Source organism: Eumetopias jubatus, unplaced genomic scaffold, assembly GCF_037043125.1.
Source record: "Eumetopias jubatus isolate StellerSeaLion01/CBP00866 unplaced genomic scaffold, mEumJub1_p1.0 scaffold_11, whole genome shotgun sequence".
Classification (NCBI taxonomy): Eukaryota; Metazoa; Chordata; class Mammalia; order Carnivora; family Otariidae; genus Eumetopias; species Eumetopias jubatus.
Genome location: NW_028274817.1, coordinates 49,684,012 through 49,756,100, shown reverse-complemented (window position 1 = coordinate 49,756,100; position 72,089 = coordinate 49,684,012). Strand labels below are relative to the sequence as shown.

The 72,089-nt window shown below is 36.7% G+C and overlaps 1 pseudogene; it reads left to right on the top strand.

The window, feature by feature from the left end:
• Positions 1–35,710: 35,710 nt before the first annotated feature.
• On the top strand, positions 35,711–36,181 carry LOC114207469 (large ribosomal subunit protein uL29 pseudogene; annotated as a pseudogene).
• The last annotated feature ends 35,908 nt before the right edge of the window (positions 36,182–72,089 follow it).

The window sequence follows — 72,089 nt, the reverse complement described above, 5'->3', positions numbered from 1 at the left end:
AAGCAAAAATAAGCTATCAGGACTACATCAAAATACAAAGCTTCTACACAGTCATGGAAACAATCAACAAAACTAAAAGACAACTTACTGAATTGGACAAAATATTTGCAAATGACATGTGATAAAGGGTTAGTATCTAAAATACTTAAAGAACTCATACAACTTAACACTCAAAAAATGAATAATCCAATTAAAACAGACATAAGACATGAACAGACATTTCTCCAAAGAAGACATCCAGATGACCAACAGACACCTGAAAGATACTCAAATCACTAATCATCACAGAAGTGCAAATCAAAGCTACAATGAGATATCACCTCATACCTGTCAAAATGGCTAAAATAAAAAACAAAAGAAATGACAAGTGTTGGTGAGGATATGAAGAAAAAAGTAACCCCATGCACTGTTGGTGGGAGTGGAAACTGGCGCAGCCACAGTGCAAAGCAGAATGGAGTTTCCTCAAAAGGTTAAAAATAGAACTACCCTATGATCCAACAATTGCATTACTGGTTATTTACCCCCCAAAATACAAAAACACTAATTCAAAGGTATACATGAACCCCTATGTTTATAGCAGCATTATTTACAATAGTCAAACTATGGAAGCATCTCAAGTGTCCATTGACTGATGAATGGATAAAGATGTGGTATATATACAATGGAGTATTACTCAGTCATAAAAATGAATGAAATCTTGCCATTTGCAACAACATGGCTGTAACTAGGGAGTATAATACTAATCAAAATAAGTCAGAGAAAGACAAATCCATATAATTTCATATGATGAATTTAAGAAATAAATGAGCAAAGGAAAAAAAGAGACAAACCAAGAAACAGACTCTTGTTTTGTTTTGTTTTTATTTTTTAAAAGACTGTATTAAATATACCTTTAAAGTAAATAAAATTAAATTTGACATACATTTTAATGTATGTACATATTAATTTTTTGTACATATTAAAGAGTAAGTTCCTTCTAGATTCTAAATTGTTTCTCATAGTTTCATGTTAGTCATGTCCTTTCCATCTACTCCATCTTCTGCTATTAACTTATATGTGCCCTTAATATATAAGACATGCCTTTCTTTGTTTATTTTTTTAACAATCTGTGACATAATAAATATATATTTGGTCTCTGCCCCTGTTCATGGCACAGAGCTCCTAAATCCCTTAGAATTTCCTGAGTGATAAGGATGAAAGGGACATTTGTGTTAATTTTGACAAGCCCTTTTTAATGATACCTGAGTTTATGCTAATGAGGTGATTCTTACAGAAGGGAGACTGGTTGTCAAAGGAACCAACCATGTGATTAGAGGGTTGGAACTTTCAGCCCCAACTCTTTATCTCCAGGGAGAGGAGAGGGGCTGGAGATTTACTTAATCACCAATGGCCAATCATTTAATCAATCGGGCCTATGTAATGCAACCTCCATAAAAATCCTAAATTAAGTGGTTTGGAGAGCTTCTAGGTAGATGAACATATGGAGGTGTTTGGAAGGTGGCAGGCCAGGAGAGGACATAAAAGGTCCTTGTCCTTTCACATACCTTGCTCTATACCTCTCTTCCACTTGGTTGCTCCTAAGTTATATACTTTTATTTATTTATTTTTTATTTTTTTTAAAGATTTTATTTATTTATTTGAGAGAGAGAGAATGAGAGACAGAGAGCACAAGAGGGAAGAGGGTCAGAGGGAGAAGCAGACTCCCCGCTGAGCAGGGAGCCCGATATGGGACTCGATCCTGGGACTCCAGGATCATGACCTGAGCCGAAGGCAGTCGCTTAACCAACTGAGCCACCCAGGCACCCAAGTTATATACTTTTAATAAATGGTTAATAGTAAATAAAGCATAAAGCATAAAAAACCTTTCCTGAGTCCTGTGAACTATCCAAACAATTTATCAAACCCAAGAAGGGGGTGTGTGGGAACCCCTGATTCATAGCTGGTCAGAAGTACCAGTGGTCTGAACTTCCAAGTGGCATCTCAGGTCGGGGACAATCTTGTGGAACTCTAAGCTTCAACCTGTGAAGTCTGCACTAACTCCAGGTAGTTAATATCAGAAGTGCTAAAAGCAGAGAAAAAGTGCTTTTTCTTTTACTATCCCTATTCTATAGGAATTAACACAGGAGCGACCATAAGAGTACTCCTTGCAAATGTTTGAATGCATGAATGAATGGCTGAAACTTAAGCTAAACATTTATGGATTATAAAAAATCAACTCAAAGAATACAAAACATGAAATTAAAAATTATAAGCATTTTCTTTAATTTTTTTTTCTTTCAGTCTTCTTATAGAAAGGACTGTTGATTCCTAGGACCTCACACAAATAAAATTTTTTCTAATCTAGAATGTAAAATAATATGTTATGCTATTAATGTATTAGAATATTTACCTAATTTTCCAAAACAATATTTAGCTACTTTTTCATATTCTCAATTATCTTAGTATTATTACTTGTTTTTACTTTTCTCTTTTTAAATTTTTATTTCAATTCTAGTTAGTTAACATATAGTGTAATATCAGCTTCAGGAGCAGAATTTAGTGATTTGTAACTTACATATAACACACAGTGCTCAACACAAGTGCCCTCCATAATACCCATCACCCATTTAGCCCCCCCCCACATACCACCCCTCCATCAATCCTCAGTTTGTTCTCTGTAGTTAAGACTCTCTTATGGAATGCTTCCCTCTTTCTTTTTTTTCCCCTTTCCCCTATGTTCATCTGTTTTGTTTCTTAAATTCCACATATGAGTGGCATCATATGGTATTTGTCTTTGACTGACTTATTTCACTTAGCATAATATACTCTAGCTCCATCCATGTTGTTGCAAACGGCAAGATTTCATTCTTTTTGATGACTAATATTCTATTACACACACACACACACACAGCTATATATACATCTACATCTATATAAATATCACAGCTTCTTTGTCCACTCATCAGTGGATGATGGATCTGTGATGAACATTTGGGCTCTTTCCATAATTTGGTTTTGTTGATAATGCTGTTGTAAACATAAAAACATCAGGGTGCATGTACCCCTTCAAATCTGTATTTTTGTATCCTTTGGGTAAATACTTAGTAGTGCAAGAGCTGGATCATAAGGTGGTTCTATTTTTAACTCTTTGGGGAACCTTCATACTGCTTTCCACAGGGGCTGCCCACTTCACCTTCCCACCAACAGTGTAAGAGGGTTCCCCTTTCTCCACATCCTTGCCAAAATTGGTTGTTCCCTGTGTTGTTAATTTTAGCCATTCTGACAGGTATGAAGTGGTATCTCATCATGCTTTTGATTTGTATTTCTCTGATGATGAGTGATGGTGAGCATCTTTTCATGTGTCTGTTGGCCTATCTCTATGTCTTCTTTGGAAAAATGTCTATTCATGTCCTCTGTCCATTTCTTAACTGGATTATTTGTTTTTATGGGTGTCGAGTTTGATAAGTTCTTTGCAGATTTTGGATACTAACCCTTTATCAGATATGTCATTTACAAATATCTTTGCCCATTCTGTAGGCTGCCTTTTAGTTTTGTTGACTGTTTCCTTCACTGTGCAGAAGATTTTATCTTGATGAAGTCCCAATAGTTCATTTTTGCTTTTGTTTCCCTTGCCTCTAGCAATATGTCTAGTAAGAAGTTGCTGCAGGCAAGGTCAAATAGGTTGCTCCCTGTGTTCTTCTCTAGGAGTTTAATGGTTCCCTGTCTCTCACATTTAGGTCTTTCATCCATTTTGCATTTATTTTTGTGTATGGTGTAAGAAAGTGGTCCAGTTTCCTTCTTTCTGCATGTTGCTATCTAGTTTTCCCAGCAACATATGTTGAAGAGACTGTCTTTTTTTCCATTGGATATTCTTTCCTGCTTTGTTGAAGACTAGTTGACCATACAGTTGTGTGTCCATTTCTGGGTTTTCTATTCTGTTCCATTGATCTATGTGTCTGTTTTTGTGCCAATACCATACTGCCTTGATGAATACAGCTTTGTAATATATCTTGATGTCTGGAATTGTGTTGCCTCCTACTTTGCTTTTTCTTTTTCAGGATTGCTTTTGCTATTTGTTGTCTTTTTTGGTTCCATACAAATTTTAGGATTGTTTGTTGTAGTTCTATGAAAAATGCTGGTGGTATTTTGATAAGGAATGTATTAAATATGTAGATTGCTTTGGGTAGTATAGACATTTTAACAATGTTTTTTCTTCTAATCCATGAACATGGAGTGTTTTCCATTTTTTTTGTGTTATCTTCAATTTCTCTCTTCAGTGTTCTATAGTTTTCAGTGTACAGGTCTTTTGTCTTTCTTTAGGTTTATTCCTAGGAGTCTTACGGTTTTTGGTGCAATCATACATGGGATTGATTCTTTGATTTCTCTTTTTGCTGCTTCATTATTGGTGTATACAAATGCAGATTTCTGTAAATTGATTTTTGTATCCCTCAACTTGGATAAATTCGTGTATCAGTTCTAGCAATTTTTTGGTGGAGTCTTTTGGGTTTTCCATATAGAGTATCATGTCATCCACAAATAGGGAATGTTTGACTTCTCACTTGCCAATTTAAATACCTTTTATTTCTTATTGTTGTCTGATTGCTGAGGTTAGGACTTCCAGTACTATATTAAATAACAGTGGTGAGAGTGGACATCCCTGTCTCATTCCTGACTGTAGAGGAAAAGCTGTCAGCTCTTCCCCACTGAAGATGATATGAGCTGTGGGTCTTTCATATATGACCTTTATGATGTTGAGTCATGTTCCCTCTATCACTGGTTTGTTGAGGGTTTTTATCAAGAATGGATGCCATGCATTGTTAAATGTTTTTTCTGCATCTATTGAGAGGACAATATGGTTCCTATCCTTTCTTATACTCATTTGGTGTGTCACGTTGATTGATTTGTGAATAACTGAACCACCTCTGCAGCCCAGGAATAAATCCCACTTGATCATGGTGAATAATTCTTTTAATGTACAGTTGGATTCAATCTGCTAGTACCTTACTGAGAATTTTTGCATCCATGTTCATCAGGCATGTTGGCCTGTAAATCTACTTTTAGTGGGTTCCTCTCTAGTTTTAGAATGAAGGTGATGTTGGCCTTATAGAATGAGTTTGGAAATTTTCTTTCCATTTCTATTTTTTGGAACAGTTTGAGAAGAATAGGTATTGATTTTTCTTTAAGTGCCTGGTAGAATACCCCTGGGAAGCCACATTCCTGGACTTTTGTTTGTTGGGAAGTTTTTGGTTACTGATTCGATTTCTTCATTGTTTATAAGTCTGTTCAAATTTTCTATTTCTTCTTGCTTCAGTTTTGGTAGTTTGCATGTTTCTAGGAATTTATCTGTTTCTTCCAGATAGCCCAATTTGTTGACATATAATTTTTCACAGTGTTCTCTTATAATTGTTTTTATTTCTGTAGTGTTGTTTATGATTTCTCCTCACACACTTGTGATTTTATTTATTTGGGTCCTTTCTCTTTTCCTTCTTAGTCTGGCTAGTGGTTTATCAATTTTATTAATTCTTTCAAAGATTAGCTCTTAGTTTTGTTGATCTGTTCTACTTTTGTTGTTGTTTGTTTGTTTCTTATTTATTTTTGCTCTAATCTGTAGTATTTTTTCTGCTGGCTTTAGGCTTTACTGGCTGTTCTTGTTCTAGTGCCTTTAGTTGTAAGGTTAGGTTGTATATTTAAGACTTTTCTTTCTTCTTGAGGTAAGCTTGTATTGCTATAAACATCCCTTTTAGGACTGCCTTTTTGCATCCCAAAGGTTTTGGACTGCTGTGTTTTCATTTTCATTTGCTTCCATGTATTTTTTTTTAATTATTCTTTAATTTCCTGGTTAGCCCATTCATTTCTTAGTAGGATGTTCTTTAACCTCCATGTATTTTTAGTCTTTCCAAAGTTTTTCTTGTGGTTGACTTCAAGTTTCATAATGTTGTGGTCAGAATGTATTCATGGTATGGTCTCCATCTTTTTGTACTTGCTGAGACCCTGATTTGTGACCCAGTATATGATCTTTTCTGGAGAATTTCCCATGTGCACTTGAAAAGAATATGTATTCTGCTGGTTTAGGTTGAAAAATCCTGAGTATATCTGTGAAGCCCACCTGATCCAGTGTGTCATTCAAAACTATTGTTTCCTTGTTGTTTTTCTGCTTAGGTGATCTGCCCATTGATGTTAGTGGGTGTTAAAATCCCCTACTATTTTTATGTTACATTGAGTGAGTTCCTTTTTGTTTGGTATTGTTTTATATATTTGGGTCCTCCCAATTTGGGGGCATAAATATTTGCAATTGTTAGATCTATTGTTGCATAGTCCCCTTTATTATGATACAGTGCCCTTCTTCATCTCTTATTACAGTCTTTGGTTTAAAATTTAGTTTTTCTGATATAAGTATTGCTACTCCACCTTTCTTTTGACATCATTTGCATGATAAGTATTTCTCCATCCCCTCACTTTCAATCTGCAGATGTCTTTAGGTCTAAAATGAGTCTCTTGTAGGCAGCATATAGATGGGTCTTGTTTTTTTTTTTTTAATCCATTCTGACACCTTATGTGTTTTGATTGGTGAATTTAGTCCATTTACATTTTGAGTGATTATTGATAGATACAATTTTAGTGCCATTGTATTACCTGTAAAGTTGTTTCTGGAGATTTTCTGTTCCTTTCTAGTCTTTGTTGCTTTTGGTCTTTCTTTCCCACTCAAAGAGTTCTCTTTAATATTTCTTGGAGTGATGTTTTAGTCGCCACAGACTCTTTTAGTTTTTGTTTGTCTGGAAAACTTTATCCCTCCTTGTATTCTGAATGACAGCCTTGTTTGATAAGGTATTCTTGGCTGCATATTTTTCCTATTCAGCTTGTTGAATATATCTTGCTATTCTTTTCTGGCCTGCCAGGTTTTTGTGGAGGATTCTGCTGCTAACCTAATTTGTGTTCCCTTTTAAATTAGGGATTTCTTTTCCCTTTCTGCTCTCAGGATTATTTCCTTATCTCTGTAGTTTGCCAGTTTTACTATGATATATCTTGGTGTTGACTTGGTGTTTCCCCAGGTTAAGGATGTTTTCAGCTATAAGTTGCTCAAATAAACCTTCTGCCCTCCTTTCCCTGTTGCCTTTTTCTGAGACTCCTATAACATGAATGTTATTATCTTTTTATGGAATTGCTTATTTCTCTAAGCCTACATCTATGATCCAATGTTTTAGTTTCCCTCTTCTTTCATCTTCATTATTTTCCATAATTTTATCTTCTATATCACTTATTCATTCCTCTAATTATTCAGTCCTTGTGGTCATTATACCAGTTGGCCTTGCATCTCGGTTATAGCAGTTTTTATTTTGACCTAACTTATTTTAGGTCTTTTATGTCTGTGGTAATGTTCTCCCTGTTTTTTTTTTTTCTATGCTTTTCTCAAGCCCAGCTAATATCTTTATGATTATTGTTTTAAAATCTGGTTCATGCATATCATTTATATTTATTTTGATTAGCTCCTTGGTCATGACCTCTTCTTGTCCTTTCTTTTGGGATGAATTCCTCTGTCTTGGTATTTTGTCTAGGTCTCTGTCTTTTGTATGGTAGGAAAGCCTATACCTGGTCCTATTTCCACTAGATCTGATGTTTTCCAGCACTCTATGATCATTATACCTGGTGTGTATGGAGAGTTTCTGTTCGTCTTCTGGGGGGAGGGGCGTGCTGCTGCTCTGGCTCTCAATCACACTTACCTTATTAAAAAAGGCAAGTGCAAGACATAGCTGACTTTCCTAACACAGAAAAACAGACAATGCAAGAGACAGAATGAGGAGACAGACGAATATGTCCCAAATCAAAGGACAGGACAAAATCAGAGCAGGAGACCTAAGTGAAAAGGAGGTAAGTAATATGTCTGAAAGTGAATTTAAAGTAATGCTCATAAAGATACTTGCTAGATTTGAGGAAAGAGTGCAGGACCTCCATGAGACCCTCCACCAAGAGATAGAAGACATAAAAAAGAACCAATTAGAGCTATTGGACTCACTAAATGGAAATAAAAATAGACCATCTGGAATAAATAACAAGCAAGAGGAAGTAGAAGAAAGAATCAGCCACCTGGAGGACAGGGTCATGGAAAGCAATCAAGCTGAGCAGATGAGAGGGGGAAAATTACGCAAAATGAAAATAGACCGAGGGAACTCAGCAACACTGTCAGGCATAACAGTCGTATGATAGGGATCCCAGAAGGAGAAAGGCGAGAACAGGGGTCAGAAGATTTGTCTGAAGAAATAATAGCTGAAAACTTCCTGAATCTGGGGAAGGAAAGAGAAATACAGATCCAGGAGGCACAGAGAGCCCCCAACACAACCAACCCAAAGAGGACTGCACCAAAACACAAAGTAAATAAGATGGCCAAAAGTAGTGATAAAGAAAGAATTTTAAAAGCAGCAAGAGAAAGGAAAGCAAGTACATACAAGGGAAACCCCATATGGCTATCAGTGGGTTTCTCAGCAGAAATTCTGCAGGCCAGAAGAAAGTGGTATGATAAATTCCAACTGCTAAAAGGAAAAAATCTATAGACAAGAATACTCTATCCAGCAAGGCTTTCATTTAGAATAGAGGGAGAGATCGAGTTTCCCAGAAAAACAAAAATTAAAAGCAAAACCAGCCACGTCTCTGTCACACATGATGCCATCGGTCTGTGTGTCCCAAATTCACAGTCCAGTGGCCCTCCTGCCCTAGTCAGCATGCACGGCTTGCCACCTGCTAAATGCCAAGTCAACATGCCTTCACCTGATTGTCAAGGGCTCAAATTGACACTCTTCCCCTCAAATTCCAGCCCCTGTGCTCAAGTTTGTGCACAAAAGTGGGCATAATTATAACAGCAGAATGAAGCAACCCAAACATCTATTTCTGTGGAATACAGAATGGATAAAAGGAGTGTGCTAGGCTGAGAACATCTCCAACAAGCACATAAAAGAACAATACATACAGCATGATTCTGGTTAGTAAAAAAAAAAAAAAAAAAAAAAATCTGGGAAGAAGAAAACAGGATGAAACCAGAGAGGGAGACAAATCATAAGAGACTTCTTAAGCATAGGAAAGAAACTGAGGCTAGCTGGAGGGGAAGTGGGGGGGTTGGGGTAACTGGGTGGTGGGCATGAAGGAGGGCACGTGATGGAATGAGCACTGGGTGTTGTATGCAACTGATGAAACACTGAACTCTACCTCTGAAACTAATAATACACTATATTGTTAATTAATTGAACTTAAAATTAAAAAAAAGGAATCTCCCCCTAAAAAAAATCACCTGCAGAGTGCAGGGAGCAGGGCTTGGTGTAAGCACCTCAAGCTTCAACTATGTGTGCTGTTCCTCTTGCTGAAGTCCGTCCATACTGATGGTAGGGGTAAAAAATGGCATTGAACTGCTCTCTTCCCCAGAGAGGGGAGTTTGCACCTGTTACTGTTCATGAAGCCCTCACAGAAGAATGAATAATCTCCCCTCTTGTGTCCCAGGCTACTGTCAGATTCCTGCCTTCACTCTGTGTCCACATGCTCTGCCCACCCAGCAATGGTGGTAAAGTGCTTCCCTATTTTATCTCAGGCACAGTTTGGTTTTAAAACTCTAAATTTTAAGGAATTGGTGTGGTGTGGACCCATGTTGATCCAATGGGGGAGGGTCTCATGGCAGTGTGGCTGGTGCTGGTTTGTCTCAGAAAAGCAGTTCGATGACCACACAAGGGCTTGCATTTTAAGGTAAAGCATAGCCAAAAGCTGGCATCCAGGGTAGATGCCCAGGGCAGGTGTCTCTCCTCATATGCTAATGAATGAGGCAGTTCTATGGTGACTGCCGGCCCTTTTGTCCCCTGAGAAGCAGTGCAGCCTCTTCCAAATGCACTCCAAGAAGGGGGACTGTCTCTCCCAGTGCAACCCAGGGGAGTCTTAAAGCATGTTGTCCATTCCTGGGCCTCTGCCCTCCTTCTCCACAGGAAGACCACTGTGCCCACCAAGCTCAACCTTGGTGATGGTGTGGACTTCTAAAACTTCAGACTTTCAGTTCTGCTTCTTGTAAAAACTTGTGATAATCAACCCCTCTTGTTTTCTCAGTCAATGGTTTTGGGGAAGTTTTTCTTGTGCAATTCCATGTGCTGCTCTCTCTCTCTCTCTCTCCCTTCCCCCCTCTCTTTCTCTTTCTCACCTCTCACCATGATCAGGACACCCTCCTCTCCATAGTGCCTGTGATTCTTTTCTCCCCCAAATCACATCACCACACTTCCTACCTTCCATGATATGTCTTGCTTTTTCTCTCCCTTTAGCTGTGTGGTTTGTTCTCTCAGTCTTCAAATAGACGTCCTGGGTGTTCAGAACAATTTGATAATTATCTCGCTATGTTCAAGGTATGAGGCAAACATAAGTTCCTCCTACTACTCCTCCATCTTAACTCCTCTTCAAGAAACAGACTCTTAACTATAAAGAACAAACTGATGGTTACCAGTGGGGAGGTGGGTGGCAGGATGGGTGAAATAGGTGATGGGGATTAAAGAGTACACTTATCATGATGAACAACAAAAAAATAAAAATGATAAAGAAATGCCCTATGTGTGTGTTTTGAAAAAATATAAGCATTAAAATTAATGTCTGTCCTAAGAATACCTCACTTCCATACATACATCTGAAACAGTTAAGGAAATTTGTTTTCCAAAATTAAAATCTTTTCTCAATTAGCTTTCTAAACTAATCTACATTTTTTATAAGAAAAAATGTTAAATACCACTCTGAACTTCTAAGAAAATCATCTTTGAAACCCAGTTCTACAAAGTAGAATATTACATTAGTATATAATCTTTTCTATGTATAGGCCAAAATTTGTTATACTTTCTTTATAATCCTAACCAAAAAATTCAGTCAAGTTAATATTTTTAAATGATGTAATAAGCTGCTGAATCATAGCTTCTTGGTATACACGGTATGCTTCACTAAAACATATTTTAATTGATTGCATACAATAAACCTTTTTAATTACTACCTTTTTAATATCCATATGAGATTGTCTCTGAGATGATCTAACCAATGGTTTAACAGTTGGCTACTTCTGTAGGCTGTGAGAAAACAAATTCCAACATAAACTTGACATTCTGTCTATGTGATGCCAACAAGTAAAAATTAAAGAAAAGCCCAATTGTCAATTTGCTATCAAAATTCCTAATGACTATGTTGAACCTACAAATTCCTTTTATATTCTTTTCAAAATACTGTTTTGTTGAAGAGCTTTCATGAATGACAGCAAAGTGAAGTAATTATGTGAAACCCTGTACAATTAAATGTTATGAAATCTAAAATGTATATATTCCTAACATTTTAAAGTACTGGAAAGTGTCCAAGAGCAGAAAGAAGGAGGAAAGTTTATTCTTTTTTTTTTTTTGAAAAACTGCAATTGGAGGATGAAGGATTGCAAGTTTGGGGTTTTCTTTCCTGAGAATTCTCCTGAACACCATGGCTATAGCAGCAAAAATAGTATTATAGTAACAGAGAATAGTTGAAAACTGCTAAGCAGTAAATGTAAGGAGAATTTTGGAAGCAAGAGAATTGCAAAATGAGTGAGATATGAAATCTGAGCATAAAATCTGCCCTAATGCTGCTTGACTGTTAAACTATGTATGTGTGGGTGAGACACAAGGGCATCTGGTATGAAAACAGTGAGGGTACCTAGAAGAATCTACATTTGAAAAACAGCTGCACTAGGTACACTAGGAGATTTGTGAACTTGCTGTTTTTCTTTCTTCTTTTTCTTTTTAAATCTGAGTGAGTTCCCCAACCTGCTCAGGTGGGCAGAAAGCTGAAGTGTTACTGGCTTGAGGTATCAGAAAACAGAGCTCAAAGCTGGCAGAGATATTTAGCAGTAGAACCTCATAAGTAAGAGATGTACACAGAAGGTTAGCCCCAATATCTGAGCATAAACCATGCCCAAATCCTTGGCTGACTATTAAGATATGCAAGTGCAGGTGAAATTCCCAGGAAGTCAGGGTAAAAATAGTAGTGGCAAGAAACTGTAAGAAATGAACACATATATCAGGGCTACACACCATGGTGGAGACAGAGTTTACAGTTTGAATCCTTGCAAGTTAACTGCCTATGAGAGCAATGAAAAATTGTCTTCAGAACACAACATAATCCAGAATCATCATAATGTGTTATCTTCAATGTCCAAAAAAATTTATAGAAATGAAAAGAAACAGGAAATTTTAACTCACATTCAGGAAAAAATGCAATCAATAGTAAATACTTCAAAATGGGTCTACATGTTGGATATAACTGACAAGGCTTCAAAAGTATTATTAAAAGTGTATTCAAGGAATTAAAAGAGAAATGGATTTAATGAATGAACAAAGTAAGAATCCCAAAAGAGAAATAATATAAATAATATAATATATAATAAAGCATAATATATATTATATATTATAATAAAATAATATAATAATATAAAAAGTGGAAATTCAAAAACTCAAAAGTATAGTAATGGAATTTAAAATTCACTAGATGCACTCAATAACAGGTAGGAGATGGCAAAAAACAAATATAGTGAATTTGAAGATAAATAAATTAAAATTATATAATCCAAAGGAGAGAGAAAAAATTAAAGAAAAATAGAGACTTAGAGAATTATGGGACAAAATGAAGAAAGTGGGGAGAGAGGAAGGGGAAGAAAACTACGAGAAGAAATAATTGCCAAAACCTTCCCAAATTTGGTGAAAAAAATTAAATTAACTTTCATTTCCAAGATGTTCAATGAAAGTAAGTAAACACACACACACACAAAACTATATCCAGGCACATTCAATACTCAAATTGCTTAGAGTCAAAGATAAAGTGAAAATCTTGGGAATAGAGAAAATTGACTCATTATACATAGGGAAAAAAACCCCACAGTTAATGGATAGTTTTCCCACAGACATCATGGAGACCAGAAGATATTGAAACAACATATTCCAAAGTGCTTGATGTAAAAAACAAAAACAAAAACAAAAAAAAAACAAGCATACAAACAAAAACATAGAATTAAAAAAAAAAGCAAAAATACTATCAGTCAAGAATTCTATTTTCAGCAAAAATAACTTACAAAAATTGAGAAAAAATAGATTTTTAGGCAAACAAAAATTTACAGAATTTGTTTACAGCAGACCTGCACTACAGGAAATGTTAACAGAAGTTCTTTAGGCTGAAGAGAAATGACAACAGAGGGCAACTCCAATTTATAGAATTTAAAAGAAATCCAAGACTATATATATATTTTTTCTCTTAACATGTTTCATAGACATAGGACTATCTGAACAAAAATTATAAAAATGTGTTGTTGGGTAATAATGTTTATAGATACAATAACAAATGACAACTATAACATTAAAATAGGGAATGATAAATAGAAATATATCATTGGAAGGTTAATATATTTTACCTGAGGTAATTCAATATTCATTCAGAGAAGACTGTGATAGAGTAAGATGCATGATATAGTCCCCAGAGCAACTGCTAAAAGAAATAGTGAAAAAACATATCTTACAAGACAATAGAGGAATTAAAATAAGGTAAAAATATTAACACAAAGGAATGCAGGAAAGGAGAAAGAAAAATAAAGTATAACTAACTGAAAACCAATAGTAAAATGGCAGACTCAAGTGCAACCATATCAATAATTACTTTAAATGTAAATACACTAAATATTTCTATTAAAAAGCAGAAATTTGAGACTGGATACAAGAGAAAGCTTTATAAGAAATACACATTAAATATCAAGATACAAATTGGTTGATGGTGCCTGTGTGGCTGAGCCGGTTAAACATCTGCCTTTGGCTCAGGTCATGATCTCGTGGTCCTGGGATCAAGCCCTGCATCATGCTCCCTGCTCAATGGGGAATCTACTTCTCCCTCTCCCTCTGTCCTTCTCCCTGGCTTGTGTTTTTTTTTTCTCTCTCTAATAAGAAAATAAAATATTTAAAAAAAAGAATTAAATCCTTTACAAACTCATCTAAAAATTAAAAGAGGATCAAACACTTCCTAACTCTCTTTATGTTGCCATTATTCCCCTAATATCAAAACCAGACCAAGCTATCATAAGAAAATTATAGACCAATAGCCTTTATGACTATAGACACAAAAATCCTCAATAAAATACTAGTAAACAGTATCCACCATTGTATAAAAAAGAGTATACACCACGATCAAGTGGGGTTTATTCCAGGTTGCAAAAGTGGTTAAATATGCCAAAAGCAATCCATGTAATACACCATATTAATAGAATAAAGGACAAAAAAAAACCCCACATGAACATCTCAATAAATGTAGGAAAACATTTGACAAAATCCAGCATGCTTTCATAATTAAAAAACTGAACACTTAGGAATAGAAGGAACTTTCACTACCTAATAAAAAGTATCTATGCAAATCCTACAGATAATATCATACTTAATAGTGAAAGACTAGATGCTTACCCCCTAAGATCAGGAAGAAGGCAAAGGTGTCCATTCTTACCACTTCTATTCCACATTGTACTAGAGTTTCTAGGCAGAGAAATTCAGTAAGAATAATAAATAAAACATAACCAGATTGGAAAAGAAGAACTAAAACTACCTCTATTTTAAGAAGATGCAATTTTGCATAGAGAAATGCTAAGGAATCACATACATGCAAAAAACTGGAGTTAATAAGTGAGTTTAGTAAGATTGCAGTAAACAAGATCAATACACAAAAATCATTTGTATTTTTCATCCATTAGCAATTAATAATCCGAAAATGAGATTAAGAAAATAATTCAATTCATAAAAATACTTAAGAGCACATTGAATCAAAGTGGTGCAAGATTTGCACGTTGAAAATTATGAAACATTATTATAAGCACTTTAAGAAGACCTAAATTAATAGAAAGATATGTTCATGGGTTGGAATATTTAATATTGTTAAGATGGCACTACTCCCCAAATTTATCCTGAGTCAATGCAATTCCAATAAAAATCCCAATTGTGATTTTGGGAGAAATTGACAAGCAGATACTAAAATTCATATGGAACTGTAAGGAATTCAGAAGAGCCAAAACTATACTGAGAAAGAACAAATTTGGCAGAGTAATACTTCCTGATTTAAAAATTTATTGCAAAGCTACAGTAATCAAGACTGTGTGGCACTAGCATAAAGACAGACATATAGATCAATGGAATAGAATTGAGATTCCAGAGGTAAACTCTCACATATTTCTCAAATGATTTTCACAAATATGCCATGATAATTTAGTTAAGTTTAATAGTCATTTCAAGAAATGGTGCTGGGTCTACTGGAGAGCCACATCTAAGAGTAAAACTGAACTTATATACAGAAACACCTATATGTCACATCATATACAAAAGCTTACTTAAAATGGATCAACAATCCAAATTTAAGAGCTAAAACTATAAAAGTCTCTGAAGAAAATATACATATAAATCTTTGTGACTTTGGTTTAGGTAATGGTTTCTTAGATATGATACCAAATGCACAAGCAACAAAAGAAAAAACATAGATAAATTTTACTTTTAAAATAGTTTTGTGTTGTAAAGGTAACTAACAAGGAAGTGAGAAGACAATCCACAGAATGGGAGAATATATTTGCAAATTATATATCTAAAAAGAGTCTAATAACCAGCATATAGAAAGAATTCCTACAACCCAATGACAAAAAAGTAAAAAAAACAAAAACAGTTAACAAAATGGTAAGAGACTTGAACAGATCTTTCTTCAAAAAAGATATACAAATGGCCAATACAGTCCATGAATAGATGTTCAATATCATTAGTCATTAGGGAAATGCAAATTAAAACTCCAATGTGCTAATACCACTTCACACCCATCAGGTTAACTACAATAAAGAAGACAGGCAATAAGAGTTGTGGCAACGATGGGGAAAAATTTGAACCATTGAACATTGGTGGTGGGAATTTCAAATGATGCAGGTGCTTTGGAAAATATGTTGGCAGTTTCTCACAAAAGTAAACATAGATTTACCATATGACCCAGCAATTCTACTTAGGTATATACTCAAGGGAATTGAAAACATATGTTTCCACAAAAACTGTACATGATTCAACATTACTCATAATAGTAAAAAATCAGAAACCATCCTTAATGTCCATCAGTTGATAAATGGATAAAGGAAATGTGATATATTCATACAATGAAATATTTTCCAGACATAAAAGTGAATGAAAAACTTACTCAGGTTACACTATGGATAAATCTTGAAAACATTATGCTAATTGAAAGAAGCCGCACAAAATGCCACTTATTATGTGATTCCATTTATATGAACTATCCAGAATGAGAACGTGTCATTCTTTTTTTCTCCTGGTAGACTGTGAGACTGTAAACTTCTGAAGCTGATGATGGTCATTTTTTTTTTTAATTTTTTATTGTTATGTTAATCACCATATATTACCTCATTAGTTTTTGATGTAGTGTTCCATGATTCATTGTTTGTGCATAACACCCAGTGCTCCACGCAGAACGTGCCCTCCTCCATACCCATCACCAGGCTAACCCATCCCCCTACCCCCCTCCCCTCTAGAACCCTCAGTTTGTTTTTCAGAGTCCATCATCTCTCATGGTTCGTCTCCCCCTCTGACATACTCCCCTTTTCTTCCTCTCCTGTTATCTTCTTCTTTTTCTTTTTTCTTAAAATATGTTGCGTTATTTGTTTCAGAAGTACAGAACTGTGATTCAACAGTCTTGCACAATTCACAGCGCTCACCGTAGCACATACCCTCCCCAATGTCTATCACCCAGCCATCCCATCCCTCCCACCCCCAACCACTCCTAACACTCAGTTTGTTTCCTGAGATTAAGAATTCCTCATATCAGTGAGGTCATGTGATACATGTCTTTCTCTGATTGACTTATTTCACTCAGCATAACACCCTCCAGTTCCATCCACGTCGTTGCAAATGGCAAGATCTCATTCCTTTTGATGGCTGCATAATATTCCATTGTGTATATATACCACCTCTTCTTTATCCATTCATCTGTCGATGGGCATCTTCGCTCTTTCCACAGTTTGGCTATGGTGGACATTGCTGCTATAAACATTGGGGTACATGTACCCCTTCGGGTCCCTACATTTGTGTCTTTGTGGTAAATACCTAGTAGTGCAATTGCTGGATCAAACGGTAGCTCTAATTTCAACTGTTTGAGGAACCTCCATACTGTTTTCCAGAGGGGTTGCACCAGCTTGCATTCCCACCAACAGTGTAGGAGGGTTCCCCTTTCTCCACATCCCCGCCAACATCTGTCGTTCCCTGACTTGTTAATTTTAGCCATTCTAACGGGTGTGAGGTGGTATCTCATTGAGGTTTTGATTTGGATTTCCCTGATGCCGAGCGATGTTGAGCACTTTTTCATGTGCCTGTTGGCCATTTGGATGTCTTCTTTGGAGAAATGTCTGTTCATGTCTTGTGCCCATTTCTTGATTGGATTATTTGTTCTTTGGGTGTTGAGTTTGATAAGTTCTTTATAGATTTTGGACACTAGCCCTTTATCTGATATGTCATTTGCAAATATTTTCTCCCATTCTGTCGGTTGTCTTTTGGTTTTGTGGACTGTTTCTTTTGCTGTGCAAAAGCTTTTTATCTTGATGAAATCCCAATAGTTCATTTTTGCCCTGGCTTCCCGTGCTTTTGGCGATGTTTCTAGGAAGAAGTTGCTGCGGCTAAGGTCGAAAAGGTTGCTACCTGTGTTCTCCTTTAGGATTTTGATGGACTCCTGTTTCACGTTTAGGTCTTTCAACCATTTGGAGTCTATTTTTGTGTGTGGTGTAAGGAAATGGTCCAGATTCATTCTTCTGCATGTGGCTGTCCAATTTTCCCAACACCATTTGTTGAAGAGACTGTCTTTTTTCCACTGGACATTCTTTCCTGCTTTGTCAAAGATAAGTTGACCATAGAGTTGAGGGTCCATTTCTGGGCTCTCGATTCTGTTCCATTGATCTGTGTGTCTGTTTTTGTGCCAGTACCATACTGTCTTGATGATGACAGCTTTGTAATAGAGCTGGAAGTCCGGAATTGGGATGCCGCCAACTTTGCTTTTCTTTTTCAATATTCCTCTGGCTATTCAGGGTCTCTTCTGGTTCCATACAAATTTTAGGATTATTTGTTCCATTTCTTTGAAAAAAGTGGATGGTATTTTGATGGGGATTGCATTGAATGTGTAGATTGCTCTAGGTAGCATTGACATCTTCACAATGTTGATTCTCCCAATCCATGAGCATGGAACGTTTGTCCATTTCTTTGTGTCTTCTTCAATTTCTTTCCTGAGTATTTTATAGTTTTCTGAGTACAGATCCTTTGCCTCTTTGGTTAGATTTATTCCTAGGTATCTAATGGTTTTGGGTGCAATTGTAAATGGGATCAACTCCTTGATTTGTCTCTCTTCTGTCTTGTTGTTGGTGTATAGGAATGCCACTGATTTCTGTGCATTGATTTTATATCCTGCTACTTTACTGAATTCCTGTATGAGTTCTAGCAGTTTTGGGGTGGAGTCTTTTGGGTTTTCCACATACAGTATCATATCATCTGCAAAGAGTGAGAGTTTGACTTCCTCTTTGCCGATTTGGATGCCTTTGATTTCTTTTTCTTGTCTGATTGCTGTGGCTAGGACTTCTAATACTCTGTTGAATAGCAGTGGTGAGAGTGGACATCCCTGCCGCGTTCCTGACCTTAGGGGAAAAGCTCTCAGCCTTTCCCCATTGAGAATGATATTCGCTGTAGGTTTTTCATAGATGGCTTTTATGATATTGAGGTATGTACCCTCTATCCCTATACTCTGAAGAGTTTTGATCAAGAAAGGATGTTGTACTTTGTCAAATGCTTTTTCTGCATCTATTGAGAGGATCATATGATTCTTGCTCTTTCTTTTGTTAATGTATTGTATCACATTGATTGATTTGCGGATGTTGAACCAGCCTTGCAGCCCAGGAATAAATCCCACTTGGTCCTGGTGAATAATCCTTTTAATGTACTGTTGGATCCTATTGGCTAGTATTTTGGTGAGAATTTTTGCATCCATGTTCATCAAGGATATTGGTCTGTAATTCTCTTTTTTGATAGGGTTTTTGTCTGGTTTTGGGATCAAGGTAATGCTGGCCTCATAAAATGAGTTTGGAAGTTTCCCTTCCATTTCTATTTTTTGGAATAGTTTCAGGAGAATAGGTATTAATTCTTCTTGAAATGTCTGATAGAATTCCCCTGGGAAGCCATCTGGCCCTGGGCTTTTTTTTCTTGGGAGATTTTTGATGACTGTTTCAATTTCCTTAGTGGTTATAGGTCTGTTCAGGTTTTCTATTTCTTCCTGGTTCAATTTTGGTAGTTGATACATCTCTAGGAATGCACCCATTTCTTCCAGGTTATCTAATTTGTTGGCATAGAGTTGCTCATAATATGTTCTTTTAATTGTTTGTATTTCTTTGGTGTTGGTTGTGATCTCTCCTCTTTCATTCATGATTTTGTTGATTTGGGTCATTTCTCTTTTCTTTTTGATCAGTCTGGCAAGGGGTTTATCAATCTTGTTAATTCTTTCAAAGAACCAGCTCCTAGTTTCGTTGATCTGTTCTACTGTTCTTTTGGTTTCTAGTTCATTGATTTCTGCTCTGATCTTTATGATTTCTCTTCTCCTGCTGGGTTTAGGCTTTATTTGCTGTTCTTTCTCCAGCTCCTTTAGGTGTAGGGTTAGGTTGTGTATTTGAGACCTCTCTTGTTTCTTGAGAAAGGCTTGTATTGCTATATACTTTCCTCTCAGGACTGCCTTTGCTGTATCCCAAAGATTTTGAACAGTTGTGTTTTCATTTTCATTGGTTTCCAGGAATTTTTTTAATTCTTCTTTGATTTCTTGGTTGACCCATTCATTCTTTAGTAGGATGCTCTTTAGCCTCCATGTATTTGAGTTCTTTCCGACTTTCCTCTTGTGGTTGAGTTCTAGTTTCAAAGCATTGTGGTCTGAAAATATGCAGGGAATGATCCCAATCTTTTGGTACCGATTGAGACCTGATTTGTGACCTAGGCTGTGATCAGTTCTGGAGAATGTTCCATGGGCACTACAGAAGAATGTGTATTCCTTTGCTTTGGGATGGAATGTTCTGAATATGTCTGTGAAGTCCATTTGGTCCAGTGTGTCATTTAAAGTCTTTATTTCCTTGTTGATCTTTTGCTTAGATGATCTGTCCATTTCAGTCAGGGGGGTGTTAAAGTCCCCCACTATTATTGTATTTTTATCAATGTGTTTCTTTGCTTTTGTTATTAATTGTCTTATATAATTGGCTGCTCCCATGTTCGGGGCATAGATATTTACAATTGTTAGATCTTCTTGTTGGATAGACCCTTTAAGTAGGATATAGTGTCCTTCCTCATCTCTTATTACAGTCTTTGTTTTAAAATCTAGTTTGTCTGATATAAGGATTGCCACCCCAGCTTTCTTTTGGTGTCCATTAGCATGGTAAATGGTTTTCCACCCCCTCACTTTGAATCTGGGGGTGTCTTTGGGTCTAAAATGAGTCTCTTGCAGACAGCATATTGATGGGTCTTGTTTTTTTAATCCAATCTGATAGCCTGTGTCTTTTGATTGGGGCATTTAGCCCCTTTACATTCAGGGTAACTATTGAAAGGTATGAATTTAGTGTCATTGTATTACCTGTAAGGTGACTGTTAACTGTCTGTTGTCTGTGTTCGTTTCTGCTCTTTGCCGCTTTTAGGTTCTTTCTTTGCTTAGAGGACCCCTCTCAATATTTCTTGGAGGGCTGGTTTCGTGTTTGCAAATTCCTTTAGTTTTTGTTTGTTCTGGAAGCTTTTTATCTCTCCTTCTATTTTCAATGATAGCCTAGCTGGATATAGTATTCTTGGCTGCATATTTTTCTCATTTAGTGCTCTGAAGATATCTTGCCAGTCCTTTCTGGCCTGCCAGGTCTCTGTGGATAGGTCTGTTGCCAATCTAATGTTTCTACCATTGTAGGTTACATATCTCTTCTCCCGAGCTGCTTTCAGGATTTTCTCTTTGTCTCTGAGACTCGTAAGTTTTACTATTAGATGTCGGGGTGTTGACCTATTTTCATTGATTTTGAGAGGGGTTCTCTGTGCCTCCTGGATTTTGATGCCTGTTTCCTTCCTCACATTAGGGAAGTTCTCTGCTATAATTTGCTCCAATATACCTTCTGCCCCTCTCTCTCTCTCTTCTTCTTCTGGGATCCCAATTATTCTAATGTTGTTTCGTCTTATCATATCACTTATCTCTCGAATTCTGCCCTCGTGATCCTGTAGTTGTTTCTCTCTCTTTTTCTCAGCCTCTTTATTTTCCATCATTTGGTCTTCTATATCGTTGATTCTCTCTTCTGCCTCATTTATCCTAGCATTTAGTGCCCCCATTTTTTATTGCACCTCATCAATAGCCTTTTTGATTTCGATTTGGTTAGATTTTAGTTCTTTTATTTCTCCAGAAAGGGTTTCTCTAATAACTTCCACGCTTTTTTCAAGCCCAGCTAGTATCTTTAAAATCATGATTCTGAACTCTAGGTCTGACATCGTACTAATATCAGTATTGAGTAGGTCCCTGGCTGACGGTACTACCTCTTGTTCTTTTTGCTGAGGTGATTTCTTTCGTCTTGTCATTTTGTCCAGAGGAGAATAGATGAATAAGAGAACAAAATGCTAACAGGTTTACAACGTCCCCAGCAAATATACTGTATACAAATCAGAAAAGACCTGACACCAGGGGAAAAGAAAGGGAAAGAAAGAAAAAAGAAAGAGAAAAAGAAAAAAAAAAGAAAAAAAAAGATAAAAACTAAAACAAAACAATACAAAAAAGGCAGAATATGATCAAATATGATCAGGCTAGTGCATAGATCAGTGCCACACACTAGATTTTGGGCGTATTTTGGTCTGTTAGAAAAAAGTGCCTCCTAAAATTTTAAAGGAGGAAAGACATATATGTACAAAATAAGGGTTGATACAATGAAGGGATGGAAGATGACTGTAAAGATGAAAATTATAAAAGATTTTATAAAAGGACTTGGTAAGATAAGTTGTTTGAAAAAAGAAAGAAGATTTAAGAAAAAAAAAAGGAAAAAGGGAGAGAATGTGATCAGGCAGGAGACTAGAACAAAGCCATACACGAGTGATTTAGGGTATATTTTGATCTGTTAGAAGAAACTGTACCTCAAAATTTTAAAGAGAGAACAACTTATATATATATGCCAAAAATAAGGGTAACTACTATGAAGGGATAAAATATGACTCTAAAAATGAAAAATAAAAAATGTTTTTTTTTTTTATAAAAAGGGATTTATAAGATGTTGGTTGAAAAAGGGAAAAAGAAAAATAAAAAAAAACAGTCAACAAAAATTAACTTTGATGAAATAATGAATCATGGTTAAAAAAAAAAAAAAAAAAGCCATGAATCTATGTGCAGTATTCCCCTAGCGCTGGAGTTCTCCTATTCTCCTTGATCGATCAACTTGGTCTTGGCTTGCTGGCTGTTCATGCTGATCTTCTGGGGGAGGGGCCTGTTGCTGTGGCTCCCAAATGTCTTTGCCGGAGGAGGAATTGCCCCGCCCTTGTCGGTCCGGGCTAAGGAAGCTGCTCCGGTTTGCTCTCAGGAGCTTTTGTTCCCTGCAAGCTCTCAGTACAGCTTTGGAGGCCCAGGGCAGAAATGGTGGCCTCCCAATCTCCACTTGAAGGAGCTGAGAACTCGGGGCCCCGCTCCTCAGTGTGCCTCCAGAGAAAAGCAGTCACTTCCATGTCTCCGGTCTCCAGCCGCACTCCGTGCTCACCCGGCCTGTGATCGAGCGTTGCTATCTCTGGCACCCGACCCCGTGTGGAGGCTCCAAACCCAGCAGATCCCTGCGGTGCGCTCCCGCGCCGCTCCTCCCGGGGGAGGAAGGGGAGTCTCCCCGGATCTGCTGCTTGTTGGGTCCCTGCTGGGGGAGCCGTGCCCCGACTGGGCCGCGGATCACAGTTTATGGCAACCCCGAGCTGAGAGCCCACGACTCTGCTCCGTATCTGCAGCCGGTTTCCCTGCTCTGATACCTGGGAGCTCTGCTGCACTCAGGCACCCCGGTATCTCTGTGACCCCAAGGGTCCTGAGACCACACTGTCCCGGGAGGATTCCACCCCCCGCTTAGCCACTGCAGCGACGTCCCTCCGCGGAGCCGACTTCTAAAAGGTCCGATTTTGTGCTCCGCGGCTCTAGCACTTGCCAGAAACGGCCGACGGAGGCCCCTCCCCCGCCGTCTATCCTCCCGAATATCACCTCGGATTCACTTCTCCGCAAGCCCTACCTTCCAGTAAGTGGTCGCTTCTCTGTTCAGAGAGTTGTTGCTACTCTCCTCTTCGATCTCCTGTTGAGTTCGTAGGTGTTCAGAATGGTTTGATCCCTATTCAGCTGAATTCCTGAGACCAGACGAAATCTAGGTCTCCTACTCCTCCGCCATCTTGCTCCACCTCGATGGTCATTTTTTTGTTGGTCAAAGTACATCTGAGTAACTGGAAGAAATTGTGTCTTGATAATATTTTCACAAGTTCTGATTCCAGCTATTCTTAAAGTAAGATATTGCTTGCAAGACAGGCTAGTCACATGAGCCAATCAATTCCTTTCATTACAGTTATTTTTAAATGTATTTCTGTCATTTCCAAATGTAATACAAAAATAAAATCAATTCATCCATACAGTTTTGACATTTGTCACAGTTGTAAATTATCACATTTTGCAGAGATGACCTAAATCACATTGACAAAATAATTTTCCCTCCCACTATCAGGCAACTATGATAAAGATGAGGAATTTATAAGCCTACAAGAAAAAAAAAACAGAATTGGGGAGTCATATAAACGCTTATGAATATTTAAAAATTCATAAAAAAAATTGGAATAAGACTAAGGAGTACATCAATGGTATTTTTTACCGTGGAGTAAAGAATTTGTCTTTGTCCTAAGAGAGGTTAGGCCTTAGTCTCTGGCTCCTAGGAGGTAACCTCTAAACCCTTGGAATTTTCTGAGTGATAGGAATGTCTTTGGTATTAACAGTTGATCCCTTGGGCACACCTGATAGTTTATGTTAATGAAATTACTTATGGTGAGCTCCTCAGACCATGTGATAGCAGCCTGATCTCTGTGGACAGGAGGAGGTTGCTGGAAATTGAACACATAGGCAATCAATCAGTCAATCTATCTATCAGGCCTATGCAATGAAACTCCAATAAAATCTCTGGACAAAAAGCTTATGTGAGCTTCCTGGCCGGCAATACTCCATGTTATTGTTACACATGGATAATGACAGGGTAATGCATTTTTAAGACAATGGTAGCTTTCCATTTGGAATCCTCCCAACCCTGCCCTATGAGTCCCTTCCTGGGTCTGTGTGCCCCTTTTTTTTCATAATGAACCATAACTGTGAGTATAACAGCTTTCAGGGAGTTCTGTGAGTCTTTGCAATGACTTATCAAACTTGAGGAGGGTTTTTGGGAATTCCCAACAACTTGCAGTTGTCAAAAGTAAAAGCAGTCTTGAGGACTGTGCCATCTAAGTTTGTAGTTAGACTGTGGTTCCCTTGCAGTTGGTATCAGAAGTCTTGGGCAGATTAGGCAGTCTGAAAGACTGTGTCCTCAATTTTCAGACTTTGGCTAACTGTGGTATACACACTTAATAATAAATGACTCTAAATAGTTAATTTATATCTATCATTACTTTCTGGAGAAGTGTATTTACCATGAAACTAATGAAGCTTATGCTTCAGGGCTCCTCATTTTTAGGAAAAACTTCCAAATCTTGGAAGGGACAATAGCAATGTGTTTGTTCACATGGTTATGCTTTTTTAGGATTTGCAAAAGCAGGCTATTTATTTGCTTTTGATTCAGACTGCTGTGCATTTCATATCAATTTTGTATTTATAATTTTTTTGTTCTTTTTCTAAAACAGGGACTTCCAAACCTCAGGCCAGTAAAATTTGGTTCTATCCCTGACCTTTATTAGACATTTTGCTTTTTTGTAGATAATATTCCTACTGACAATTTGATGTGTGTGTGTGTAGACATTTCCCTCCAACTAAGTGTTATGTGCTTTTCTGATTTTAAGATTCTTTTAAAAATCAATTTAGTTACCTCCCTGTTTCCAGATGCCATTATGATACTAGAGAAAAATTTCATATATCTTAGTTCCTTCCTTGCTAACTAATGCAGTTCCAAGGTCAGGGTTCAAGTCCTTTCTCTTATGGCTGCACCGTAAAACCCTTACTCTTCCTCAAACAACCATTTGCCACCTTTTTTCTCTTACCAATTCCACACTCCCTTCCTTTAAAATTATCTTCAACAGAAGTGACTAACATAAACCAAATCCTTGTGGCTTTAGAAGTTATGCCAAAGTAAATTCTTACATGGTAGAATGTGGTTGGTGAGGGATTATATTACATACAGAACACTTCCAATATTTCTTTCAGACAGCCCTCATTTTATTATTTTAAATTAGGGATAAATATTTTGTTTTTATGCATCTGCAAGACTATTCACATAAATACACTTGTGAATTGGAAAAAAATCTTCTATCAAGTTATATGTCCTAATTTATAGTTGAAAATAAGGTCATCTTAACTTTTTTGCAGGTAAATAATGTTCTACATAAATTATTATTTTTTCAACACACACACACACACACACACTCACACTCAAATTGTCATTTAGTAGGCACCTTATCCACAAGAAAGCAAAGTGGATTTACAAGGATCTTATATATTTAGCTCTTAATATATGCTCAAACTATGTCATTTGTTATAACTGAAGTATATTTCTTTGAAAACCATGGCTTAATTCTTTGAGAAGAAATACTTCTAAAATATATAGCATAGTTATATGTCTTCTTAAATAAATGTTACTGAACATAATTTAACTTTCAGGTTAATCAGTCTTATCAAATTGAATACCAGTGATTGTACTACCTTATGCATGATACTATATTACTTTCAGAGTCAGTTCATCTGTATGAGCTTCTTTGGCTCAATGATAATGCTGTGGTTTATGAGTCTCCCTCTCTTTTGTTTCTGAGTCTCCCCTTCCTCTCTCCCTCCCTTTCTTCCAGGGCTTAGTTCTAACAATACTACCTCCACACACACTTCTGATTTATTACTTCCAAATTTTATAGCCTAATCACTTTTTTTCAAAACTGTACAAAATAAAAGTAAACAGCTCTAAGGAACTGAGGATGGGCCCTCTGGCAGAAGCAATGTACAGTTTTGCAAGAACTTTATTACATGTAATTGGGCTTCATAGATCTTTTTGGGATGCTGGGTGGCTCAGTTGGTTAAGCATCTGCCTTTGGCTCAGGTCATGATCCCAGGGTCCTGGGATCAAGTCCTTGCTCAGTAGGGAGGCTGCTTCGGCCTCTGCCTTTGGCCACTCCCCCTGCTTGTGTTCTCCCTCTCTCTGACAAATAAATAAAAAATCTTTAAAAAAAGAAAAATCTTTTTGTGTTTTCCGGATTTTTATCTATATTTCACATTCTTAGAGCTGCCAAAAATAATTCTTTACATAACAGATATATTCCTGGATTTAAAAATATCCTGTGTAAGTAGATTACATGCCAATGCAGCCATATATATTCCTCTTATTCACAGTGAAAGAATAAGCCTATAAATTATCTCACCCAAACTTTGGAGATTGGATTAATATAATTGAACTCAAATGTTAAATCTTCATAAAAAGAGATATGACTAGTCATGTGTGGACAAAGCAAGAAGTTGACTGTGAAGGCTAAAGAGTTTGGGAAGATCCAAAATCTAACCCAGGTGAACTAGGTACAATCTCGTAAAGGTGGGACTAAAAGTGGGATTCAGTAAGTGAACCCTAATATTACTATATCTTGTAGTTTACAGTAGTAATTCTTAATCTTTTTCCTCCTTACAATTTCTAAAGGATTTGCCACACTCTCATGAGTAACAGTGGTTTTGCTAGATATTCTATTGGGGAAAAAAAGATCTTTCACATATTGGAATACTTGTTTGTGGCAAATTACCTATAAGGGAGGAAAAATAATTTTTCCTTTATCTCTAGATTCTTGCTTGAGACCCCTGTAATAGAAAAACTAACAGGAGAAAAGCAAACAGAAGATTAATACCATGTATACTTCCTATACAAATGGGAAAAACCCAGGAAAACTAAGTAACACCCCAAATGGCCTAAGCCACCACCTTAAATACCATCTCCAAATAAAGACAAAAGATATTGAGGATTGGGGGATCCATTTATGGGAGGGTATCACAAAAAGCACTGTAGACAAGCATATGGTTGTTATGTAGATTTAAGTGGCTGACTTCACCATTCATAAGTTTCTAGAGATTTAGTCGCCTAAATAGTCTAATACAGAGAGGGAGACACCCTTACAAGTGGAGTAACCCTTGTGAGTGTAGATTTCTCGAACAGAGGGCAACTTCTATGCTGTTTCCAGAGGTTCTCCTGTGTCTGCAACCCAAAATAATACTTATGCCCAAAAAGCATATTTTGGGATGACATATTTGTTCCCTTTACACCCAAATCAAACTGGTTTAAATAATGATGGCTATATCCCTGAAAATTCCAGTGTAGCTTTAGTTAAGGCTTGATCTTGCAGCTGTATCAAGTCCCAAAGGGCCTTATTTCTTTTGGCAACTCTGCTGTCTCCTTTGGCATAGTTTGCTATCATAAGACTTGCTTTCCATATAGTCCCAGAATGGCTGTCAACAGCATCCAGACATACATGCTTCCTTTGTCATATTCAGTAGAAAATAACAGTGAGTATCTTTTCCCCAGTACTCCCAGAAAAGCTCCTGAGATTCATTCTAATTATATTGGCTTCACTTACATTCCCACTGTTGAACCAATCTCTGTGGCTAGGGAGAAAGAATGAGCTTATTGTCTTCATGTTTAGCATTTCTTTCTAAATGTATCAAACCCAAATGCCTGTATATACTAGGAAAGGGATATAAATGAAAAAAAAAAGAGCCTGATAAAGATTCTAGTATATTGAAGAGTCCATGTCCCATACAAAGGGCTCAGGCCCTACTCAGATTCAGGCAATTGATGCCATGTTAGGAGGAAGCAGTATTGGTACATATTCTGGTTTGTCTAGATTTTTATGTAAAGTTCAATAACTTGTTCACATTGATATCTAATTCCAAACTTTATATATACTATACCACAGGCCTATAAAAAGCATATGTGGACTGAATCAAGATTCAGGATTTAAATTTCTGCCCTAAAGAACAAAATGCAAAGACTGATGGTACAAGGATTCTGGTCCAATGGATGAGTGTCCTTCTCATTGTTCATTAATCAATTGGCATTTTTTTGTTTTCTATTTTAGTCTTTGTGAGCTTGCTTAATGTCAGTCCTTCCCTGAGGGACAGATCCTATCTTAATGCACTCACTAAATTAAATTTCTAAACCTACAAGGGTAAGAATTAAACCCAGGAAGTAACAAAATCACTAAAGTCATTGCTATCTTTCCAGGATCATGAAAGCCAACTGAGTAGCTCTCCCAGGATCACTGAGTTACTTATACCTTTCCATTTGGTTTATTGGTTTATAATGTCTGTCCTTAAAAAACAACAACAAAACAACAACAAAAAAACTTTACTATGAAAGATTCCTGACAAATCTACTTTTCACAATGTATTTTTTTGATATACAGATCTTCCTCAACTTATGATGTGGTTATGTCCTAATAAATCCATCTTAAATTGAAAATATTGTAAGTAGAAAATGCATTTAATACACCTAATTTACTGAACATCATAGCTTAGCCTAGTCTACCTTAAACATGTTCAGAACACTTACATAGCCCACAGTTGGACAAAATCATCTAACGCAAAGCCTATTTTATAAATAAAATGTTGACTATCTCATATAATTTATTGAATACTGTACTGAATGTGAAAAACAGAATGGTTGTATGGGTACAGAATGGTTGTAAGTGTATTGGTTATATACCATTATGATCATGTGGCTGATTGGGAACTGTGGCTCACTGCCACTGTCCAGCATCAGAAGAGAGTATTATATTATATATCACTAGCCTGGGAAAAGATCCAAAATTCAAAACTCAAAATACAGTTTCTATTGAATGTGTATGACTTTTGCACCATTGTAAAGTGGAAAACTTATAATTCAAACCATTGTAAGTTAGGGATTGTCTGTAGTATGTGTAGGGGAGGACAAATAATTTTCCCTCTACATTCCAAGATTCTTGGCTGAGACTTCCTCCCCCCATGTAATACAAAGATTAAAAGGAGAAACAGAACCAATATAAATTATGTATGCACATAAGTATGTATGGGAGATCCACTAAGCTATAAGACTCAAAAAGCAGCCAGACAATTGAAGCTTATATACCATCCTATGGAAAGGAAAGAGATAGGGGTCTGGAGCTTCAAAGGGAGAAAGGCAATTGATAGGAATGTGAGAAAAGAATATGTATGGTAAACAAAGTTTGCCCTGCTATGCAAATAAGTCTCTCAGGTAAAAAGTGATTTCTGATAATCTCTGTCTTTCTCCCACAGTTCCCCTTTCTAATGTAAATATCCCTTACAAAAGGAACTCTGTTTTCAGAGCTTCTCTTGTGTCTTCAGTTTCTCAAAATAATCAGCACAAAATAATCCTTATGCCAAAGAGGCATATTTTGGGTTAGCATATTCTACTACCCTTCATATAATTTGATTCACAACATTTATTTACTCCCAACTTCTGAAAAAGATACCAATTACATAAAATAAGGTATCCTCTATTTTTAATTCATTTTTCTGTGCAAAATGTGGAAATGTGTTACTTGGAAATATTTTGGTTACAAGTATCAGAAGCCAAATACAAACTAACCTAAGGAAAAAGAGAGAGAAAGAGAGATAATGTATTAGTTATGTACCTGTGAAGTCAAAGAAGGATTTCAATTAGCTCCAGGCACAACTAGATCTAGTTCTGACTCTCTTTCCATGCATCACTTCTGCTTGTTTTCATTCTCATACTGTTCCCTTCCACAGGCATGGCAGGATGACCATCAGCCACCCCATATTTTCATGCAGATTTCAACTGAAGCACCTTGGCTAGCCTGATTTGAATCATGTGCTCATCCCTGGACCAGTCATTGGGACCAGAGATTGGACAGATTTGGAACATAAGAAAACTCCTATGTCACAAAACCACCCCTATGCCCAGGGCAAGATTAAAGTCATGGACTGTCTCCCCATAAGAAAGAAGGATTCTACTCCTAAGTAAAGGAGGCAAAAAGTGCTGGACAGACAAAAGCAATGGCGATTCACTATAGCAATTCATATTCTAAGAAATTAATCTTTTATCCACTTCTTATAGAAACACTATTTGCCTGACAAGGAGGACATTCAAATATGTTCTATATTAAACCCAAATTAAAACTCAATGAAAAGGAATCTTCTATGGGATTGTGAAATTCCTTGGAAAGTATAGTGCTATTTTATTATATAAAACATATAATAATCTTCCATTGCTGGAAGAGACCCAGCAATGATTCAGGCCATCCATTAAGTGGTATTATTTTAAGCCCTTACTCTGCATTTCTGCTTTTCAGTCTAGCTTGAGTCTTAAATTATGCCACTTATGACACATTTTTTAACTTAATAATTCTTTCAGTCAGGAAATTTTTGGCTGATTAAACAGCATTCTAAGCTCATGAAAGTCCATAGTAAAGTGAGTTATCAGGAAACCATAAAAGGACCAGGAGGGAAAGTACAGGTGGTATATGTGGATCCTTATATAAATCTGAATAAAATGTTGAGCATCTAAAGTTACAAACTGCTATCCTGCAATGACAGACCTTTAGTAGGCTCTGTAAATCACTCACAGGTTAATGTTTCTGAATTGTTAGGGGGCCCGAAGAAGGTACTATTGTGCTAGTATCCTGGTATTTTCAGGTGTCATTGATCAGTGTGGGATTTGGAGGCAGCAGTTTAGAATCACTAATGTGGTGAAGGGGAGCAAAATTTGCTACCTCAAAATGCCTTTTTGGCATGAGTATTATATTGGGCTGATTATTTTTGAGAGAGTGTAGACACAGGAGAATCTCTGAAAACAGAGAAGTTGCCTTTTTATTAGGGAAATTTACATTTATAAGGGAAATCTCCATTTGTAAGGGTGTCTCCCTCACTCTACCAGGAAGAGAAAGATGACTATAAATCACAAAAGAATTTTATTGGTGTAAAAGGCACCGACTTAATTCTGCATAACAACCTTACCCTTGTCTATTGTGCTTTTCTTGGTAATCTCTCATAACTGGCCTCCCCTTATCCCCACATTTTTTCTTTTTTTTTTTGTCTTTAGCTGGAGATGGTATTTAAGGTGGTGGCTTGGGCCATCTGGGTGAATTAGTCAGTTTTCCTGGGTCTCTTCCATTTTTATAGGAGGTATACATGTTATTAGATTTGTTTTTCTTTTGTTAATTTGTCTTTTATTATGAGGGGGATGCTCTGCCAAGAACTTAAAAGGGGAGAGGGAAAATTATTTTTCCTCCTCTACAGAGTGACTAATGTGGTAAGCTGAAGTTTACTGATGGTGTTCCTCTTCCCTTGAAGAGCTCAGCACTCAGGTTCCCCAGTGTCTAAAATTCTAACTTTATAATTTTTGCATTTGATTTAAACATTTTTCTTTCTGCACAGTGCTCTTTTTTTAAAAGATTATTTATTAATTTATTTGACAGAGAGAGAGAGAGAGAGAGTGCACAAGCAGGGGGAGTGGGAGAGAGAGAAGCAGATTCCCCACTGAGCAGGAAGCCTGAGGTGGGGCTCAATTCCAGGACCCTGGGATCATGACCTAAGCCAAAGGCAGACACATAACCGACTGAGCCACCCAGGTGTCCTAGTACAATGCTTTTTTAAAGTGATCACCATCCCTGCTCTCAGATCTAACATATTAAGATATTCCATATATGATGCTGCTTATTTGATCCCTTTCTCCTCTTACAGGAAGGACCTACTTATATATATATTCTGAGATGTCTGAGAATCTGGACCTGGGGGTGCAACAAAAAGATTGTTGAAGAAAAGTTTTACTGCTGAAGCTTTTTTTTTTTCTTTAGTGCCCATGGTTCTTGGTTACGCCACTGTGAAGAATGAAGAGGTAGACCAGACGAAGGGTGGTGGGCAGCAAAACAAAGTTTATTGAGCGAAAGTAAAGCTAAGTTTATTGAGCAATAGTACAAAGCTCCTGAAGAGGAAGGAGACCCAAGGGGGTTGCCACTGGAATTTCTAAGTCTAGGGGTTTTATGGGCTTGTTGGTGGGCTGTTTTAATCTGATTAACCCTCCATGCACCTGTCATCCAATCAGATTTTTGTCCACATGTTCATCTACCTATCAGGTAGTTGTTCATGTGGTAAAGGGTGGAGGGCTCCTTCCATGGTGGTATAATATCCTTTTAAGGGTGGTTTCCTCTTAGGGTGGGGCCCCTTGTCCCTGTCTGCCTTTCTTCTGACTATCCTTCATTATTACTACTGTCAGTTTTGCCAGAGTGTGGCCCTGTTGCCAATCAGTTTCTCAGCTCCTCAAAATGGAGGTCTTCTCAGCTCCAGTGCAGATTCTTCTATAATGCTCCTAAGGTATTAAGGCCACTAGATCTATGGGCTTTGCCTCAGGGGAGTGGGAATCTAGCTCTAATTTTGGAAAGAATGTAGAAGTCACAACAGGCACACTGGCCTGGGTAACTCCCAAGAGGTGGAAGGGAGGAAAAATAATTTTTTCTCTACCCTTCTAGGTTCTTGGCTGAGACCCATCTGTAATAAACACAGATTAATAAGAGAAAAACAACAGATGTTTGATAACATGTAAACCTCCTGTATACATAGGGAGAGACCCAGGAACAGCAAGTCAAATCCCCCAAAGTGGCCCAAGCTACCACTTTAAATATGATCTTTATCTAAAGACAAGAAAAAATTCTCAGGGTGGGTGGAGAGGCAGTTATGTGAGGTTACCAGGAAAAGTGCAGTAAACAAGGGTAAGTAAGGTTTGTTATGCAGATTTAAATTGTGCCTTTTCCTTTGGTAAAATTCTCTGGTGATTTATGGTCATCCTTATCTTCCAGGTAAAGAGAGGCAGACACTTACAAATGGAGATTTCCCTTATAAATGTAAATTTTCCTAACAAAAGGGCAACTTCTATTCTGTCTTCAGAGATTCTCCTTTGTCTGTAGCCTCAAAAACAATCAGCTCAAAATAATCCTTATGTTAAAGCGGCACATTTTCAAGTGGCATATTCTGTTTCCCTTCAGAAGAGTGTGTGAACAAAGACATAAACATTAGAGTGATGCTCAGACCTCTTTTGGGGAGGGGAAGATCAGAGCATATCCCTTAGGGCAAAAGGTGCATAGGATATGCAGAGCAGAAATGCTTAGATTGACTTATATGAAATGAGAATTTGGTCAATTATATTCTCTTAATGTCTAATTTTCCCTCTTTGTTCTTATTTAACAAATTCCTTCTCCTTTTTTTTAGTATATGATTCAAACATTTATAAACTGTTCTCACACCCCAGCTTAGTGATCACTTAGGCCACATTTTAAATCCCTTTCACCTTTTCTTGTAAATCAGTCCCTTTCCTTGAATCTTTCTGTTCTTCTATTACTGGATGCCTTTCTTTTCTTTTCTTTCTTTTTTTTTCTTTTCTTTTCTTTTTTTTTTCTTTTCTTTTCTTTTCTTCTCTTTCTTCTTTCTTTCTTTCTTTCTTTCTTTCTTTCTTTCTTTCTTTCTTTCTTTCTTTCTTTCCTCTTTCCTTTTTCTTTTTTACCTTATTCTGGTATTAAAATGCTCCAATTCTGGGATGCTTGGATGGCTCAGTTGGTTGGGTAGCTGGCTTTTGGTTTCAGCTTGGGTCATGAGATTGAGCCCTGAGTCAGGCTCTGCATTCAGCATGGAGTCTGCTTGGAATTCTCTCTTTCCCTTTCCTTCTCCCTGACTCACTCCCCCTGTTTGCACTCTCTCTCTCTTCTCTCTTATAAGTAAGTAAGTAAATAAATAAATAAATAAGTATCTTTTTAAAAAATGCTCCAATTAACTGCAGTGCTTACCTCTCAGGCTGCAGCTTCACTCTTTGGGTCTGGGGCAGATTAGCTACTTCAGCTAAATTCTTCTTTCACTTTTTCTTTCTGCTTTTCTATATATACACAATTGTTATAGAGGTGGGTTCCACCTTCTTCAATAATTGCTATAATATAGTCGTGGTCATCAAATTTTAGTGTGTAGCCACGAACCTAGAAATGTGGAAAGAAAATGATTTTTTCTCCCTTACCCAATTAAGAAATTGAATGCCAAATTATTTCTTGATAATATTTATAAATTGCCAAAATGTTATCTGACTTGTACCATCAATTTTAATAAACCCAATCTATTCATGGCTTGTGAGTCTACAGTTCGGTTATTTGAGTTTCTACTTTTGCATGAGGACTTGTTTCTTTACTCTTTCCTTTGGCTATTGTTGAGCCACTCTTATTTGCATGTAATACAGTGCTAAACAATATAGTATCAAGAAAAAAATAGAAGACCTGTCTTCTAGGAATTCAAAAGCTAGTTGGAGAGTCAAAAGGAAAACACATAACAAAAGCTAGCATTTATTGAGCACTTACTATACTGAGCTTAAAAGCTTTTCATTCATTTACTCATTCACACATTAGTATGTAGGTACTAATGACTTACATTTATTAAGCTCTTATCAAGTGTTTTATACATATTCTGTAATTTTCACAATCACCCTGTGAGGTCCTGACAATCAATGAGCCCTACTTTATTAAAGGGGGGGAACTGAGCTATGGAGAATTTAGGCAATTTGCTCAAGGTCACACAGCTAGTAAGTGGTAGAGCAGAGGATTTGAAACCAGGTATTTTGGCTCCAAAGCTTGGGCTCTTGGTGCCTTGCTATTATCCCAGTTTTAAAAATAAGGATGCTGAGGCTTAGAAAGAGATATGTGACCTCCCCAAGACTATGTGGCTAGTAAGTGACAGAACTGGGATTTAATTTGACTCTGTGGCTCATGTTCTTAACCTTTAAGCTACACTGCCTCATAAAGCAATAAGTTAACAATTTAAACAAACAATGAAGCAATGTCACATGGCAAAGTGTAATGATGACAAATTTAGCAGAAGAATTTCCAGATTTTGTCTTCCTTTTGAGGAAGAAAGTTTTTGTTATTTGCATTGGTCCCATTTTCCTTGTTGGATTTGCTTTCATACTTTAACATTTCTTTTTTCAACAATAAGGGCATCCAGTTAAAAACCCAGACCCTTCAATGCTCTGGGCTAGTTGTCTTGCTGCCCTGATGATATGGACATGCTTGATTTTCCTGTGTTCCATTTGCTGTTTTATTGACACAGTTATTGATAAAAGAAAACTCCCTGCCCAGATGCCTTCTTTGTCTTTAAATAGGCTTCATGGGTGAACATTACCTTTGAACAATTAACCATTTTGGTAGCAAAAGCCTTTCCAGACCAGCAGTGATCAGTCTATTGATGCTAACATCTCCAATGCCTCTGAATTAATGTTTTCTCTAGCTTAAGGATAAGAGCTTTTTGTTTTTATTTTTGCATGAGAGATTCCACGTTCAGTTGATGTTGTAGCTTTCTTTGGTTAATCAATTTTGCCACTCCCCTCCAAACAAAAAATAAATAAACAAATCCACCTCAAACACAACCCAAAAAGAAGTTAAGCCATGAAAGATGAAGAGCATTTTGACCTGCAGAAATGGTGGGTGTGGTGGTCGTGGTGGAGTGTGTAGATGTACGTGTAACAGAACAAAGTACAAATAAGAAGTAAAAAAAGCTCTTTTCCTCAGAGCAAGTGGTGGTGGCTTGTGTAACCATTGACAAAGTTAGATCTTTCTGGCAAGAAAAAGGAGCAGCTGAAACAGCTGGACGCCCTGAAGTTGGAGTTGTTCCAGCTGCATATCACCAAAGTGGCAAGCAGTATGGCATCCAAGCTCTCCAAAGATCAGAGTTGTTTGTAAATCCATTACCTGCATTCTCACCATTATTAACCACACTCAGAAAGACGAACCTCAGAAAATTCTACAAGGGCAAGAAGTACAACTTCTGGATCTTCAGACCAAGAAAACACATGGCATGCACTTAGCAAGCATGGGAGAAGCTGAAGACCAAGAAGCAGCAGCAGAAGTAACAGCTGTACCCACTGCAGAACTTTGTGGTCAAGACCTAAGCATCATAGCATCAATAAACACAAACAAACTGGAAAAAAAAGAAGTAAAAAATAAGTGAAATGGCACAGGAAGCAAGGACAGAAAAATTTATTGTCGTTTTGTTTGTTACAGTTCTTCACTATCTATATTCTGTCCAATCTAGAGATTTCCTTTGTAGAGAGGTTCTGTGTTTCTTCATTCATCAGTGCTGTGGGAATCAAAGAATTCCATGAATGGTATTCTAATTGAACATCAAGCCAAAACAGTGCTTGCTTTCCAACCCTGAAAAGAATGTTTTAGATCCCTATTTTACTTGGAAAGAAGAGTGCATATTTTCCATTTATGTAATAAGTTATGTAAATCTTAGTGAAACTAAAAGTACCAGTTGAATATTGTGGCAGTGTTCCTTTAAAAATGTTCTTGTGGAGTCACAAAGAACAGGATAATTAAAACTCCTTGCAGAGTTTAGTTCTTTGACCTCTCATTAGTTTCAGCATTATAAATTGCCATTTGTTAGCAGCCTAATTTGATTATTAGCCCCTCTGAGCTAACAGCACACATTTTGAAGAGTGGACTCTGCATGACTCAGAATACATGCTGCTGCTGCATACCCGAAATGGAAAATTGAGGAGCAAATTGCCTTGCTCCTGTGTGTTCATGAGTTAGTCATACTAAAGTGGTTAAACAAAAGGAAAGCAGTCCTTTCCAACACCTGCAGGTATGAGTTTGATAAAAGAAACTCAAAAGTATGACTAGTTCTTTCTGGAAGTAGTTTTATGAGGTGTCATGGAGGGAGGAGGAGAAAGAGAATTTTGGTTCTTATAGTTTTATCATTAAGAAAAAAAATTGGTGTGTCATATCACCTTTTGTCACCCTGCAGAGTGAAATAACTGAATTACTTCCTGAAGGTATTTCAACAAATGCAGAAGCTTAAAGCTGGGGACTACAGCACATTCATTCTTTATCTCTTGGGTAGGAACTCTGGTCTCAGCATTTTAATTAATTCCTTGATATTGCTACTAGGAGGCTTAGCAAATGTAATCAGGCTTCTTGCCAAAGCCAATGTCTGTAAAACAACCCAAATTTTATTTTTTTAAATGAGCAAGCTAAATCAGAGAGTTGTGAGAAAGCAGAAAAACACGACAATAAGAATACAGAATTGAAACATTCCCCAACCCCTGTGCTTACCAAATATAAGCAGTTGAAAGAGCTGCACCCATTGCCTCTGTTACACTCCAGAAGGTCATTTGAGGCAAGTATAAGTCTTCAACTCTCCCAAGTTTGAGATCGTGAAAGAGGATTAATTAAGTTAGAATTTTAGTTTGAAAAATGTAGGAAAACATAATAATAATAATAGTAACAACACAGTAGATTCTCTCTTAGTGAACTTTCACTTAAGCAGCTTGCTGGGTTGACACTCAGTAAGACCCAGTGACCAGTGGCCATAGTACACTAACTGCCTGTGCTTAGTAGTGTGGTTAGAATTGTCTAGTTTGCCCAGATAATTCAATCGTGTTGTACGCCTACTGCAAATTAGATGAGTTTGTTCCAAATCTATTTATGTCAGTTGAACATGATGATGTGATTATGTGATTTAATTAAATATTATGTAAACTGATGAAATATGAATGCAAAGTGAGTTGTTGCTTCATTGAAATCTAGGTTGAATGCCCTTGTAAGACCTAGAAAAGGCAGGGTGATAAAAAAATCTGTCAAATTGGGTGTAGGTGAGAAAAAAGTAAAAGATGGGGGAAATTATAATAATTAAGAGATTCTACATTCAGATTGCTTCATGTTTTCTTTTTTCTTTTATGGAAAATTTCAAACATATCTAAAATTAGAGTCTAATACAATTAAAATGATAGTCTCATCACCCAGCTTCAACAATTACCCATACCTGTCCAATCTTGTTTCAGCTGTACCCCAGTCACTCCTCCATCATAATTATTTTGAAATAAACTTAGTATTTTGTCACTTCCTCTTATAGGTCTTTTAAGTTTTTATTTCACTTTAAAGGAACCCAAACTAGAGATTATTAAGGATGTGGCTTGTGCAAGCAATATAATGCAAAACTCCAAAAGTCAACCCATATATAAGGAAAAAGCTGGAGGATAGAAAAAAATACCCTGGAATCCGTATATTAAGCTCTAGAAGAGAGAGGCTATCCACTAATCAATCTGTTATCAAAAAATATTTGTTAAAATATTTAAGATACACAACATATTTTAATGGTTATTTCAATCACTTTGACTAATCAATGAACTACTGAATCCTACTTGTTGGATTATAAGGTTTTTAGCATAAAAATGATATTAATGATGATATAATGTGATTGGCATGCTGAGAATGATTTACATGTCAAGGTTAGCATAAACCAAAAACTCTGTAATGCCATGGTTTTCAGGCTTATTTCATTTGGAAAAAGAAACTCATGACTTCAAGGTTTGTTTCATCTTCAAGGTCATGGTTTGGGAGCAGCAAAGATGTCATGTTAATTGAGTTGTTTGCTTAAGTCCAACTTCTTTTAACATAGCCAGTACTGTTCAGAGGGATGGAATACTTAAGTGACTTTTCATTCCACTCTCCTACCCCTAGACACGCCTGATTAGACATACCCCAAGATGCCAATCCATGGGCTAACCTGCTGCTATCTCAAGAATTTGAAATAAGATACATAGATCTAGTTAGAAAATGCATGAATGATTGATGTGAATGGCTACTTCAGCCAAACTGGGCCATATGAAAGCAAAGGAAGTGAGTTGAAAGAGGAGGCAGAGAGACAGAGATGAGAGAGCCTTTTTTGGAGACAGTAAACAACCATGGTTTCTGATTTAACAGGTAAATTTTCAGTTCCTAGGGTCCTGACTGTGCTTTGTTGGTTGCCCTTGGATTTCCATGAGATTGTTTGTTGCAAACTTTTATTGATTTTTTTCTATTTAAGCCAGCTTGAATCAGTTCCTATTCCTTGTAAACAATAGTCACTAACTGAGAAAACTCACAGTTTAAACCAAATGTAGTGTTAGGCTAGGTTTTCTCATGGTAATCCCTAATGCATGTGTGTATATGTGTATGTGCACTTATGTGTATGAATATATATGTATGACTTTAATATCCATTGATACTTATGCTGTTTATAAAGCACCCAGGGTTGTCCCAGCTTAAGATATTTAATTCACATATAATCTTATACAAAAAGAGGGAATTAGCTAGTGATAAACCCAGGTCTATGAAACAGGGCAAGGTTACGTTATTTTATTCCTGTTTTTACTACTATGATACTCCATTGTTTTAAAGTTGCTTATGAGCCTAAAAAAAGAGCGTTTTCTGTTTTCATTCTATTTTATTTTCCATGAACCAATTCCAGGTTGGTATCAGAAAATAATATTTTCCCAAACATTCATATTCAACTATTGTGTATATGCAACCCTTACTACATATCAAGCATTTTTGCATACTGACTTTATTTAACTATTTCTGGAAATGGTCCTTTACACATGAGGAAATTGAAACACAAGATAAATTAAATGTCTTGCCCAAAGTTGTATGGCTAGTGAGTGGCAGAATGAGGTACTCTTTCTATGGCAAGAAAGGGTGTAGCATTGAGTGTGAGACCAGAATGGAATACATAGCTTAAAATAAGACTAAAAGGGGCATTCTGTGCTATTTTGGGCTATTAGATAGGAATATTGCTACTGAGCAAAATATGTTTTATGTAAGACAGAATGAGGATGATTATAGCCCTATGCTCAAATTGTAAGAACATACTTTGATTCACATGGGTTTAAGTTGGGTTTAGGTTCATAAGTAAATTTGAATCATTTCTGATTTGACCTTTGCCTCTTTTGTATATATCATTGTTACCTACAGTATCTACTTTGCTTTCCTCATGGAATGCTCTGAGTGCAAATGTCAGGAAATATTTTATATTGTGAATAAGAATTAGTAAGTCTCCAGTGGAGAAAAATCTGGAATGGTATTCAGAAAGGCTGGTTGCAACATTTTGCAAACAGCTCTACCCGAGCATATTTAGATCCAGCAGTAGTCAGGTAGGTCTTTACTTTTCTATACACTTTCCCAGAGGAAATTACTTCTCTTTACTGGATCTCAGTTTACCCATTTGTAAATTGAGAAATTTCATCTAAATTATCTCTATAAATACTTCCTAACTTGATAATTTTGCTTTCTATAAACACACTTTCCAAAAGCAATAGCTTAATGAAACAGAATTATCTTATCCTTTTTCCTTTTAGATAGTCACTTAATTGGATAGTAATGCATTTCTTAGAAGCTGGTGAATCTAATATTTGATGGATACCAGCCTAGTTTGTACTGACATCTTACGTGGCTTCCCCTAGACATTACACAATCAGACATGACTCTTCTATACAGCTTATCTGGCCCAGAGGTTAAATGTGTTCATTTGCTTATTATCAGGGTCCTGCATACACATGTCTGCCAACACTTCTAGCACTTGGGAAAAAACAAGAACTGCAAAGAAGCTTAACTTTTTACCTTTCTGTTTGTTCTTGGCAGAATCATTGTTTTCCCGTGCAATTTCATGAGCACTGTATGGTTTTTATTGATTGACTAAAAGGTATTTGTTTTTGGAGTAAGACAGAGAACTATCATTCTCCTTTAAAAAAACCTTGGGGTAATAGTCTGTTCAGTTTCTAAGGCTGCCCCTCATTCAAAAATATTAAATGTATTCATAACAGAGAAGAGTTATTGTCACAAAATGAAGGCAACTTCTAGAAAATTCCACATGGACAACTTCTACTTTCCTTTAGGAAATACACCATGAATTGCCCCTCAACTCTACCTTAATTATTTAGTACAGGGCTTCCCAACAAATCCATTCATTGTAGCTTTGCTCAGTCTAATATCTTTGTCCTCATAAATCTACATTCAGTGTTAATGACAAAATTGAAGGAGAGGTTGTAGACAGTCAGATGTGTGTGTATTTTCTTGGAGCTTTTACATACTAATGGTTCATTCTCTGAGTCCTGGAAAAAGTCAAAATAAGTTTTATTATCAATGATACCTTTATTCCACTTTTTAATAACACTTTTGTGGGGTTTTTTTTGACATTCAAATTGATGTCCCTACTCTTGAAGCATTTTCTCTCTTTAACTTGAGTTGTCTTTTCAACACTGGTTTTTCTTGACTAAACTTTGATGCAGCTTCCATTGCTCATTTATATCTTGTTTAATAGTACATATTTGATTATTTTTATTACATGACATTAGAAGACTATATGGCTATACTCAATGCTACTCATATTCTAGAAAAAGTTCATCTTTCTAACTAGCTGCTGAAACAACACCATCACGGGGAAAAGTGTTCTGACTTCACTCAGGTGTTGCTTTCTTGCTTTAAACAGTTTTCTTAGACATTTCTTTGCTGTCATTTTTTTCTTACAATAGAAAGCAGCTCATAAATAATATTCACTATCTACTACTCTGGCCACAGCCTCCCCTCACTTTTTAAGATAAGAATTTTGAATGAGGAACATGTTGGTTTATTTGCCATATATATTTTTTCAATTGTTACTAAGAGATTGCAATTTAGTGATCTTGTTAGGGATAGTGACATTTGGGACATGTACAGATGTGCTATAGGTTACATTTTTGACATTTTGATTCACATATTTGTTTTAGTTATTGAGAACTTTTACATGTTTTGAAAGGGCCAGAGAGTCACTTGTGCCTTCAGAATTATTCTAGTCTTTTCCAGCTTATATCACATTCTAGACAATAGTAGAAATGACAGTGGAGGAAATAGCAGAGTAAAGGAATAGGTGGCCTCCTCTATTTATGTCATCTAGAATTCTATGGTAAAACTTAACATATTTTTTGTGAAGAGCTTATAAAGTGTAGACTATCAAGAATTATCAAGAATACACTGTATACTAGAAAAATTAGAAATATATTTTAGGGTAAAAGTTGTCCTTCAAACATCTATAACACAACTTGTTACAAAGAACCAAGTCTTTATCCACTTGGAATTGGATAGTCACTGACCAGTTGTTGGGTTGAATTGACCAGTTATTTCCATCACTAAAGTTCAATGACACCTGGTTCTTCTAGGTGTCAGGATGAACACCTCTGTATGTTTTTTCTAACACTGGAAGAGTTACCATGCTATTCCTTGCTCCCATTTTTTTCATTTTTTGCTATAAGCAGAATACAGTATTCATTAATCACTGCAGTGTGGGCAAAGCTTTCAATGTATCTGAATGGAATCAGTGGAAACAGGCACTTTTAGGGCAAAAAAATAGCATGAAACAAAATGTTTGGGATTTTTTACTTCTTCCCAAGTGAAATGAACTCAGCGTTAAAGTACAAACTTGGACACCAGCCAAGCTTCTGCCATGGCACATCCCTTGTTGTAACTCAGATGTGAAGTCCACCAACCCCTGAGTGCTACATCAAAATGGCAAGCAATTCTTTTCCACTCCCTGGCATGAATGGAACAATTTTCTCACCTCTAGTGCTAGAGCTGATTCAATGTTTCATACAGATCCTAAGGCCCTTGGGAAGAACAGTTTAGACAACACTTCAGTAGGAAGTATAAGAACTGAATGGCCAGCCCAGCCACATGGATGGTTCAGGGAAAGGAACTCAGATGTTTGCTTTTTCCTTTTTCTTGTGTACTCATTTAGTGATAGTCTCTGGTCTGAATCAATCATTCTGATCTACCAGATTAAAAGGGTGTACAAACTCTTAAGTATACCCCTGATCTCATAGTGGGTGGATAAGGCATTAATATATGTGCACATCCCATAAATTCTTCCTACAGACTATAAAATTACAACTGAGGATGTGGATATTTCTTTTATAAAGCTTTTTCTCTATGTGAGGCTGCAGTATTTTTTCTAAACCATTCTGACCTCAACTTTCAGTCAAACCGATTGGCTATTGTTCTGCCCAGTGATAGAACAGATTTCTCCATGTTTCTGCTGCTGTGGGACAGGAACTCAGTTAATTAGTTCTGCCCAAATTTACAATTGATGTAGTTCTAGAATGATTTTGGATTTATGTGTATAGAAATAGCCTATATCTAGTTTCTTTGTGTTGTTTATTAGATCACAAACTTCTAGGCTTTAAGACATTTGTCTTTTACTTGAATCATGAATTGTAACTGTTATTGGTTGTGTATGTATTACAACGAATATAATTTTAGCAGTGGTCTCACTTATCTTAACTGACATTTAGACATACCTGTGTACATTTGATTAGCTGGCAGGAACAATCCACAGGGTTCATTTACATGGGCTTAGTCACTTGGGGAAAGGAGGCCTAGGAGAAGGCAAAGAGGAGTTGTAAGAGGGAGATGAGAAGAAAGAGGTGAAGAAATAAGAAGAATCTTGTAAGTGGACCCCTGGTTGGCAAAGATGAAATGGAGGAGAATGGATGGAAAAGATAACCCAGTATCTGTCCCCTGACCTATTCCCAAAAACTTCTGTCTGAATTTTTTGAATAGAGGCGTTGCCAACAAAAGCAGAAAGATCTGAATTTACCAAGGACTTGTAAGACACATGATATGGTGTGCCATGGTCAGGCTTCAAGTAGCCTTAATGATTCAGTAAGCACTAGGACACAGAACTATATAACCATGCCATAGTGAGAATCTCATTAATAGTAATAGGTAGACCCTTGAGTGCTGATGTAGATGCTCTCCCAGGCAAAAATCATATAAAAAGCAGCATGTTCAAGGTATTTGACTCCCCTAACCCTATAGATCCTAACCTTTTGCATAGGACACATGTACCACTGATTTTCTTGCATTTCCACAAGAAACTTGGGCAGCAACAGAGAGCTGTATCATTTATGGTCATATCTGGTATATATTTCTTCCCGCCTTGTTTGCTGGTTTGGTAATTCCACAGAGTGAAAGTAAACTGAATGCAGTCTAAGTCCTCATTGTCTTGAGTCTTTAATGGCTCAACCATTGTTGTCAGGCGACCAACCATGACACAAAATGGAGGAAAGTGCATCCTGTCGGGACACAGTGTGGCTTCAGCTCAATGAGGACTGAAGGAATTAGAGCATCTCTTTGGCACCTCTGGGGTATACAGCTTCAGAAGCAGCAGAAGAACATGGCATGGACATGGAAGCACATCCATGAAAAGAAGCAGCTAGGTCATGACAAGATGCCATCTTCAAGTAGCTGTATGATAGCTCCCATTGATGAGATAAATGAAGGTGTCCAGAAAAGAGAATTGAGAGGACTTTCTAAGTTCACAGGAGGCGCTCCTAAGTATATATCCATAAACATCTTGATAAGGTTTGATGTGGAGAACAGGTAAGAGATCCATACCTCCTTCATTATCTGTTATTTAACTTACTATTACTGCTACCCTTCCACACTTCCTGAAATAATAATTCCTTATATTTATGTAACCGTTGCACTTTACAAACTGCTTTCACATGCATTCACTACCAGCAAGGTATAGTCATTAAACAGATAAAGAGATCTATGGTCTGGAGAGTTGAAAATGTTTTCCCAAAGTAACATCTCTAGAGAGTTGCTTAACTAGGTATAGAACTGAAATCTTTCTATGGTAAGCAGAATAATAGCTCCTCCAAAGATGTCCATATCTAAGTCTTCAAAACCTGTGAATAAATTAATTTCCATGTCAAAACAGACTTTGCAGATGTGAAAATGATTAAGGATATTTGTTTTTTAAGACTTATTTATTTATTAGAGAGAGAGAGTGGGAGGGAGGGGTAGAAGAAGAGGAAGAATCCCAAGCAGGCTCCAAGCTAGGCATGGATCGATCTCATGAACTTGAGATCATGACCTGAGCCAAAACCAAGAGTTGGATGCTCAATTGACTGAGCCACCCAGGTGCCCCTAAAAATGATTAAGGATCTTAATGTGGGGAAGTTATGCTGGTTATCTAGGTGAGCTCAATCTAATCACAGGAGTTCTTAAAATTAGAGAACCTTTCTCAATTGAGGTCAGAAAAAGATATGATAATAGAAAAAGGTCAGAAAAAGATTTGACTTTGCTGCCTTTGAAGAGAGAGGACAGATCCAGTATCAAAGGAATATAGGTAGCCTTTAGAAGCTAGAAATGACAAGGAAATGGATTCAGCCTATATTAGTTTCCTATTCTGCTTTTAAAAATTAGCACACACTTAATGACTTAAAGCAACACAAATTTATTATCTTAGAATTCTGGAAATCAGAATTCCAAAATGAGTCTTACAGGCTAAAATCAAGATGTTAGCAGAGATACATTCCTCCTGGAGGCTTTAAGAGAGAATCTGTTTCCTTGCCTTTTCAAGCTTTTGGAGGCCACCTGCATTCTTTGGTTCATGGCCTCCCTCTTCCTTCTTTAAAGTGCATCACTTCATCTTCTGCTTCCATCATCACATCTCCTTCGCTCCCCTTCTCTGATATTTGCTCCCATGATTAAGGATCTTTGTGATTATATTGGGCCCACCTGGACAAATCCAGGATAATCCCCAGAAAGGAATGCAGTCCTGCTGACACCTTGATTTTAGTCCAGTGAGACACATGCCAGACTTCTGATCTATACAAACATATGACAATGCATCTATATAGTTTAAGCCATTACGTATATGGTAATTTGTTATAGCAGCAGTAGAAAACTAATACACCTTCCAAGTCTCACACCAGGGATTTAAAGTATAACAGCTTTGGTGTATTTTGAGGAATGCTACTTTAGTATCTAATAATCAGCCCAACCTGGACCTTGGGCTTTCTGAATCCAGCAGTTTTTCTCTTAGTCAAGAAACTTAGAGGGCATGTTTGTTATCATTTTGAATTTATATCTATCACATTGCATACATTTGTGAATTTTTATTTATATATCATGTGTATCCTTAGTTCCTTTTTGCAGATAACTAAACTTAAGCAGTGATGTTAGGAATTAGAAACCAGCACTTATTTCCCCAGCTTGCTACTTAATATTCTGAGCCATGCTTTTCCCTATCATAAAACTCCAAAGGTACAACTAAAGAAGACTACCATAGACAAAGATTTAGGGGAAGAAAATTATCTAAGACAGTGAAGATGACAAAAAAAAATGTGGAAAGACTGCAAGTGTGCAAAGTGCTATGTATGTCCTATGTTTACCAGCTACATTTCATTTTCTCTTTCGTAGTTAATCATACTTGTCTCATAAATGGCATAAAATGGGAAGAGAAGATGAAGAAGAATTAGAGAAAATTATGATTTTAATGTGAACAAGACTCAATAAGTAAAATGATAGATTTTTATGTCTGAGTATCAGATGCATTTATACAAGCACTGATTTATAAGTTAGTTGTGCCACAAATTTGCAAGTCCCAAAATAGCTACTCAGCAATCTGGAAGCTGTCACCCTATCTTGCCACATCCTAGGAATAAAGATTCAGCAGTCACAGCCTAACTGACAAAATTGTTGCTGCTAAAGGTAGAGTACAATTTAGTTCCTACTCTCTCACAGGAAGACTGGTTCAGTAGAGCTAACAGAAAGAAAAAGATGCATTTGTCAGTAAATGAAAGAGATGGGTCTCAGTGGTACACAAGAAAAATCTGGGGGATAAATTAGATATTTTCCCTGTGTTTTCACTTTCTGGACCAATAAAATCAATGATTACTTGTAAGATTTCAGACACAAGAAACAAAATGGCCACATTATGCACAAGCTAGTGAATCCACTGCAACTGATTGCCCAGAATTTACTACTTTTAAAAGCAGCTTTTCATATTCCTTTTAAGAATATATAACTCATGTAGACAAACTCCACCCTAGAGGATGGTCAGATTAAACAGAAAGACAGGTACATGAGCAAATTTAAAACTTACTACCAACATCACACAACCTCTCATGATGGGGCCCATTGTAGGTATACCTGCAGAAAGCCTGTGTGCTCCTGGATCTATTTTTATCCCCATTGTGTAGATGAGGAATCTGAAGTTAGAGAGTTACACCTATGGGACTAGTAGGTATCAAAACTGGGACTTTACTTCAGGTTTTCTTGGCTCCCAGTCCATTATTCTGCTAGCTGTCTTGCAGGGAAAGTGTTAATAAAGCTTGGCCATGTGGTAAATTTAACTCAGGAAAAAAAATTAACAACATGATATACAAATAAATTTTTTTCTGTGTGTGCAGTAGCAAAATGCTGTGGTTCACATCTTTCTACTGAGAAGGAACCTTTTTCTCTCAGCTTTGAAAGGGTTGCTTCTAAGTGTGTTGCTACGTGTTCAGTGTTTCACATATTTCACTCCATCATTCTTTTCACTGCAAAGCAAACTAACACATTTGAGTAAAAATCATTTCCAAGTAAACTATTTTCCTGGGTAAAATAGTTTTAAAAGATATTCTATTTATCATTTGAAATTAGGATGAATATCATCACCAGCCAATATTTATTTACTTTTAAAATTTTGTAGTAAAGTCAAATTTACAGGAAAGTTGCAAGGACAATACAGAAAACTTCTGATTGCCCTTTACCCAACTTCAGCCTTCACTAGTATTTAATAATTCACCATATTTGTTTTATTATTCTCTCTCTCTCTATATATATATATATGTAATTTAGGTAAACATTTTTTTCTGAAGTATTTGAGAATATGCCTCATAAGTCCTTAATTATTCTGTGTGTTTTCTCTAAGAACAGGAAATTATTTTATATAAGCACAGTGCAGTTACCAGTTCAGGAAATCTAACATTGATAAAATACTTTTATCTAACCTATGATCCATATTCTACTTTTCTCAGTTGACTCATTTGTATCCATTTTCAGCATTTTCCTCTTTCTGTACAGAATTCAGTCTGATCTCATGTATTACATTTAGTTGTCATTTCTCTTTAGTCTTTAACGTGGAACAGTTCCTGAGCCTTACTTTTTTATGATATTGACTTTTTTTTTAAAGAATGCAGTTCAGTTTTTTATGCAATGTACTTAAATTTAGGTTTTTCTATTCCTCATAATTAGATTTGAGACCTCCCTGCATACTACAAAAGTGATGTTGTGTCTGTTTCAGGGAGGCACATCTAGAGGCACATGTTGTCTTTTTGTACTTTATTAATGAGGTTAATTTTGATCAACTTGTCAACAAATCATCTTTTTTCTCCACTATAAAGTTACTGTCTCTCCCTTGCAACTAATAAAGAAACCGTGGGGAGACATTTTAAGATCGTGCAAATATCCTGCTTCTCATCCATTCCCCTACCTCACATATGGATAGCATCAACTGATGATTCTTGCCCAAACCAGTCTTTACTGTGATGGTTACAAAATGGGTGCTTTTCTAAATCCACCACTTCCTTCATTCTTACTATTTGGCATTATATTTGTTTGTTTCCCTCTCTGTCTTTCTCTGTGTGTTTCTCTATTTATTATCACTATGGACTAATGGGCTCCTATTTTATTCAATGGGTTATTATTCATTACCTTCCTTATTTATTTTGATCTTCAACTTGTGCCAGATTTTCTCAGGAGAGGGGTAAGTTCCTTTCAAGCTGGTTACTTCAAAATCCACTACATTATTTTTTTTAGCACTTTCTTACTTTCTAGTAAAACAAGATACTCTAGGCTTATCTTGTACCTTCCCTCCCATAGCCTTGACATCAGCCATTTCTCCAAGGAGTTATAGTTCCTTTTAATGTGTAATGGTACTAAGAAACTGAGATCTAGACACTAAATGTGCTCATTGCTGATGTGGTATTATTGCGAAGGTGTCATATTGATACCTCTAATCTTAATCTTGTCCCTCCCTGTTATTTATATTTTCCTTCTTCCATGGTGAGAACTCTGATTCCCTAAAACATCATTTACTTACTTGCTCAACCCTGAAGTGCATATAAATAATTTCAAAGTTTTTATTACATAAATAAACACATCAAGAAGAGTTCCAGTCAAATTTTGATTCCATATTTCAAATATGGGTATTCTCATGAGAACTCTGAAAATGGTTGGAAGAAAAGAGTAGGGTTTAAATCATCACTTAGGTTAGGACGATATTAAGCCTGTCATTTCTGCTTTGTTAATGTGGCAGGTCCATTGAGAAAGTAGTCTCCAACGTGACTCTTAGTGGCATTTCCTTCCAGTCCTTTAACTGATAAAAGTTGCATTGTATGCTTAAAAATCTATTGTTCTTACATGTGAAGTATTATGTTAAGTGTTCTTACTACAATAAAATAAGAATTAAAACCCATCCTTATATTACAAAGAAACTTTGGGAAGTATTGTACTTCTTAAGCACCATCTGAATGTTTATGTACTAAACATCCATAGCTTAGGAAGAGGTAAGGAAGGTTAAGTTTCGGAAAATGAAAAAAGACAAAGAAAATCTATTCCAAATTCAAATACTCAAAGGAGGTCCAGAGTGCTCTAGAATACCCAAAGTTGGGACAAGAATGTTACCCCTCCAAAAAAACAATTTTATAAAAACAAACAAACAAACCCTGGGCTCTCCCATTTAAATGCAAAATATTTCAATAAATGAATACAGAGGAAAACAACAAAACAAAAAGAACAAACAAACAAAATTTATGGGCTCCATTACCAGAAGAATACTCCAGTTTTGCATGAAAATTCAGAGGGGTTTCAGACCCCCTGAAACTACCTAAATAGTCTGATAGAATGCCTGAGATCATATTCTTTGGACTACTGGTTGTATGGAATACAAAACTTAACAGGTTTCATGACCCGCTTTCTAGGTCAGGATTCTTGTATGTTCCTAGTACTGTTGAATCCTGTTTTTAGGTTGTGAATAGACCTTGGAGGAACTAAAATTTACAGAGAGCAAATGACTTTTTCAAGAACAGAAAGGCTGTGGAGGAAAGAGCCTGGATGGCTCTTGTTATAGAAAGGAATTAAAGTATAAGTGGACAGTGGATTGAATTATTGTATGTTCCATTTCTACCCTGGAATTCTATGAGTCTGTTTCTGATTTGCTAGTTTGTGATCTTTCTTTCCTACCATTAGAAGTCATGAGTTTGAGGGGATAAGAAGGGAACCAGGGAGAGCAGCTCTACTTTTTGCTATTTTATTTATTGATTTTTCAGGAAAAGTTTTTCTGTAAGAAAGAAGTTTGGGAACCATAACATGATTCAGTTGTAATGCTGTCTAGAACTACATTTCAGTCAGAAGTGCATGCCATATGTGAGTACATATTTTAAAACATTGAAGTATTTTGCAGCTAGGAAACTTGATAAGGGCCGGAACTTTGCTGAGAATGCTTGTCACCTTCTGGCAGCCTTGTCACTGCTGGCCTTAGTATGCTTCTATCTATGGCTAACCAACTCTAGTCAGACAGCGCACTAATGTTTCTAACAATTTCTGAAATTCTGAGCATTATAGCCTATTACTCTCTCTTACAATGGTGTATAGAACTGTGAAATTAATTGTTCTTAGGAGAGAGCCATGTAAGCACTTCTTTAACAAGTTAGAATACAGCTAGGGGTCTACTTTAGGGTATGATGCCAACTGTCAGGCTACATGATAGCTGTTTTTCAACAATTCAACTAGTATTAATTACTCTTGTGAGTATTTGAAACAGTCTTTCCATTATTACAAAACAGAATGATAGTAAGTGTACACAATTACGAGTTCAATAAATAGCTGGTAGGATGTCTTCTACACATATTACCCACTGTCTGCCTTCTAAGTGTACAAATGTTCCAGATGATGACTTGAGACATATTAGCATATATAATGTAAGGTCATACAAAGGTGACCATCAGTTTACCTGTAAGTACACCTCAACTCTCCAAAAATATATGCTACTATGGCGGAAGGATCCTTGTGGCTTCTATAATTCCTTTAGTTCCTTCCACAAATATTTACTTAATGTATACATATATCAGACACTATGTTTGGCATAGGGGAAAAAGTGGTAAACCTACAAATTTCTTCAACTTTTGGTGTTTAGAGTGTATTAGGGTATACATATGTAAATACATAAAATACAAATAAGCTAAGGGGAGAGGTAGGAAATAAAGGAGGCCTAATCTTGGAAGTGATATTTAAACTGAGATCTGAAGGATGAAGAGTTAAACAGGTGAGGGAGGATTTGGAAAGAATGTTTTCTGAAACAGGAAGTATGTAAGAAAATGCCCAGAAGACAAAAAAAAAAAACAAAAAAACAAAAACAAACCAAAAAAAAACAGTATATAATGGGACTACAATAGTACTGTTTAGCATGTAAGTTTGTGGGAGGTGACAAATGTGGCTAGATTGTAGCCACACTCCCCTGAGAGCAGTAACCTTGTCTGTTTTGTTCAAAATAGAATTGCCATAATCTACCACAGTTCCTGTCACATAGTAAAAATTCAAAACATATTTGTTGAATAATAACAATAATGACAACAAAGGTATCAGTCATATATTTAATTATGAAACAGAAAGCATTCTAAAGTGCTTTATTCATATGCAATTTTATTAAATCCTCACAACACAATGAGGGATTTATTATATTATTGTTATTCTGCTCATTTTACAGATAAGACAACAGAAGCTCAATGAGGTTAACCCAATAGCCCAGGATCCCCTAGCTAGTGATGGGCAGATCCACAGTTTAAACTCAGGCAATCTCAGACTCTCCTGATTCTAAGTGTCTAGATTCAACATTAATGAGTTTTGAGTTTTCCTTAATGTAATGGGAAACCACTAACAGGTTTAATGCTTTGAATTTTACCAAGATGATTCTGGCAGCAATGTGAAGAATGGATCTAAGTGGGAGCAAGACTAGAGGTAAGGAGACAAAAAGGTATTGTGATAGTCCATGCAACTGGTAATGGTGGCTTGAACTATGGTGGTGGTAGTGCAAATGGAAAGAAATAGCCAGATTCCAGAGATCTATGGTTTGGAGAGTTTTAAATGACAGGGCTTAGTGATTGATTGAATGGAGGTGTCAATGAGGGAGACAAAAGAATCAAGGGAGACTTTCAGGTTTCTGACCATTGCATAATTACAGTTGGGCTTTTGGTGGTACAACTCACTGAGATAAAGAACAGGAGGAGGAAAAGCAGGTTTGAGGTGGCACGTGAGAAGATGACAATTTTTGGCATGATGAGTATGAGCTCTTTGAGCTTTTTGAAGGAGGGGTATTCAAGTGGACATGTCCAATAATCATTTCAATAAACTTGCCCCATGTTTAGAGAAGAAATCAAGGATGGAGACAGAGATGTGAGAGATACCAACATATAGCTGGCATTTGCAGCTAATGGGGGCAATTATAACCATGTTGGAAAATTATGTACACTGACAAAAGCAGAAAATCTAAGACAGAGCCCCAATAACCACCATCTAACTGACATGTAGAGGAAAAAGAACCTGTAAAGAAGTTTGGGAAAATATAGATTGAGGAGTGGGAGGAAGAGAGTAAGTGAGGCTGAGAGAAAAGAATTTCTCAAGAAGAAGGAAATGGTTAACAGTGTCAAATACTGCTGAGACATAGAGACCAAATTCTTCCACTTTGTATAATAACATGGAGGTCTTTTACAACCTTGGAAAGATCCACTGTGAAGGGGTATGTGGGTTTAAGAGAGAGGTAAAAGTTGTATTTCCATGTGTTACTTGGTACGTTACAGCTAAAGAAATCAAATGAAAGCCACAGAAGAAAATGCTAGTTGTTACCATGGCTACAGAAACACTGGGAGATTTGGAGTGAAAAGAGAAATCAGAAGTCCTAGGCTGATTGTTATTAGTTAAGTAGATTGAATTTAGGAGTAGATGGCATAAAGATATAGCAAGATGTAGTATGAGTATGAAGAAGAAGGCCAAGAAGTTTCAGGGAATCTGGTACATTGATTAAATTGGATTCAGTGGATACTCAATGCTCTGAAAGAATCTTGCTCTTCTAATTTAAGAGCTAAACTACCTGGATATCTTCAGAAGCAATGATTAGAGTGAGATTGGTGTTGTCATAGGATCAATAATGGCTCTCTTTAGTTCTTGTTCTCCAGATTCTTATGTAGAAAATCCACATCATTAATGCTCCTGTCCTGGTTACAGAATTTTGTATCACTCCTTGGGCTATGCAATAGTAAGTCATCTCCAAGGACAGGAGCAGCCCTTAGCATTATTAGATTTTTTTAGGTCTTTCAGGACTTTTGAGATTTCATTTCTTATGCAGAAGTCTGGGATTTTTTTTCTCTTCCAGATTTCCTGTGCAGTTCTTTCTGCCCAAGATTGAGAGCACGGATCTTCTGGAACACAGATACTGGGAAGCAGCACAATGGATTAGCTGTAAAAATGGGCTTTGGAGTTAGTACTGAATATGAGTCTCAGCTACATCACTTGAAGCACAAAATATACACTAAGCCATAAAGGCAAAGATTGATAAATTGGATTTTATTAAATAAATATTTCATATAATTATGATATGACTATATTTTGGTCTTCTGTTTTATTATTTTCTTCAGTCTTCTCTGCTATTGATGCCTCTATTCCCTCTTTCCTGCCTTCTTTTGGATAATTTGAATTATCTAAATGTTATTTGAATATTTTAAAACTCCATTTTGATTTAGCTATTAGTTTTTCAGCTATATCTCTTTATATTTTGTTAATAGTTATCCTAGAGAATATAATATACATCCTTAACTTCTCAGTCTACCTAGGATTAATATTGTACTGCTCCATGAAAAATGTAGAACATTGAAACCACATAGGCCCATTAGCCTCCCCTCTACCATCCTTGTGTTACAGTTGTCATAAATATTACATTTATATATATTATAAGCCCCATAAGACAATGCTATAATTTTTGCTTTATGTAGTCACATATATTTTAAACAAATTAAGAGAAAACTACAGTCTTCTGTATTTACCTAGGTATATATCAGCCTTGAGGAACATATAAGAGGAGCAGGAGCTGGCAGAGGAAGACAGAAAAAGCAGCTATAAATATAGAAGGAAACCAGAGAGTACAGTCTAAGGGAAGCTAGGGGAGGAGAATGTTTCAAGAAGAAGGGAGTGATCAAAAGTGTTCTTAAAAATCAAATAAGAGGAATAAAAACTGTGCTAGGTTTGGCTACACGGAGGTAATTGGCAGTAATAAAAGATGATTTGGTAGAGTGAAATGGACATGCATCAAACTGGTGTAGTTCAGTAAATGGTGGGGTAAAGGAAATAGAAACAGGGAACATAGATAACTCTTAAGAATCTGTAGTGAAGAAGAAGAAAAGAGTTTAATAGCTGGAGGGAGCTATGAGGTCAAGAGAAAGTTTTAGTTGTTTTAATGGAACAGGCTGTGGATATATGAAAGTTAGTAGGAGGGATTCAATTGAAAGAATGAGGTTAAATGTATAGAATAGAAAATGTGTAGTTGATTTTTTAAGATTTCTGTGAAGATGGAGAGAGATAGGATACAAAGCTCAGGAGAAGGGTTACCTCTGAAAGATGATAGGATATACACAGAGGCAGGGTGGTGTACTTGATGTTGGGAATACATGGGAGTTGGTTTATGATGATAGCCTTTTCTTTCACTGAAAACCAGGAGATGATACCACCCTCTGTGAGTGAGAAGAGTGGAGAGGGTGTTGGAGGTTGAAGGATAGTGGAGAAGTTCTGGAATAGCAGTTGTAAGCAGAGAATTAATTGACCAGAGAGTTGTAATAACCTCTCAGACCCCATTAAAGATGCTTTACTATGTAAGTTATTAAAAGACACATTGTTTTTTGGCTTTAGTTTTAGAAGCAGCTGGGTGATTGATTGCTTTACAGAAATCAATATAACTATCAAGTGACCTGCATACTTGCAATGGCATGAGCCAGATTGCTTGGGTTTTAAATCCTAGTGCTACCACTTATTACTTATCTGACCTTGGAAAAGTTACTTAAATTCTGCATACTTTGATTTCCTCATCTGTAAAATAAGGACAGCAATGTTAGTCCCTACTTGATAAGGTTGCTGTGAGAATAAAAGTTAGTATGTATAAAGTACTTAGCCTTGTACATAGTAAGCACTCAATAGCTTAATAATTATTAGTTATTGTTTGATCATCAGCCCATTCTTATTCTATTTCCAGTCTATGAGGGACCCTAAATTATAGTCAAAATGTTGCTTTGTTGCTTAAAATAAGAAGGTGGAGAGTTAGTTGGCTGATCAGACTCCTTGCTGTCCCGGATGTATCCATCTCTATTATACCTGCTGTTACTTATATTTGTGGGTCAAATCCCTTAGGATACATTTTGCAGGAATGTTGCATGTAAATGCTTGTTTAATCATTGACTGATGTGATGGATTTGGATATGACTGATGTGATGAATTTGGATAGAGACAAGTCAACATATATCTGAGGGCAGATGGAAGGCAGAATGTCTACATAATTTCATCTGGTGATAGCCAAAGTCATGAAATTGAATCATCACAATTAAATCAGAGAATTAGAGAATCTTGTATTTGGAAAGGCCCTTTAAGGCCATCTGGTCTAATCTCCCACTAAGCATTGTCATCCTCCCTACAGCATTCATATGAGAGAATATCAAGCCAAGTGGGAAAGAGATTATGGCAGATGATATAAAACAAAATGGTGTTTCAAACAAAATGTGGATACCTAGATTCTGGATAGTTTAGTTTTAAACCAGGTCCACAGAAGACACAGCACCAGGAAGAGTCCAGGTCAAGTTGTAAGTGTTTCTTTTCAGATACAGAAAACAAGGGCTGCAGACTCACTTGTCATTCTGTTGCTAACTTTTGTTTGCTAACTGACAATGGCACTCTACTTTGAATTTCTTTGCTCATCTGTGAAAATAAAATACTATGTTTTTCTATCTCTCATGGATGTTTAAAAAAAAATAAACTTAATAAAAAAACAAACATCCTAAGATGGAGGGTGCTATGTAAATGAAAGTTGACTGGAAGTTCTTACATTTGTAGCCAAAGTGGTTTTGGGTTAAGAACCTAAGCTGCCAACTTGGGTAACCTAATCTTTGCATGAGCTTTGAGCTTGGTTTAGGGTAGAAAGTGTTTGTGACATTTTGGTTGACTAGGTTAGGGCTGGTCCTACATTGAAGGGAGTGATGCCAGATGTATTAGAAAAACTCAAAACCATTATCTATCTCTCCTTCTCCATGATCTCTCTCATCTGCTGTCAGATGCTTGAAATCTACCACTAGACATTAATTACATGAATGGTACATTAGAGTCTTAGCTTTTGGTTTATGGAATTGATACCTGTTAAAATTTCTAATGACTCTGAGAAAGGTAATTCACTGTATCAGTATTTACCCATTAGTGGAAATGGGGAATGTTGTAAAAGTTGGAATAGAAACAAAGAGAAAGAGGACCCTAAATGCCTAAGGAAGAGGGAAGTTTGAGGACACTAAAAGAATATTGTTCATAGTTCACAATTCATCCCATGGCCAGCACTGCTATAGGAGTAAAACAGAGCAAAATGGCTCCACCTAAATATTCATTCCCTTATCTCCACCTAATTCCCATTCCCACCCCCCAGCTTTTTCCAAATTAGGTGAATGAGCTCTGGGTTTTTTCTTTTTTTGAGGTTTTTATTTTATTTTATGTTATCAAGTTTTTATTTAAATTCCAATTAGCATACAGTGTAATAACAGTTTCAGGTGTACAATATAGTGATTCAACACTTTCATACAACACCCAGTACTCATCACAAGCGTACTCCTTAATCTCCATCACCTGTATAACCCATTCCCCCACCTACATCCTCTCTGGTAACCACCAGTTTGTTCTCTATAATTAAGAGTCTGTTCCTTGGTTTACCTCTCTCTTTTTTCCCTTTGCTTATTTGTTTTGTTTCTTAAATTCCACATATTTTTTTGTTTCTTAAATTCCACCAATTATATGGCATTTGTCTTTCTCTGACTGAGTTATTTCACTTAGCATCATACTCTTCAGCTCCATCCACATCGTTGCAAATGGCAAGATTTCGTTTTTTTATGGCAAAGTAGTATTCCATTGTGTGTGTGTATACACACACACACACACACACACACACATACACACACACACCACTTCTTTATCCATTCATCAGTCGATGGATATTTGGGTTGTTTCCATAATTTTGCAATTGTAGATAATGCTGCTATAAACATCAGGGTGCATGTATCCCTTTGAATTAGTATTTTTGTATTCTTCATGTAAATACCTAGTGGTGCAACAGATTCTAGGGTAGTTCTATTTTTAACTTTTTGAGGAACTACCATACTGTTTTGTAGAGTGCCTGCACCAGTTTACATTCCCACCAACAGTGTCAGGGTGTTCTCCTTTCTCCACATCCTAGCCAATACCTGTTGTTTCCTGTGTTTTTGATTTTAGGCATTCTGACAGGTATGAGGTAACATCTCATTGTAGTTTTGATTTGCATTTCCCTCATGGTGAGAGATGTTGAGCATTTTTTCAGGTGGCTTGTTGGCCCTCTGTATGTCTTCTCTGGAAAAATGTTTCTTCATGTCTTCTGCCCATTTTTTACCTATTATTTGTTTTTTGGGTATTGAATTGCGTCAATTCCTTAGATATTTTGGATACTAATTCTTTATCAGATATGCCATTTGTAAGTATCTTCTTCCATTCGATATGTTCCCTTTTAGTTTTGTTGATTGTTTCCTTGGCTGTGCAGAAGTTTTTCATTTTTTTTAGAAGTTTTCATTTAATGAAGTCCTAATAGTTTATTTTTGCTTTTATTTTTCTTGCTTCAGGAGACTTATCTAGAAAAAAAGTTGCCATGGCTGATGTCAAAGAGGTTACTGTTTGTGTTCTTCTTTAGGATTTTAATGGTTTCCTTTCTCACATTTAGGTCTTTAATCCATTTTGAATTTATTTTTGTGTATGATACAAGAGTGGTTCACTTTCTTTCTTTTGTATGTTGCTGTCCAGTTTTCCCAGCACCATTTGTTGAAGAGACTGTATTTTTCCCATAGATTAACTGACTATATAGTTGTGGGATCATTTCTGGGTTTTCTATTCTGTTCTATTGATCTATGTGTGTATTTTTGGTCCAGTACCATACTGTATTGATCACTATGGCTTTCTCATATAACTTGAAGTCTGGAATTATAATGCCTCTAGCTTTGTTTTTCTTTTTCAGGACTGCTTTGGCTATTTGGGGTCATTTGTAGTTCCATACAAATTTTAGGATTGTTTATTCTAGTTCTTTGAAAAATGCTGGTGGTGTTTTGATAGGGATTGCATTAAATGTGTAGATTGCTTTGGGTAGTATAGACATTTTCACAATATTTGTTCTTCCAATCCATGAGTATGGAATGTTTATCCATTTCTTTTGTTCTCTTCAATTTCTTTATCAGCATTTTATAGTTTTCAGAGTACAGGTCTTTCACATCCTTGGTTAGGTTTATTTCTAGGTATTTTATTGTTTTTGGTGCAATTGTAAATGGGATTGATTCCTTGATTTCTCTTTTTGCTGCTTCATTTTTGGTGTATAGAAATGCAACATATTTCTGTACATTGATTTTATATCCTGCCACTTTACTGAATTCATGGATCAGTTCTAGAAATTTTATGGTGGAGTCTTTTGGGTTTTCCACAATGAATATCATATCATCTGCAAATAGTATAAGTTTGACTTCTTCCTTACTGACTTAGATGCTTTTTATTTCTTTTTGTTGTCTGCTGTGGCTAGGACTTCCAGTACTATGTTAAATGACAAGATGAGAGGGGACATCCCTGTCTTGTTTCTGACTGTAGAAGAGAATCTCTCAGTTTTTCCCCATTGAGGATATTAGCTGTGGGTTTTTTGTATATGGCTTTTACAATGTTAAGGTATGTTCCCTATAATCCTACTTTTTTGGCAGTTTTTATTTTTAAAGATTTTATTTATTTATTTGAGAGAGAGAGAGTGAGAGACAGAGAGCATGAGAGGGAAGAGGGTCAGAGGGAAAAGCAGACTCCCCGCTAAGCAGGGAGCCCGATGTGGGACTCAATCCCAGGACTCCAGGATCATGACCTGAGTCGAAGGCAGTTGCTTAACGACTGAGCCACCCAGGCGCCCTTGGCAATTTTTTAAATGATTTTATTTATTTATTTGAGAGAGAGGGAGAGTACAAGTGGGGTTGGGGGGAGGACAGAGGACAAGCAGACTCCCTGCTGAGTGGGTTGTTGCCTGATATGGGGCTCAATATTAGGACCCTGAGATCATGACCTGAGCTGAAGTCAGACACTTAACCACCTGAGCCACCCAGGCACCCATGTTGAGAGTTTTTATCATGAATGGATATTGTACTTTGTCAAATGCTTTTTCTGCATCTATTGAAAGGATCATATACATAGTTCTTATCCTTTCTTTTATTAATGTGGTGTATCACATTGATTGATTTGCATTTATTGAACCACCCTTGCAACCCAGGGATAAATCCTACTTGATCATGGTGAATGATTTTTTTTAATGTATTGTTGGATTCAGTTTGCTAGTATTTTATTGAGAATTTTTGCAACAATGTTTATCAGGGATATTGGCCTGTAATTCTCTTTTTTAGTGGAGTCTTTGTCCGGTTTTGGAAGCAGGGTAATGCTAGTCTCATGGAATGAATTTGGAAGTTTTCCTTCCTTTTCTATTTTTTAGAATAGTTTGAGAAGAATAGGTATTATGTCTTCTTTAAATGTTTGGTATAATTCCCCTGTGAAGCCATCTGGCCTTGGACTTCTGTTTTTTGGGAATTTTTTGATTACTGATTCAATTTCTTTCCTGGTTATCGCTTTGTTAAAGTTTTATATTTCTTCCTGTTTCAGTTTTGGTAGTTTATATGTTTCTAGGAATTTATCCATTTCTTCCAAGTTATCCAATTTGGTGGCATATAATTTTTCATAGTATTCTCTTATAATTGTATGTCTGTGGTGTTGGTTGGTATTTCTTTTCTCTCATTTATGATTTTATTTATTTGGGTCCTATCTTTTTTCTTTTTGATAAGTCTGGCTAAAGGCTTATCAATTTTATTAATTTTTTCAAAGAACCAGGTCCTGGTTTCATCAATCTGTTCTACTGTTTTTGTTTTTTTTTTTTAAGTTTCTATGTCAATGCCAATTATTTCTTCTCTAATCTTTATTATTTCCTTCCTTCTGCTGGCTTTAGGCTTCATTTGTTGTTCTTTTTCTTTTTCTTTTTCTTTATTTATTTTTAAAGATTTTATTTATTTATTTGAGAGAGAGAGAATGAGAGAGAGAGAGCACATGAGAATGGGGAGGGTCAGAGGGAAAAGCAGACTGCCCGCTGAGCAGGGAGCCTGATGTGGTACTCAATCCTGGGACTCCAGGATCATGACCTGAGCTGAAGGCAGTCGCTTAACCAACTGAGCCACACAGGTGCCCTGTTTTTCTTTTTATAGTTCCTTAAAGGAGAGGCTAAAAGTAACAAAGAATGTAGGATCAGAGAAAATCTTCAGAAACAATAAGAAAACAAGTAATAAAATGACACTAAATATATATCTATCAATAATTACTTTGAATTTAAATGGATAAACACTGTAATTAAAAGACAAAGGGTGTCAGAATGGATTAAAGAATAAAATCCATTTATATGCTGCCTACAAGAGACTCATTTTAGACCTAAAGATACATGCAGATTGAAAGTGAGTGGGTGGAGAAATATTTATCATGCAAATGGATGTCAAAAGAAAGCCAGATTAGCAGTACTTATATTGGAAAAACTAGACTTTGATTGTAAAAAGAGACAAAGAAGGGCACTATACTATCATAAAGGGGAAAATCCAACAAGAAGATATAACAGGTGTAAATATTTATGCATCCAACATGGAAGCACCCAAATATATAAAACAATTAATAACAAACATACAGAAACTAATCAATAATAATATAATAATAGTAAGGTACCTTAACACCCCACTTACATCAGTGGACAAATCACTTAAACAGAAAATCAATAAGGAAACAATTGCTTTGGATGACACACTGGAACAAATGGACTTAAAAGACGTATTCCAAAGATTCCATCCTTAAAGAGCAGAATATACATTCTTTTCAAGTGCACATGGAACATTCTCCAGAATCAATCACATATTAGGTCAAAAAATAGGCTTCAACAAATACAAAAATATTGAAATCATACCATGCACCTTTTCTGAACCTAATGCTATGAAACTAGAAGTCAACCACAAGAAAAAAATCTGGAAAGACAATGAATACAGGGAGGTTAAACAACATGCTACTAACGAATGAATGGGTCAACTAGGAAATCAAAGAAGAAAGAAAAAATTACATGGAGACAAATGAAAATGAAAACACAATGGTCTAAAACCCTTGGGATGCAGCAAAAGTGGTCCTAAGAGGGAATTATATAGCAATACAGGCCTACCTCAAGAAGCAAGAAAAATCTCAAATGAGCTCTGCTTTTATATTTTTTCACTTTTAAAAGTATTTTAAATTGTTTTGCCTTTCCACATATACTTTTTCATTAAAGAGAAAATGTTTGATCCAGAACTGTGGTTGTGCTAGTGTTCAGTCTAGGGAACTATTCAGTTTTATTAATCTTCAGCCACCCTGATTTATTTTAAGGGTGTAAAAGACCCAAAGGCATGGATTAGAATTCACTGAACAATGAGTAACCCTAAAAGTTCACAGCAAGAGCAGAAAGACTCCACAAGGATGGGAGACATTATTAAGTTTACATTTTGATTTTTAACTTTGAAATTTAAGTTTCTACCTGAATGAAAAGTTGATTATGAGCTAAGGTAAAATCAACACCAACACAGTATGGAAAGGGCAATGTTGGTTCTTGTTGTTACTGAGGTCAGTCCAGCATTATCTTCCTGTGGGCCTTTCATATTCCCCATAATAATGATACTGAACAAGAAATAAAGGGAAAAATAGGTCACAGAATGATTTAATTTAAACTATTCTGACAGTGAGAGTCACCTCTTTATGGTGCACTTGTTTAAATTTGCAACAGATTCTATTAATCCAGATCCAAAACATCTCAACACTGGGATAGATCTATTTTAATAATTTTAAGTTCATATTTTTTAAAATTTATTATGACATAAGTTCAGACACACAGAGAAGTTGAAAAATTAGTACAATTTTCATGTTCTCTTCACCCAGATGTTCAGATTCCCCATATTTACCTTTTATCATTTTTGTAGTCTCTGTCTATAAAAGTATATGTGTGTCCCACTAATGTAACTTTTGTAGCAAAGGAAAAACAAATTTGCATCTTAGAGTCTGATCTAGAATGACCCGTTGAATTTACTTGTCATGTCTCTTTAGTCTTCTTTAATCTGGAACAGTTCTCAACCTTTTTTTGTTTCTCATGAGCTTGATGTTTTTAAAGAGGATGGGCCATTTATTTTGTAGAATGTTCTTCAACCTGTTTTTAGCTGCTGTTTCTTCTTGATTAGACTCAGATTATGAGTCTGTTTTCAAGAATACCACAGAAGAGAGGATGTGTTCTCCTCAGTAAACCATATTATTCCTTTTATGTTTATTAGTTTGAAATCTATTGCAAGGAAGAACTTTTTCTTTTTTCTCTTCTCTTCTTTCTCTTCTTCTCTTCTCTTCTCTTCTCTTCTCTTCTCTTCTCTTCTCTTCTCTTCTCTTTTCTCTCTCTTCTCCTCTCCCCTCCTCTCCTCTCCTCTCCTCTCCTCTCCTCTTCTCTTCTTTCTTTCTTTCTTTCTTCAAACATTTACTTATATTAGTATTGACTTGTATATTTTCATTTTATTCTATGGGTGAATCTACTGCTATAATTTATTTTTTTCATTGTTTAAATTGTCCCAGGTTTGGCCAATGGGAGTCCCTCAGGTTGGCTCCTGTGTCCTCTTTGAGATTACTTCAGCATTCTTTGAGCACTTTATTCTTTCTGGCACAGCAAGTTGTTTCAAGGCTCATTTTCTACTTTCTCTGTCCCAGCTCTGGAATCAGCTCCAAGAGCCTCTGGTTCCTTTTAATAGAAATTTATATTTAGAAATTAAGATCGGATACTAGTTTTGCTCATTATCATGGGGTGTTATTGTTTCTGATCCCATTCAGCAAAGCGAGGAAATATATATATGTAGATGCATATGCATGTATGTATGTGTGTATCATCTTTCTATTATGTATCTATCATCTATCTATATCATCTTTTCATCTGTCATTTATCATCTATCAATCATTCTATCAACTATCTATCATTTATCATCATCATCATCATCGTCTATTTATCTATCTAATCTATGCAACCTATCCGTTGAAAAACATGAGCATATACTAATACCTGTACTACCAATCCAATACCACTTAGTTCATTCTGCTCTTCCCCCTTTCCATATCTGTACCTCCTTTCTACAGTGAGAAAGGCCTTATTATCCACAATATATTTATTTCTTTGCTCAGTCCTAAAGTATTCATAAAGTGTTTTCAGATTTGCTAATTTTAGCACTGTGAAGAAACAAACCCACTTATGTAGGGTTACTATTTATTTATAGTTCTTTTACCCTTAACTGGAATGTATATAGTTAAAATAATGTATTCAAATGTTACTTGGGTTTGTTAGTTTTCTTTCTTTTTCTATTCAGAGTGATTACCTTATTCTTTTTAAATGACATTAGGTTCACTTATTTTTGTTCATATTGCATTTTGGGTTCTGCCTTATTTTTGCTGATTTCCTTTATTGATTTTTTGACTATGTGAAACACTATCACAGTTCCAAGCCAGAAATCTACAAAAAAGCATATTCAGAGTAGTGAGACCTAACCCATCTCTTCTACTCTGTTTCTTTCTTCCCATCCTTTTTACTCATTGCCATACAGCTCCTGTAGGTAATCAGTCACATTATTTTATGTTTTATCTTTTCTGTGTTTCTTTTTGCACAAATTAGTGTACTTGTGTATTTTTTTTTTATGGGCATAGGACAGAGGGTAAAAACTTATTTCTCATTCTTCAATTTAAAAGCCTTGGATACTCTCCTAAGTGAACTCTCTGCCTGATTTTCAGTAGTCACTCTCTTCCTGGTTACCTTCAGGGCTTGAACACATGGGCATGTTCTAATCTGTTTATTACAAAGAGCTTAGACAGTCATGCAGCTTTCCATCTTGGCCTCACTTAAGGCTAATGTTTTTAATACAGATGTACTCAAGCCAGCAAAGACTTGTTTGAGGCAGAAAAATTGTCCAAATTACAAGAGTTAAGCAGAATAAAAAATAAAAATCCATCTTTAACTTCATTCATAAAGAGATAAAATTATATAAACAAAGTAAATCATAAGAAATGAAACTCCTTTAGACACATGTCAATTTCCTTCTATTGAAATATATTATTTATTTTAGCAGTGACAGCTCTTATTTCAATATTAGAAAAATAATGTTATTTGTTTTCAGCATAAAATAACCCTCAGGTGGAATAGACACATTGATTTTTTTAAATGGATTTCAAACAAATCCTATGTCTTCAAAATGAAAACTTACTACATTCACCAGAATGTAGTAGTTGCCTTCCCAAGGTAAAAGAAAATCGCATTCCCTTCTCTTTCATTGGTTTTTGTTGAATACAATTTGTCCATTCCATTTGATTGGCCAATTTGATTGTAGCATTTTAAAAGTCAGCTAGGTGCAATATAGATTCACAGGTCTGACTTAGGAAAACTTAGCCCATACAGCACGATAATTGAATCCACACATTAATTAGATCCAGTGATAAAACTCAGCTATTGTCACTGGGCTCTGGGCTGAAGGAACCAAGAAATAAGCTTGATGTTCTGATTGACTGTGTACACTATTTTGTACCAGTGTGTAAGTTATAAGAAAGCAGGACAGCTGTACAACAGCTACAATCAAGTGCAAATATCTAGGAGTCTCCACAACAAAATAACAAAGAGAGTAGAATGATGTCCATTTTGATCAATAATATCCAGTCTCCCACACTGGAAAATTTTCACACACGATAATCACTGTTAAAGCTGTTTTCTTTTTGCCAAACTGAAATATTCAGTGTATAGGTATGACATGCAGGCTCTTGATAAAGTATTAATCATGCAGCAAAATGACTTGAGTCTCCAACTAAATCATGTAAAATAACACCATCTCTTTAAAATTAATTCATTGAGGAGCACCTGGGTAGCTCAGTAGGTTAAGCGTCCCTGGATCCTGGGATTGAGCCCAACATCAGGCTTCCTGCAAGCTTCTTCCTCTCCTCCTTGCTCTCTCTCTCTCTCAAATAAATAAAATCTTAAAATAAAATAAAGTCATTGAAAGAACCTTTAAAAAGAGATGGAAGTGGGTGGGTGGCTCAGTTGGTTAAGACAACTCTTGATATCAGCTCAGGTCTTGATCTCAGGGTCATGAGTTCAAGTCTTGCATTGGGCTCCATGCTGGGCATAGAGTCTACTTAAAAATAAGAGAGAGATGTGGGGACCAAAGTAGTTCATTCTGTTGCAATGTTACCCTATTATAATCAGGGTCACACTACAGCTATGTAAAATATACACAATGCTGTTGGTGGTAGAAGTGTTTGCAGATGGGTTTCTGAGCATGCATCCAAACCCTTAACTAATGGTTTCATCTGTCTCTTTATTTTCTGCCCCTAGTTCAATCTGTTTTTTCAGTAAATATCTACTGAATACCTACTATGTGCCAGGTGGCTGTGCTATGTACCCTTTTGACTAACATCTTACTTCCTTGGATGCATTCTAGATGTGGTTACTAGATCAATATTGTCAGAACACATTTTGATTGTTTCAAAATCAGCCTCAAAAACATTTGTTGACATCCCATTGCCTACCAATATAATCTTAACATTTAGATCTGAGATATGTTTCTTTCCAGTTTTAGTTTCCAGTTTCCCCACTAGACTATAAGCTCCTTGGTTGCAGTTTAGTTCATTTCAGTGAACATTTATTGAGTATTTACCATGACTGGTGACTGTGCTAGACAAGAGGATAACATGGTGAATGAGACAGGAAAAATTCTTGTGATAATGGAGGAGCCTGACACAAGAAACAAACACTTTGAATATAATGTAGTTAAGTGTGATAACAAGACTGAGCAGAGGGTACTAAGGAAGCATAAAGGAAGTACCCCTAAGTCAGCATGGGAGTTGAAAGAGTGTTTCTTAAAGGAGTACAGACCCCACACCTTATTGAACTTTACATTCCCAGTGCCTAACATAATTCTTAGCACATAGTAACTTGAATAAACAGATATAATCCTTATACTATAGTCAATTTGGTAGACTCATCTTTCCCAAACAGTTGTTTTTCTCTCTCTTCTTTGCCTAGAATATCCACTTTTTTTATCACCATCTTTGCCTTTCAGAGGTCCAGATCAAATGCCACCTTCACTATGATAGCTTTCTCTATTACTGAAACCAGTAAATAAGTATGAAATAAGAATATTCCCTATGAAAGAAAATAATTACAATTAGTTCAAAGTGGACATTATTCACTACCTATAGAAGTAATTGAAGAGATTGTCATTAGTGTGCCTGAGTCTCTGAAGTAAAGCTCACTAGCTTATCCCTCCACTCTGAGCCCTAGATCTGCATATTCAACTGTCAACCTGGTATTTCCATTTGGATGTCACACAAGCAACTGAAATGAAATCTGTCACAAACAGAATGCATTATCTTTTCCATCCTACTAGTTTGTTTTTGTTCTAGTGTTTAACATACCAGTGAATAGCATCACCCACCCAGTTGCTCAAACCAGATACACAAAGTCATCTTAGACACTCCACACTCCCTATTCAACCAGTTGCCACATTTTATTGATTTGACACCCAAATATTTTTCTCCATATTTACTGCCGCTACCTACAGTCACTCTTGCCTGGAATACTACAAGAGCTTCTTGTCTGATCTCCCCACCTTTAGTCTTGTTTCCTTCCAAACACCACTCTAACGTATAGCCAGAGTGATTTAAAAATGAAAAATTGATCAGGTCAGGCCCATCCTTAAAACACTTCAGTAAGCTGTAGTTGCCTTCAAGGTAAAGTCCAAAATCTTACAATGGCTTATAAAGCTTCTCAGATCCAACTTCATCTCTCCCCACTCTCCCCATCACTCTCTCCTTCCCAGTCTTCTTTGAGTTCACACAGAGCAATTTCTCACATCATGGTCTTCAATCATGCTTCTTCTTCTGTCTGAAGCACTCTTTTCCTTGATCTTTGTGGTTGGTTCTTATTTATCCTTTAGATCTCACTGCTTCAGGAAGGCTTTCCAAAAATTCAAAGATAGTAGCTGTAGTCTGTTTGAGCTGTAGTCTGTTGTAGTCTGTTTAAGCCACCCAGAAACTGGGTGGCTTATAAGCAACAGAAATTTATTTCTCACAGTTTTGAAGGCTGGAAGTCTAAGATCAGGGAGCCAGAGTGGTTGGGTTTTGGTGAAGGTCTTCTTCCAGGTTTCGGACTACTTGTTGTGCCCTCCATGGTGCAAGGCAAGAACTAACTCTCTGAGGCCTCTTTTATAAGGGTGCTAATCCCATTAGTGAGGGCTCTGACCTCATGACTTCAATCCCCCCAAAGGCCCCACCTCCTAATATTATCACCTTGTCCATTAGACTTTCCATAAATGAATTTTGGGAGGATAGAAACATTCAGACTATAGCTAATAGATGACCCAATTAATTCTCCTGATGCTGGTTCCATACTCACCTAGCAACCTTCTGGTAATGATAACAAGCTTACCTCACTATATTTTTCTTCATCAGATAGACTAAGATATTATTTAAAATTTCCAGAATATTTCTTCTAACAAAAAACATAAAAATTTCAGGGGGTGGAGCAGGATGACAGAGGAGTAGGAGACCTTGATTTTGTCTGGTCCCAGGAATTCAGCTGGATAGGGATCAAACCAATCTGAACACCTACGAACTCAATGGGAGATTGAGGAAAAGAATGGCGACAACTCTCTGAACAGAAAAGTGACCACTTTCTGGAAGGTAGGACGTGCAGAGAAGTGAATCTGAGGCAATATTCGGGAGGATAGATGGTGGGGGAGGGGGTCTCCATTGGCCACTTCTGGCAAGTGATAGAGAAGTGGAGCACAAAGTCAGAACTTTTAGAAGTTGGTTCCACTGAGGGACATCGCTCCAGTGGCTAAGCAGGGGGTGGAATCCTCACAGGACAGTGTAGTCTCAGGACCCTCGGGGTCACAGAAAGACCGGGGGTGCCTGAGTGCAGCAGAACTCCCAGGTATCGGAACAGGGAAGCCGGGTGCAGAGACAGAGCCGAGGCGTGGGCTCTCAGCTCAGGGTTGCAATAAACTGTGATCCACAGCACAGTTGGGCCACTGTTTTTCCAGCAGGGACCCAACAAGTGGAAGATCTGGGGAGACTCCCCTTCCTCCGCCGGGAGGAGCGGTGCAGGAGTTCACCTCAGGGATCTGCTGGGTTTGGAGACTCCACACAGGGTTGTGAGCCAGAGATAGAAACTCTGGGTCACAGGCCGGGTGTGCAGGGAGTGCGGCCGGAGAACAGGGAGATGGGAGTGATTGACTGCTTTTCTCTGGGGGCGCACTGAGGAGTGGAGCCCTGAGTTCTCCACTCCTCCCGGGTGGAGATTGGGAAGCAGCCATTTTCACTCTCTTCCTCCAAAGCTGTACAGAAGCTTGCAGGGAACAAAACCTCCCAAGAGCAAACCCGAGCAGATTACTTAGCCCAGACCAGGCAAGGGCAGGGCAATTCTGCCTCCAGCAAAGACATTTGGGAAACACGGCACCAGGCCCCTCCCCCAGAAGATCAGCAAGAACAGCCAGCCAAGATCAAGTTTACCGATCAATGAGAACGGAAGAACTCCAGAGCTAGGGGAATACTGCACAAAGAATCCATGGCTTTTTTACCATGATTCTTTAGTTTTTCAAAGCTAATTTTTTTAAACTGTTTTTTTTTATTTTTCTTTTTCCCTTTTTCAACCAACATCTTATCAATCCCGTATTTAAAAAACATTTTTAGGGGAGCCTGGGTGGCTCATTCGTTAAGCGACTGCCTTCGGCTCAGGTCATGGTCTCAGGGTCCTAGGATTGAGCCCTGTGTTGGGATCCCTGCTCAGCGGGAGGGCTGCTTCTCCCTCTCCCACTCTTCCTGCTTGTGTTCCTTCTCTCGCTTTGTTTCTCTCTGTCAAATAAATAAATAAAATCTTTAAAAAAATAAAAATGAAAAACATTTTTATTTTTCATTTTTGGGGTCATATTCTGTCCCTTCAGAGTAGTTACCCTTATTTTTGGCATGTATATATGAATTGTTCTCTCTTTAAAATTTTGAGATACAGTTTCTGCTAACAGATCAAAATATACCCTAAATCTCTAGTGTATGGCTTTTTTCTAGTTTCCTGCCTGATCACATTCTCTCCCCCTGCTTTTTTTTTTAAACCCTCTACTTTCTTTTTTTCAAACAACTTCTTATCTTATCAATTCCTTTTATAAAATTTTTTATAATTATCATCTTTACAGTCATATTCCATCCCTTCATTGTATCAACCCTTATTTTTGTACATATAAAAGTTTTTCATTCTTTAAAATTTGGGAGACACTTTCTTCTAACAGACTGAAATACACCCAAAATCTAGTGTGTGGCACTGATCTATGAACCAGCCTGATCATATTTGATCATATTCTGTTTTTTTATCTTGTTCAGTTTTTGTTTGTTTTTATCTTTTCTTTTTCTTTTTTTTTTCTTTCTTTCTCTTTCTTTTCCCCCAGTTTCAGGGTTTTTCTGATTTGTTTAGAGTATATTTTCTGGGGACGTTGTTACCCTGTTAGCATTTTGTTCTCTCATTCATCTATTCTCCTCTGGACAAAATGACAAGATGGAAAAAATCACCTCAACGAAAAGAACAAGAGGTAGTACCAACTGCCAGGGACCTACTCAATAAGGACATTAGTATTATGTCAGACCTAGAGTTCAGAATCATGATTTTAAAGATACTAGCTGGGCTTGAAAAAAGCATGGAAGTTATTAGAGAAACTCTTTCTGGAGAAATAAAAGAACTAAAATCTAACCAAATCGAAATCAAAAAAGGCCATTAATGAGGTGCAATCAAAAATGGGGGTGCTAACTGCTAGGATAAATGAGGCAGAAGAGAGAATCAGTGATATAGAAGACCAAATGTTGGAAAATAAAGAAGCTGAGATAAAGAGATTAACAACTACTGGATCACGAGGGCAGAATTCGAGAGATAAGTGATACCATAAGATGAAACAACATTAGAATAATTGGGATCCCAGAAGAAGAAGAGAGAGAGGGGCAGAAGGTATATTGGAGCAAATTGTAGCAGAGAACTTCCCTAATTTGGGGAAGGAAACAAGCATCAAAATCCAGGAGGCACAACGAACCCCTCTCAAAATCAATAAAAATAGGTCAACACCCTGACATCTAATAGTAGAACTTATGAGTCTCAGAGACAAAGAGAAAATCTTGAAAGCAGCTCGGGAGAAGAGATATGTAACCTAAAAAGGTAGAAACATTAGATTGGCAACAGACCTATCCACAGAGACCTGGCAGGTCAGAAAGGACTGGCATGATATATTCAGAGCACTAAATAAGAAAAATATGCAGCCAAGAATACTATATTCAGCTAGGCTCTCACTGAAAATAGAAGGAGAGATAAAAAGCTTCCAGGACAAACAAAAACTAAAGGAATTTGCAAACATGAAACCAGCCCTACAAGAAATATTAAAAGGGGTCCTCTAAGCAAAGAGAGAGACTAAAAGCAACATAGACCAGAAAAGAACACAGACAATATAGAGTAACAGTCACCTTACAGGCAATACAATGGCACTAAATTCATATCTTTCAATAGTTACCCTGAAAGTAAGTGGGCTAAATGCCCCAATCAAAAGACAGAGGCTATCAGATTGGATTAAAAAACAAGACCCATCGATATGCTGTCTGCAAGAGACTCATTTTAGACCTAAAGACACCCCCAGATAGAAAGTGAGGGGGTGGACAACAATTTACCATGCTAATAGACACCAAAAGAAAGATGGAGTGGCAATCCTTATATCACACAAATTAGATTTTAAACCAAAGACTGTAATAACAGATGAGGAAGGACATTATACCCTACTTAAACCGTCTATTCAACAAGAAGATCTAACAATTGTAGGGGTGCCTGGGTGGCTCATATGTTAAGCATCTGTCTTTGGTTCAGGTCATGATCCCAGGGTCCTGGGTACCAGCCCAGAATCAGGTTCCCTGCTCAGCAGGGGGCCTGTTTCTCCCTCTCCACCTCCCCCTGCTTGTGTACCCTCTTTTGCTGTGTCTCTCCCTGTCAAATAAATAAATAAAATCTTAAAAAAAAATCTAACAATTGTAAATATCAATGCCCCCAACATGGGAGCAGCCAATTATATAAGGCAATTAATAACAAAAGCAAAGGAACACATTGACAACAATACAATAATACTGGGGAACTTTAACACCCCCTCACTGAAATGGACAGATCATCTAAGAAAAGAGCAACAAGGAAATAAAGACTTTAAAAGACATTCTGGACCAAATGGACTTCATAGACATATTCAGAACATTCGATTCCAAAGCAACGGAATACACATTCTTCTCCAGTGTGCGTGGAACAATCTCCAGAATAGATCACATCCTAGGTCACAAATCAGGTCTCAACCAGAACCAAAAATTGGGATCATTCCCCGCATATTTTCAGACCACAGTGCTTTGAAACTAGAACTCAATCACAAGGGGAAAGTCAGAAAGAACTCAAATACATGGAGGCTAAAGAGCATCCTACTAAAGAATGAATGGGTCAACCACCAAATTAAAGAAGAATTAAAAAAAATCATGGAAACTAATGAAAATGAAAACACAACTGTTCAAAAACTTTGGGATGCAGCAAAGGCAGTCCTGAGAGGAAACTATATAGCAATACAAGCCTTTCTCAAGAAACAAGAAAGGTCTCAAATACACAACCTAACCCTACACCTAAAGGAGCTAGAGAAAAAACAGCAAATAAAGCCTAAACCCAGCAGGAGAAGAGAAATCATAAAGATCAGAGCAGAAACCAATGAAATAGAAACCAAAAGAACAGTAGAACAGATCAAC